Below are 72,089 nucleotides of genomic sequence, written 5' to 3'. Positions count from 1 at the left end.
TTTTGCAGATAAGGCTCACTGGTTCATTAAAAACATTCCGAATGCTTGATGTAGCCCTTGCTTGCAGATCACTGGATCCCATGGGTCAATTGCTGGTAGGTGGCCATGCCCTACCAGGTTTTTAAGCCTCTCAGGTCCGGGGTCCTGTTCGGTGGAATTGTGAGCACAACATAAAAGCAAGGGGCTCCATGGCTAGCAGTGTTGCATGTGCAAAGTGAAGGCTGCTCCTTTAAGTATGCACGTAGGTATGCCACGTCCAACATTTGTCCTCCTTGTCCAACAGAAATATTTGAACGAGGATGTGGCACACGTACATGCATACTTAACGGAGAGGATAGTTCAGTCGCAGCTTGCAAGCCTCGAAGCTTTCTGGTGGTGGCAACGATCATTAGTCCGGGTATGTTGTTAATTCTTGCTTGGGTGTCTTGATCATTATGTACCTAACAGCATATGATACTGCTGTTAGAAAACAGTGACAGCACCCTTGCTGGTGTAGGCCCTTATGATCCACTAAAGAATGACAGTAAATTGCTAGGGTTTTTTTTGTTCATCTGTTGGTGTAAATAACTAAATATGCAGTGTATACTTAATCTTGCCAACTGTTTGGTTCCTTGGCAACTGAATCTAATGTCAGACAGACAGACAGACAGACAGACAGAGTGCCATGGCCTCGTTTCTCCCTTACTTTCGGTAGTACTCTCTAGCTAATGGCTCACGCGCGTCAACCACACGTGGAAAACGCACGCCCCACACCTACCATATTAAGAAAAAACGTGTGGATTGGGACAGTGGTCGGGCATCATCATCCGTCGCGACGTCCTGCGATTCCTCACGGCATCTGGACTAGACAGGCAGCATCACCAAATATATACTCGGCGCAACGGAGACACCTAATAAGCTAGCCTCACTCTAAATTTGGCCTGGATGCTCCTCCGCTTTACCGGTGACCTGGACCGTTGCAACACGAAATCGCTTCTTGCACAAGGAAACGGATCGCCGTACGTGTCCGTTGCTGATTAGGAGGAGCGCCGGGAGATCAGATTGGGACTGCGACCCTGCCTGCCTCCACCAGAAGCGGGCCGACTCTGAAAAAGTGAAGACGACGTGCTGAGCTGCTGCTAATCTGTCAGGTCAATTTCACTGGTTTCCCATGTGGCCATTTTCAGGTGTGCACTGTGTGGTGTGGTGTGGTGTAGGAGTGCATGCATGATTGCGCTGGCGGTCTCCAGTTGCTTGCTTGGGGTGGACTCATCAAGCTGCTGCTGCATCGGCAAACCGTGTTTGGCTCGCCATACTTCCGTTGGAGCCGGCCGTCAGGTCTGCATCATGGAGATGATCCGAAAGCCACATCACCAGGATACTACCGTACTTTGTACGCGTTTCGGGCCTAATCGCATTCAGGTGGCCGAGCTTAAAATTTGTCCCCATGTATAGGATGGACGATGGAGATTCTCTTCTCATGAACTGTACCCCTTGCAAAACGGGAGCCGCCTAGCTCATACAGTACAGGTGTACCGCCTTTGTCGCTTCTGAATGAAGATCCACGTACGGGATCGTCGACATGGGGTATCCGTCAGGGTGGGCATCATCATCAGAGCTACCCTTTCTATTCCAGAATCATTTTTGTGGCGTCCGATCCTTCATTTTTCTAATAAGTGGTGATTACTTACCAGTTTGCTGCTGTCAGCTTGCGCTCTTATCTGTAAAGTAAAGTGCCCTCTTGCTGATCGCGCAGAACAAATGCCCATTATCGCGGTCCAGCTCAGGTGCACGCTTCCTGCCGCCTTGCCGGGGCCGATAATAAACCCAATCAAAGGAAGATACATTGGCAAGAGCCAATAAAAAGCTCTAGGGCATATCACCATCAACTTTCCTCCAATTTCAAAAAAACACACGCATCAACTTTCCCCCCATTTCAAAATAGCATCAACTTTCCTCCCCTAAATAAAGGTGTACAAGTGACAGCAAATTAACCGCACTTTCTCATCTGTATGGACGTCTTCAAGCTTACGTTTCCTCGAGCAGAGCAAGGTTTACATTAGCCCAGGCCCTCAATGCCTCAACATACTAATGGTTGCTTTGTTTGCGGATTTTTCAGGATTTGATGATCACAACCTCTCATCTAACCGAGTAGTACTCAGTCAAACTTAATAATAAGAGGACAGTTGGACCGCATTATGGTATGACTATGCTCGAGAATAAGTTTGACTGTGCCCAAAGCAAAATAATTCGTTTTCCTAAAAAGTGGCTTTCACTCGAAACAGAACACTGGAGCAAGGCCCCTCACTGACTAAACAACCGTGCAAGATCTAGTTCTGACATTTTTCCCACTAGCTGGTGCTTGATCGGGACAAACTAAAGCCGGCACTCTGCACATGCCAAAAGCTAAATGCCTAAATTAATAATTAACCCAAAACAAAAAGGTTCAGATGCCAACCCAGAGCTGGCTCTAAATCTTCTAAGTTAGACCAAAGGATAGGACGGAACATATTTTCACCAACCAAGAACCATCATGAGTAATCACATGCCACATTCCATTCGAATTTATAACAGTAGAAAATTAGAAAAATTGAGTGCAAACGGAACGGAGACACGTAGGCCGGCACGTACCGAGGTCGGCGGCGGCGAGGCGCACGTAGAGGTCCTGGCCGAAGTTGGGGAACACGCGGAGGTCCTCCAGCGCGCCGCCCCACATCACGCACCCGCGGTGGCCCGGCGCGCCGCTCAGGTTGGCGTTGGCGTACGCCGTGCAGGAGCAGTTCCGCTGGCACCGCTGCGCGCACTCGGCGAGCCCGGCGCGGTAGTCCACCACGGCGGCCGTCGTGTCCGGCACCTTGGCGTGCGCCATCAGCGCGAACCCGTCGGTGCCGTTGCCGCAGTCGAGCGGCGTGGCGCGCGCGCACCCGCCCCGGTTGTCCCGCAGCGCCCACGCCTCCGGCGACCGCGGCGCGAACCCGCGGAGGCACTCGCACACCGGCAGGCTGTTGGGGTCGCACACCCCGTTGGGCCCGCACTGGTTCACGGCGTCGCACTGGTCCTTGGGCGCGTACCAGTACATGTTCCACGCGCCGGCCGCCCACACCCACGTCCACCGCTGCAGCAGCCCGCCGGCGGCGCCCGTGCTGTTGAGCGTGAGGCGGGAGACGATGCTCGAGTTGGCCACCTGGAAGCTGTAGCTCACCTCCTTGGCGCTGTTGACGAAGCTGAAGTTGAAGCCCATGTAGGTGGCCGTGTCCGGGACGCCGGTGAACTGGAGCCCGTCCCAGGGCCCGGACCGCCACACCTTCTCCGCCCCGTTCCAGATGAACACCTCCGGGTCGCCGGTGGTGTCCATCACCGCGACCACCGGCCCCGGGGACGGGTCGGAGGGGCTCGTCCACGCCGTCAGCGTCATGTTCGCGCCGGTGCCGAAGTCCATCCCCACCCTCATCCCCGGAATCAGAGTGTCGGTGGGGTGGTCGAACCCCTGCCACGCCACATGCCCGCTCGCGTCGGAGACGACGAGGTTCCCGCTGTCGAGCAATCGCGCCGTGCACCTCCCGGCGCCCGCGCCCGGCGCCGGGGGCGCCGACCAGACGACGGTGGAGTTGGCGTCGGCGACGGAGAGCGTGCAGTCGGCCGAGACGGACAGGGTCGCGCGGGCGTTGCGCTCCACGGGGCCCGGGACGGGGTCGGCGCGGTTGGCGACCCAGACGACGGTGCGGACGGGGACCTTGGCGTACCACAGGCCGACGTAGGTGTTGTTGGAGCCCGGCGGCGTGAAGAAGCCCAGCACGTAGCTGCCGGCGCCGGGCGAGACCAGCGTGTCGTTGCCCCTGAGCGGCTGGCCCGGCGAGATGGTGTCCCGGGCGTGGGAAGCCGACGAGAGCAGCAGCAGCAGCTGGAAGAGGAGTAGCTGGTGGCTTGCCATCGCCGCGGCAAGGGGTGGCCGCTTGTACAACTACTGGGAGTAGCTATTAAGCTCCGCAAGGATGACGGGAGCATCTTTCTGGTTTGTTATACGGAGTTTTCAGCAAAGCCGGCGTTAAAGTTCGGCAAGTGCTTCTTCGATTCTTAAAAAAAAGTGTCGTCGAATTTGCTAAGTTATTTTAAGGCCAGCGGACTCGGCGCCGGCCGGTCGGCCAAAATTTCGACCGGCCGCCTCCCCAACCATCCGATCTATGTCTCATTGGCCATACCATTAGATCCCCCGGGCCATCTTCTTTCTACCATTGTCTTCCTCCCGTAAATAGCCACGTACACCCCGCATCGAGTCGCCGCCCCTGCACAATGACCCTACCCCTTGCAGTAGGTCTCATCGCTAGTTGTGGGCCTTGTGGCACCGCCGCCGCCGCTCTTCACCGCCTAGGAGGCACCCTGACGCATCCCCTGTAATAAGCACGCCTTCCCCCGTTGCCTCGTTTACAGGTCATGCCGAACGTCGTTGCAACATCGTCGTATCGCCACCGCCATCCCCCCCCCCCCGACGACCCTCGCCGCACGGGTGCATATACCGCTCACACCGCCTCCTTCTCCTGGTCGGTACTTCCCCCCGTCACCATCGAAGCAAAAGAAACTCGCCGGTAATAGCTTTTGCGATTGTCGGTCGTAGCAATTCAGGATCCCGTCCTGACGCCGTCGAAGCCAAAAAAACTCGTCGGTAGTAGCTTTTGTGGTTGCCGGTTGCAACAAATCAGGATTTTTGCCCATCGCCGCCGTCGAAAACACTCCAACCCTTGCAGCAAAAGCAGTTGCTGGTTCCAGCTCCGCCTTCAGTCCGTTCCAGCAAACTCATTTGTTGGTTCCACCTTCGCTCTTGGTTTGTAAAAACCACCTATGGAGATACGACAATGCCGAATGGGCTATGGCCCGCCCAACATTTTGAAATTTGTGCACTAATTGTTTTACTCCTGGGCCTTGGAACACCGTTCGATAGGTTGTTTCCTTGTATTTAGCCCGTACAACAATGGGCTTGAAGCTCCGCCACTGGCAAGAACCCCATCTGCTGGTTCCAGCTCCGGCTTCAAACGATTCCAGCATTTGTGACACACGGTTGTACCAGTGGCTTCTGGTCGGTCAGAGCCAATGGCGGGAGGTGCACAAAGGAGCTTGCAGTCATGGCCAATGAGACGGCGGTGGTGTTTGGAACAGCTCACGGCGATGCCATGAGCTTGCTCGGGTGGAGTTGGGAAGAAAGAGAAGAGAGAATATAGTGTTGCTGAGGTGGAGAAAACAGCTGGAGTAGGAGCCCCCGCAAATGTATAAGGTAGATGGCCTGAGCGCTGCATGGACCCGTCCAGCCGAAATTGTAGCCGGTCGGTTGTAGAGAATCATTTCTACAGAAAAAATATATCGAACGGCATTAGGCCATCTCCAACGACATCATTCACCATTCTTCTGCTTGTCCAGACCAGACTCTCCAAACTAGAAAAAGTCTCCAATGAAATATGGTGGACATGTAAAAGGAGGAGGACAAAGATTATACTTTTAAAATAGTAACTTGCTAGTTTTCTACCATAGGTATTGGAGGCTGCGTACCCAGCCGTCTCCCTCTCCAAAAACTCTAGACAACCGCCACAACTCCGCATGTCATTGCCGGCTAGGAAATGAGTCCCCTCATGTTCTGATTGATGCTCCGACGATGGGATGCATTGCGCTGAAGCTAGGTCTCTTGTAGTTGGAGGTTGGTTCCCCGACGGTGGCACTGTGATGGCGATGACCGCACCATGCGGTTCAAGAAAGTTTCCTTGACTCTGGTCCGCCTCATCGGTGACATGGAGGAGGGTGTGGGGGTCACCTGGTTGCTGCTCTTCTATAGTGTTGTTGTGATGCATGTGGTCTTCGAAGGCGTCTTCAGGTGGGGTAGATGGCGGTGCTTCTCCTTCTATCGTCGACCCTCAACTAGCTCTGGCATCGTCAAGGAGCCCTTGAGCTTAAGTCTCACCGATATTTATCGTTGGATTTGCAGCAGTCATTCAGTTCGTTGTGTTCTTTTCTAGAACAATAAATTGTTTTTCAGATCATTGTCGTCAACATTTGTAGTTTCATATCAGCCCCCCCCCCCCCCCCCGCCCGCCCAACAATGTGTCAACAATGTTTCTCTGGCTTCGTGTCAAGAGACGACATTGAGTTTTGCTCGCAGCGTGCGCGCCGCCGAGTGCAGGAGGAAGACATCATCGATCTCAGCGATATTTTTTTAAGGATGGTCTTGTAAGGATTGATGAGTAATGGGCCCGCGCCATCTAATTTGTCCCATTATATTGGGCTATCCACGACACACCCCATGTTAATATCTTTCGACGACTTTGATGCTGCAGAAAATCGTGGATGTTATATCTCGCTTACGACGAGACCTAGCGTACCCTCTCCAAATAGTGACATGTGATGGACCGGCCGAGTAAGGAGGGAGGCGAACAACGCCTCCCGGCAATTTTGTTTTTGTTTTATTAGTGTTTTTAATATGGTTTTCTAGGTGTTTTTCTCTTTTTTTTCTTTTCATTTTCGCTTTCCTTTTCTTTTTTGCGGCTCCTATTGTGTATTTTGTTTCCTTTTTTACGGTTCTTTTTGTTCCCGACTATAAAAATGTTCATTGTGTTATTACAAAAATGTTCATCAGATATGCTAAAAATGTCCATAGAGTTTTTCGGGAAAAAAAGTTTTGATACATATTTTAAAAATGGTCATCGTGTTTTAATTGTGTTTCGTCGTGTAGATTATACATTAAAAAGGTTGATAGCATATTTCAGAAACATACTCAACACATATTTCATAGATGTTTGGCATGTATTAGTTTTTTATGTGTATCTAGAAATTGTTCATTGTGTATTAAAAAATCATAATTTTCTTATAAAAATAATCATATACTAAAAATTCTTCGCTGTGTATCTAAAAACTATTCAAAGTATTTAAAAATTGTTAAACATTTCTTCAGAAAATTTGTCATGTACGCTGAACATTTTTTTGAATACCAGATAATTTTTATGAAAATAATATATGAACATTTTTTGAACTCCATGAGCATTTCCTGAATGTGATGAACAATTCTGTAACACACAATGAATTTAATTAGGCAAAACTAAATATTTGAAAATATAACCTATGAACATTATTAAATATACGTTGAACATTCGATGAGTGCCTGCCAACTTTTTCAAAAAATAGACAGTGAACCTTCTTTAAATAAGCGATGAATTTTTTTAAAAGACTATGCAAATATTTGAGATATGTGATGAATTTTTTTTCAACATATGCTATACATTTTTGAAACTATTATCATTTTTAAGATGCATGATGAGCTTTTTCTTAAAATATGTTTGGATTTTTTAATTTATTTTTGAATACCCACTATTTTTTTGTAAAATTAGTGAAATTACTTTATTTTTCTAAATATATATTTCGGACAACATTTTCGGAATATACATAAAAGAGGGGAGAAATGGAAAAACAAAAATGTAAAAGGAAACAGAAAACAAAAACAGCAAAACCTGATCGGCTCGCTGAAGGCTAGGTATAGATGCACGGGCGTTCGTATTCCTCGTGTAGGGCGACTGGAGTCGCCCAAACTTGCCTAAAAAAAAAAGGAAAGGAGTCACCCAAACTTGCCGTTTTGGGGCGGCCTATTTGCAGGGCTGGCGCCCCTATTTTCCTTTCTTTTTCTTACTTTGTTTTCTGTTTTTCTCGCTTCTTTAAAAAAATTCTGGATAGCAAAAGATGTTCTAAATTATTTTTTATAAATTTCGTAAAAATCTTTCAATTTGAAAAACGTTCCAACTTTCTCAAGGTGTTCATGATTTTGAAAAAAAACTATTCACGGATTGAAAAAAATAGGTTTGGATAAATAAATGATCTAGGATGCCAAAAACAAATCACAAATTTTAAAAATGTTCATGACTCCAAAAAATATTCGCTAATTTGAAAAACATGTTGTGTATTTTAAAGAAGTTCAGTTTTCTTACAGAAATTCACAATTTCAAAATATATCAATGATTTAAAAAGTATTTCAAATTTCAAACAATGCGCATGAATTTTAGAATTTTCATAAATACACAAAAAACACGGATTTGATTTTTTTTGATAAATTAGTGTTCTTGGATTCAATAATATTCATGAATTGGAAAATGTTCTTGGATTTCAAATACTTGTGTTGACTCTTTTTAAAAAAATAGTATTTCATAAAATGTTCGAAAATTTGCAAAAAAAAGATCATAAATCTAAAAAATATTCGCAATTTTTAAGAATATTCAAGTATTTGAAAAATGTCCCCGTGTTTAAAAAACTGTTTTTGAATTTAAAATAAAAAAGAAAGAATAAAAAGAAAACAAAAAAATGAGAAAAAGGAAATAAAAGCAAAAGAGAATAAGAGAAGAAAGGAAAAGAAAAGGAAAAACTAAATGGAAAAGGAAAAGGAAAAATAGAAAAAAAAACAAAAGCGGTCTAGTTGGGCCAGCCCAACTGTTTGTAGCGACAGTATGCGAGGATGCACAATACCGCACGCAGGGAAAAGGATTGGCCCATAGACGGAGACACTGAGCCAGAAGAAGAAACACATTCCTCCATTTGCATTTTTCGCCACTTACATAGTCTCTGGCAGCCGATCACAAATGCTCCGGATTTTATTGCCAGAGAATTGCCTCATCGTAATGTTTTCAGGCGGCATGTCACACCTTCCACGCTTACTTCTAGCCAAGGGAGCGGAAAACACATTGTGACATCTTCTGGGACGCCCGTAATGATGCTCGAAATGGCATTGTTGCTCCTCATTGATACGACCATTGATGATTTTGCATTGAATAATGCTTCAAAAGTCATTTTTAAGCCAAAAAGTCTGTGCTATGTATCTACATAGGTGATTTTTCCACCTGTTGGGCCCATCTTTTAAGTTCGCACCGGGTCTTTGAAAACTCAGGACCGGCCCGAGGGGCTCCCATAGAAGATTGCATATATTTTGTTTGCTCGGGTACTTGTTGGTTCTAACCTTTAGTGGATTAGCTAGCAACACAGTCTTGTGATCCGGAGGCTGCGGCCAAACACCAAGTACCTAGGTGTCATCGTAACTGGCGCAATGGCCCAATACATCTCTACCCTTGACTACTACGATGGAGGCTTACCTTTGGCATGCACATTGTACGCCTCCTAAGAATGTTATTTTGGCCTAAACCTGAACCCGGTCTACAGTCGAGCCGACATTGCTTACAAGTTTGGAAGGGTTAGTGCACTCTATATAAGCTACTCTTCTGCACCAAGTTATGGGTCACATGATGTAGGGTCATTACTTCCACCACGAGGGGCCTGAACATGCATATCTCTCTCTGTGTCACTCACTTGCGTCTTACGAGATCCAGCTACTTCCCTACCTCTCTCTTACTGCCAGAATCTCCCCCCACGACACTATGACCTTGAGATCTTTAGCCTCATAAGGAGCCAAGTACGTAGCAACATGATTTTTTTGGGGGGGAGGGGGGCTTGAGCTTCCATCTATGGTTAAACAACAGACGATTCTAACATTTGTTAGATGATTTGGATGGAATCTATGTCATAGTTCAATGCCAACACATATTCCAAGACATTCAAGTTGTGGGATCTAGATTTTGTTCTTGGGCAAATTACGCTGAAATCATTGATTTCGTAATCTCAGATATTTCGATTTTCATATCAATAGGATCCAAACAAATTTGAATGTGTGTTTGAATTGAACCTGATTTTTAGTGTCGCCACTTTTTTTGACCAACACACTGTGACCTTGAGATCTTTAGCCTCATAAGGAGGCAAGTACGTAGAAACATGATTTTTTTTGGGGGAGGGGGCATGAGCTTCCATCTATGGTTAAACAACAGACGATTCTAACATTTGTTGGATGATTTGGATGGAATGTATGTCATAGTCTAATGTCAACATATATTCCAAGCCATTCAAGTTGTGGGATCTAGATTTTGTTCTTGGGCAAATCACGCTGAAATCATTGATTTCGTAATCTTAGATATTTTTATTTTCATTTCAAGGATCCAAACAAATTTGAATTTGTGTTTGAATCGAACCTGGTTTTTAGTGTCGCCGCTTTTTTTGACCAAGACATGCATGTTGTCCTAGGTCCACTAAAATCAATGAATTTTGGTGAAAAATGTTAGTCCTGCTCCAAGTTTAATGTCACATTCATGGGATCATTCATGAGTATAACTAGCCATCTATGGTTAAACAACAGACGATTCTAACAGTTGTTGGATGATTTGGATGGAATGTATGTCATAGTCTAATGTCAACATATATTCCAAGCCATTCAAGTTGTGGGATCTAGATTTTGTTCTTGGGCAAATTACGCTGAAATCATTGATTTCGTAATCTTAGATATTTTTATTTTCATTTAAGGATCCAAACAAATTGGAATTTGTGTTTGAATCGAACCTGGTTTTTAGTGTCGCCGCTTTTTTTGACCAAGACATGCATGTTGTCCTAGGTCCACTAAAATCAATGAATTTTGGTGAAAAATGTTAGTCCTGCTCCAAGTTTAATGTCACATTCATGGGATCATTCATGAGTATAACTAGCCATCTATGGTTAAACAACAGACGATTCTAACATTTGTTGGATGATTTGGATGGAATGTATGTCATAGTCTAATGCCAACATATATTCCAAGCCATTCAAGTTGTGGGATCTAGATTTTGTTCTTGGGCAAATCACGCTGAAATCATTGATTTCGTAATCTATTTTCATTTCAAGGATCCAAACAAATTGGAATTTGTGTTTGAATCAAACCTGGTTTTTAGTGTCACCGCTTTTTTTGACCAAAACATGCATGTTGTCCTAGGTCCACTAAAATCAATGAATTTTGGTGAAAAATATTAGTCCTCCAAGTTTAATGTCACATTCATGGGATCATTCATGAGTATAACTAGCCATGGTAAACCCGGCCCGGTTGACCCGGCCCAAAAAAAGCCCGACCCAGCCCGGTCTTGCCCATGGGCCGGGCCTGGGCCTAGTTTTTGAGCTCGAACGACACACCGGGCCGGGCCTGGGCTTCCCATATTTTTGTTTTAGGGAAGAGGACCGGCGGGATTTTTCACTAATAGGCCAAGCTTGGGCCTGAAATCTAGGCCAGACGCCCGGGCCCGGGCCTAGGTTTTCTGCTTCGAGCTTTGGTAGGCCCGGCCCAACAGATGGCCAGGCATATTCACAAGTAATGTACTTAGCAATGACGTTTCAGAAATAATTGAACTGGACATGTACTCTGTTTGGTGTAGTGAATATCAATATTTTTAATACTCCCTCCGGGCCATATTAATTGTCGCTGAGTACAAAACATAGTACTTGACCCCCTCTTTATATTTTTCAGGATCCCTCCTGCCACCGCGAAAATAACATGGTTGCGTAATCTCAGCTCAACAACACATGTCCGATTTTTTCAATTGGTGTATAACACCAAAAGATTCCTTCGGTACTTTGCCATATGTGTGTACTTAGCAACCATGGTTCGGAAATACTTGAATTGGACATGCACTCTGATTGGTGTAGTGAGTATCAACATTCTAAATACTCCCTTCGGTCCATATTAATTGTCGCTGAGTAGAAAACATAGTACTTGACCCCCTCTTTATATTTTTCAGGATCCCTCATGCCACTGCGTAAACAACATGGTTGGGTAATCTCAACTTAACAACACATGTCAGATTCTTTCAATCGGTGTATAACACCAAAAGATTCTTTCAGTACTTTACCATATGTGTGTACGTAGCAACCATGTTTCAGAAATAATTGAATTTGAATATCAACATTTTTAATATCCTCCGGTCTATATTAATTGTCACTGAATACAAAACATAGTACTTAACCCCCTCTTTATATTTTTCAGGATCCCTCCTGCCACCTTGAAAACAGCATGGTTGCATAATCTCAGCTCAACAACACATGTCAGATTCTTTCAATTGGTGTATAACACCAAAAGATTCTTTCAGTACTTTACCATATGTGTGTACGTAGCAACCATGTTTCAGAAATAATTGAATTTGAATATCAACATTTTTAATATCCTCCGGTCTATATTAATTGTCACTGAATACAAAACATAGTACTTAACCCCCTCTTTATATTTTTCAGGATCCCTCCTGCCACCTTGAAAACAACATGGTTGCATAATCTCAGCTCAACAACACATGTCAGATTCTTTCAATTGGTGTATAACACAAAAGATTCTTTCGGTACTTTGCATCTGTATGTACTTAGCGACCTTCTTTCAGAAATAATTGAATTGGACATGTACTCTGTTTGGTGTAGTGAATATAACATTTTTAATACTCCCTCCAGTCCATATTAATTATCGCTGAGTACAAAACATAGTACTTGATCCCCTCTTCATATTTTCCAGGATCCTCCTGCCACCGCGAAAACAACATGTTCAACTCAATAACACATGTCAGATTCTTTCAATTGGTGTATAACACCAAAAGATTCTTTCGGTACTTTGCCATATGTATATCTGAACATTAGTCATATTTCAGTTTTGTTTTCGAATGGCCATATTCGGCAAGAGTATACATCACATTGCCATGCCAGTTTTGTTTCCGAAGTTATTCATGTTGTGGTTTAGGGATTTTGTTGGGCTAAAATGCTTTGAAATCACCTATTTCAGTTTTTAATCTGGCCATTCTGGTTTCAATTTCAACGAGATTCAAGCAAATTTCAAAATTTGTTTGAACCTAGCCGGAATTGAAGCTTCACCCCCTTCTTTGAGACTGTCGCCGCCTTTTTCACTTCATTGTAATGTGTGATGAATTTTTGGTGAAAATGTCGAGCCCTCGAAATTATTAGCCTCACGTTCATGAGACCATTATAATTCACGAGTAGCGTACTTGGCAAACGTGTCTGAGACCTCGGTTCATGAGTTTAATCGGATCAAACGAACTAAGCACGGATTCATTCACGAATGATATGATTCAGCACTTAGAAACGAAGTCCAACAATAACTTCACATGCCCAAGACTAAGATAGTTGCCAAGAACAGCACGCGTTTGGAATTGTGGACATGGCAAACATGCATGCATGCAGACCTGCCAAACAGCCAAAGGATCAAGAAGCGTTAATGTCGTGGGCGCTCAGGCTCAGCCGAAGAGCATCTGTGCGTGTGGGGCGAGGTCCTTGTGCACCTCCTTGATGGTGCCCTCGGCCACGCCGGTGGCGACGGACACGTCCTTGGCGGACCTGCTGGCGCCGGCACGCTGCACGACCATGTAGATGATGGCGGCGGCGACGGACTCCGGGTTGCGGCGCACGTCGAGCCCTTCCTCGACCCTCCGCACGGCCTCCTGCGCGTCGCGCACCTCCTGGTTGCCCAGGCCAAGCCGGGAGCAGAAGCGGCGCAGGTAGTCGGAGGCGCTGACGACGCCGATGTCCATCACCTGGCCGTCCTCCTCCCCGAGGAGCTTCTTGATGTGCGTCGTCATCTTGCCGACGTCCTTCTTGGCAGCCACGCCCCCGGCGGTGACGGAGGCGAGCTCCTTGTACGTGCGCGGCATGCCGAGGTTGCGGCAGGCGATGTAGAGGCAGGCGGCGTAGACGGAGTCCCGCTTCCGGCCGCGCGGGCAGCCCTTGGCCTCGTCCAGCTTCTTGAACGTCTCCTTGGCCAGGTCCCGGATGGTGGCCACGAGGCCGAGCCGGTCGGCCATGTCAGAGATTCCGCGGAAGCCGTCGACGAGGGTGTTTTCGGAGGCCGCCCCCGCGTCCGGCACCGACATCCTGGGCGGGGCCTTTGTCGCCACGCCGGTGGCGGAGGACTTCTTGGGCTTGTTGGTGTAGTCGATGACGGTGGAGAGCTTGGCGGCGAGGAAGGGGTCGCCGGAGGCGCCGACGCGGTTGGGGTCGCGGTCCTCGCCGCCGCCGTCGTCGGCGAAGTTGCGCCACTCGGAACCCTCGTCGATGTAGTGCGCGTCGAGGACGAGCGCGCACTCGGTGCAGATGGTGTCGCCGGTGCCGTGGTCCAGGACAACCTCCGTCGCGCGGCGGCACTCCGGGCAGTACATGCGCTCGTCGGCCGCGGAGCAGGTGCTGGCGTACATGGCTGCTGCTGCCGCCGCCGCCGTGTGCGCAGTTTCCGGATGATTGTGGCGACGGAGCTGGGGAAAAGGGTTTGAACTTTGAAGGTTAGATTGGGGGCCTTGGGCTGATATTTATAGACGCATAGGTCGGTTCGTAAGGCTAGTTTGGAGCTGGGCACGAGTTCGACTCGTTTTCGTACGGCCGCGGAAAGTCCTTGCAAACTGCAATCTGGTCTTCTCGGCTAGCCGGCCCTGGGCCGGGGCGACGGCCTAGGGCCCAGCCAGACGTGGCGGCCCGACGGCGCATACACCTCACTCCCGTACACATTAGGCCGGCCCAACTAGCTCCTTTTCAGTTATAGGAACGTTCCAGACCGATCTTTTCTCTTATCAATTTTCTATTATTTTTATTATTTTCTATCTCCTTTCATTTCGTTTTCATTTCACTTTTTTTTGTTTACTAATATCTGTTTTCTATTATTTTTACATTAAATTTTCCATTCTTTCTATTTTTCATTTCCTTTTTCATTTTGTAAACATATTTTCAAATCCATCAGCATTTTTCAAAATGTTTTTTAATCATGAATATTTTTCAATACATATATACTTTCATGAATTCAAAATAAATTTTCAAATTCACAAAAAAATTAAATGGCGGATTATTTTATTAAATTCGCAATTTTTAAACTCGTGAACATTGTTTTGAGATAACCTACATTTTCTCGAAATTGGAGAATAATTTTTTAAATTGAGGATCATTTTTTATTTAGCGAAATATTTTTTAATAAATGCCTGAACAGTTTTCAAATTCTTTTAAATAAATTTCTATCAGCAAACACTGTTTGAATCGATGAAAGGTTTTAATGCACCAGCATTATTTGAATTTTTGAACATTTTTAAAAAATCGCTAAGATTTGTTCAGATTCCTAAACTTTTCTCAAAATCATGAATTTTTTTATTTCCTAACATTTGTTTCAAATTACGAACTTGTTTTAATATGCAAACATTTTTTAAAATGCACGAGTATTTTTTTTGTTTCCTGTTTATTATTAAATCTCATTTTTTTCGAAATATTAAATTATATAAATAATGCAAAATATAAACAAAAAAATGGCGATGAAAATGTAATTGAAAAATAGCAGGTATTATGCCCCGCATATGGATTGGCACAAAATACCGCACGGGTGAAGGGGGTATGCTCGTGCAGGTATGCCACTTGCCAGCAATGTTGTTCAATTACAAGTTTAATTTTTTTCAATACAATACAAAATTAAAAAAATTAATATATAGTCAACATTTTTCTATACACATTTAACATTTTTGAAATTCTTGATTCAAATTTTCCAAATACTTGGTAAACATTGTTTGAATACATGGCCAACATTTTTTTATACGCATTTAATATCTTCAAATTCTTGATTCAAAATTTCCAAATACCTGTTCAACATTTTTTGAATGCTTGATAATATTTGTTTAATACATGATTAACATATCACACACATTGTTTATTTTGCGTATACACAAGAAACATTTTCTTTACATGCATTTGACATTTTTCAAATGCTTGGTTAAGATTATTTTTCAAATACTTCATGAAAACATTTTTGTAATATAGTCCCTCCGTCCGAAAATAAGTGTCTCAAGCTTAGTGCAATTCTGTACTAATGTTAGTACAAAGTTGAGACACTTATTTTTGGGACAGAGGGAGTATTTATTAAGAATATTTGAAAGTATAAATGAAAGTAAAGGAAAAATAAACAAAAATAGAAAACATGAAAACAACTAAAAAGAGGCCCTGGCCTCCCGCGCGCCTAGCAGGCCCATTTAGGGACGTGCCTTGCGCAAGAGCGCACTAACTCTCGCTACAACCGAGACACGGGACTGTCCGTCTGGATTCCTTCGACAATGATCACTATTCAGCTGGGACTACGAGCCTTTAGTAGGGACGTGCGGCTGAAATCCCCGTCTGCACACAACTAACATATTAAAACAGTATATTCTTTCTTCTGGGGATACAAAACAATATATTCATGTGCTAAATATATTGGGAAATAGTGCCTACATATTATATATGTCAATAACATATTTTTGAAACTCGCGAACATTTGTGAATATAATGATTTTTTAATGCTACCAATATGATTTAAAAGAGGCACGAATATTTTCTTTCACTATGTTAAAAAACATTAAAGTATGCTGAGCATTTTGAAATATGTAAATTAAATATTTTACATTTTACAAATATACATAAAAGTATAATAAAAAATTAGGACGGCCGCTCGCAAGCCCAAGATCTCCCGCGTTTGATGGGCAATTTCTTAAGTGCCAAGGGCGAGCGGTTGTGGTAATCCGTATTTCACGCTTCGCAAATACTATATCTCGCTTACAGTGAGCGTTCCTACTGTCTCGCCTCTACCTCTCGCTACTCTCGAGCCTTGAGTAGGGTTGGGTGGCCCAAAGCCCCATCTACAGACAACTAACATATTAAAACATTGTATTCTTTGATTTGAGGGTACAAAACATTATATTCATGTGATAAAAAGTTGGAAAATATGGGAAATGGTGCCTGCATATTACACATGTCAATAACATATTTTTGTAACGTGCGATCATTTTTTGAATGCCACGAACATTTATTCGAATGGTACCAATATTATATAAAAGAGGAACGAACATTTTCTTACGCCGTGCTAAAACAATTAAATGTATGATGATCATTTTGAAATATGTAAATACAATATTTTCCATTTCAGAAATAAAAATAAAAATATTATAAAACAAAAATAATAGTGCCTAAAAATTAAACGTATGCTGACCATTTGCTTATTTTCCTCACCTTGTATCTGTCGTTTGGGGTTGCATCCCCATTTCCCTTTCCCTTTTCTTGTTCTATTATGCTTGTATGTTGCTGCTGTTTGTATCCTGACCGATTAATGCCTTCATTAATTCAAAGCCGGGTTAGGTCCAAACCCTACTTGGGCTTAGCCGAGCCTTTTCTCTGAAGTGGAGAAGCACCTGGGTAGCCCGTGATGTAAAGGAATGGGATGTGGCCCTGGCTTCCAACGTGGATGAATGAATGAATTTGTTGCCAACGTGCATGAAAGGGACGTGGCCCTAGATCTGCCTATCGGATAACGGCAACGCTCTTGTGTTGTTCCCCTTGAGGGTGTCATTCCACTAGTAGAAAATAGAGCTTTATTACCGGTCCGTAAGGGCCTTTAGTGCCAGTTCTGCAACCGGCATTAAAGGGTGGAGACTAAAGCCCCCCTCCCCCCTAGTCCCGGTTCAACACGAACCGCTACTAAAGGCCCATCACGTGGCGCGAGCCTGCGCCGTGGTATGGGGGACCTTTAGTCCCGGTTGGTAACACCAACAGATACTAAAGGTTTTTTTTTAAATTTGGAAAAAAAAGATTTTTGTTGATTTTCAATTTTCTGAATTATTTGACGATTTAGTCTCTAATCACCCCTTATAACTGCTTAAGTGTAGATCACTCATTTCAAATCGTCTATCTTCCAGGCCGGTCACCCACCTCTCACTACTCCAGCCTGAGCACGCTTAACTTCCGAGTTATATTCCCCCTAGTTTCCAAGTCTGCATTTGTTGTTTTCCTGACAATAGTAAGCTGTCAATCCTATTAACCCTCAGGAGTTTAGCTTGAGCATTAGGTCACACGTTTCACCGTTTCAGTTTAAAACTATTATTCTAAAAACAATAATTATTTAGTAACACTAATATTTCTTGAATAAGTAGTTTGACCAGATTTGACCAAAATTCAAAAAATTGAAATAATTATTTAGTAACACTAATATTTCTTGAATAAGTAGTTTGACCATGTTTGACCAAAATTCAAAAAAACTGAAATTTGAGCATATCTTTTTTTCCTTTTAGAATTTGAGGATTCTAAAAATTTGCAAAACGGCCCACGACAGTCAAAATCGGTTGCGGATTTTCGTGCTGAACATTTTGATATATTATACTTTTTTTCGACATCATATGCAAAAGATATAGTCGTTCTACTTTTTCATCACACTTTTTTGCAAAACATGTCAAAATTTAAGTTTTTAAATTTTCCTAACTAGTAGATGTAGTAACATAACTACATCTCGAAGGATTTTAATTTTTGAAGTTTTTATAATTTTCTTTTGTTTTTTTGAAAACTGAAATGGCGTTACACGCGCGGGGGGAGGGGGGTAGAGTTTGAAAATTGCCCTATAATGCCGGTTTGTGTCTCCAACCGGGACTATAGGTTAAGATCCCTTTATTGCCGGTTTGTGACACAAATCGGGACTAGCCACCACCCCTTTAGTACTGGTTCGTGGCACGAACCGGTACTAAAGGTTCAACACGAACCGACACTAATGGTCACATTAGTGCCAGTTCAGTTATAAACCAGGACTAATGTGCTTCACATTAGGCCCTTTTTCTACTAGTGTTCTTGGAGGTGTGCATTGGCTCAAGGGAGCAATGGACGGTTTCAGCAGTGGGACGGTATTTCATGTGACGCATCGATGACGTGGGGTCTCGGTGATGTGGAGCTGCAGGGTCTCGACTAGACCTGACCATGGGCAGCCCAGCACGGACGGCCTGACCCGACCCGGCCCAAAAATCCCGGGTCGGGCTGAGCCCGAGTGTGCCTTCGGGCCGAGCTGAGCCCTAGTGTGCCGTCGGGTCGGGCTTCGGCCTGGAAACTGAGCCCGACAGGCAGGCCGGCCGGGCTCGGGCCTGCACAAAACACGTTTTTAGTCGTAGTCGGGCCGGGCTCGGGCCTGCACAAAACACGTTTTTAGTCGTAGTCGGGCCGGGCTCGGGCCTGCACAAAACACATTTTTAGTCGTAGTCGGGCCGGGCCGACCGGGCCGTGTCGGGCTTTCTCGGGCTCGGGCCTGATTTTCTAGGCCCGATGGCCAGGTCGGGCCGGGCTCGGGCCTGGGTTTTTAGCAGCGGGCTTTTTCTGGCCCAACCCAAAGCCCGGCTCGGCCCGAGATATGCCCAGGTATAGTCTCTACGACATATGCATGATGATGGATGTGCGTAGGAAGGTGGCGTTGTCTGGCGTCATAGTGGTGTCGACGGCAGGCCTGTGCAAGGTCGATGCATCGATACCTGCTCTGAATATGGATCGGTGGAAGATGGTGGTGGCGGCCTCTGCAGCGTGCGCATGCGGTGCCCGTTGACAGTGCACTGGACCGGTGTGTGCTCCAGACCCGGTGATTGCGGCTTGGTTGACGCTCCCAATTTTATATTTTGGGTTTTGATATGAGGTTTGGGCAGGCGGCCTGGAGAATACGCATCCCTTCGTCAAGTTGATATGATGTTCGAAATGAAAAAGCCAAGATCTAAAATACGGGCTAGATGTATCAAAAAACGGAGTAACATATTTACCAACCATGGCGCAGTTTTCCTACCCAAAGTGAAAGTGGACAACCACTAGGTAGCCCGTGAGGAAAAGGAATGGGACGTGGCCCTGGCTGCCAACGTGCACGAATGAATGAATTTGTTGCTACTTATGTAGTGCCGTTCAGTATAAATGTATAATCAACAAGCGATCGGTTAAGCAGCATGGTGCTGGTATATCTGCCGGTGAGCAGCATGACCGGCCCTCCGTCGTCTGAGTCTGATGCTTGGCAACGGATGGATCCCGAGGCAGAGGCTGTCCGGCACAAAACGGAGCACTCGGTAGAGGTAGAAGTAGACTTGGGAAGGAGGAAAGGAAAGGTGCTGACCGCGCCTCCATCTGACAGGCATATTTCTAAGTGTCTTGGCGTCACAATTCGAGTTATATTTAGTTACAAGGTACTCCCTCCGTTCCAAAATACTTGACTTTCATTTGTTCAAAAATGGATGTACCTATATACTAAAACATGTCTAGATACATCTATATTTTGACAAATGAAAGACATGTATTGTGGAACCGAGGGAGTAGTATTCCCTATATGTTTTTGTCCCAGGACAGGAATGAATGTACTGTGAGTAGGGCTGCAAGAAAAGCTCGAGGCTCGTGAGCCGCTCGAGATCGACTCGTATTTTTGCTCGACTCGAGATCGACTTGAAAAGAAATGATTTGAGTATGAGCACTTTATGTAGCTCGATCGAGAAATGAGCCGATCCTGAGTCAGCATTAGCTCGCTCGATGGCTCGATATCATATATGCATATTAAATAATCTTCATGTCTATTTCGAAGAATTAGGATCATCATTGCCATATATGTTCAGTACGTTTTTTCCCCTTCATTTTACCTTTTTTTTCTTCATTTTATCTACTAACAAACATGGAAATTAAGTGTGGAGAAAATTTAGCCTCAATATGACACGTGGCCAACCGTGTGTTCAATATCTTATTTTTGGCCCAAGTTTGAGAGCAGGCGCACCTTCATTATCTTCTATCCACAATCTCTTGTTATTAAATAGTAGTCTTCAGTTGAGAAGGAATAAGTCAAATTTTATTGTGATTTCTTTGTTGTGATTTATCTTACTTTAAAATTTGCCTTAAAATAATTTTAAAAATCCTCTTATTTAGCTCGAAACTAACTCGAGATCGACTCGAAATCGTTACAAGCTGAGCACGAGCCACTTTCTACAGCTCGATCTTGAGCTTCGCCCATTTGGAGCTCGCTCGAATTTTAGTATGAATTGAGCTGAGCCTAAACCAACTCGCTCGAACTCGACTCGTTTGCAGCCCTAACTGTGAGTGGTAATGTTAGCATTGGCAACGGACACAACTGACTGAACCTTTTTTGTGCTTGATGAATCTGGTCATTCTTTGACTAAGTTGACCTAAAAACTGAGATAGAAAGATGCAGCAGAGCCCGTCCCAGCGAGGGAACAAAAGCCTTGCAAATTTAGGTTCCTAGCTAGAAAGCTTTGCAAATTTTGCAACTGACGAACATACCGTGCTTGAAAATAGTCGATCTCTGTATGATCTAAAGACCCACGCAAATACACCTCCACTTGTTCCCTCCTAATCAATTTCTCATCAAGGACTTGTCATAAATTCGTACTTCGTAAGGTAGCACATTTGACACTCCCCAGGAGATGTGTATATATTTCGACAATTCTACTCCTCACGTAATCAGCCACGCTACCATAGCATCAGAAATGCAGTTAGAAGAATGGAATTGGCTACACATCCCAGAGCTCAACTCAAGCATACATATGTCCTGGCATTGGCAACCAGGTCTGTAGATCAGATGACGGCGGCATTATTGTATTGTTTCCTTCTTATGGCGTCATTCTTGGAGGTGTACACGGGCTCAAGGGACCAGTAGACGGATTATTTGATGGAGGGGTGCTTCATCCTACACATCATTGGTGGCGTATCTCGACGGCGTGGTGCAGTGAAGACTCGGCGTCCGACATGTGGCGAGGGACTCGCGCAGGAGGGTGACACTGTCTGGCGTCGTGGGGGCGTCGATGGCGGAGAGGCCTAGTAAGGTCGATGCCTGAGTTATGCTCTGAGGATGGATCGATGGAAGATGGAGGTGACGGCCCTTGCAGCGTGCGGTGCTCACTGGGAGTGTGCCGGACCAGTGTGTGACCCAGTCTAGGTAGTGGCTTGGCTGGGGCATCCGGCTTTAGATGTTAGGCTTTGGTGCGATGTCTGTTTGGTATTAGGCTCGGACATTCGGCACCCCTTCATCAAGGGACAGGAGTAGCAACAGGCGTTGCCAAGATGGTGCCTTCAGGCTTATTGATGTATTACCTTGTAAGGTCTTTGAGAATAATTAATAATATTGCTGTATGCATCGTCCAGATGCAGAGGCCGGGGGTACATCCTCTTTTTCTCAAAAAAAAAACTGGCAACCAGGTCTAACAAGGAAAACAATAATAATACACTTTCATAGCAAAAGTAAATCTTGAACACAAAGAGTAAGTAACATTACAAAAACATCAGTACGTACGCTTTCACAGCAGACAATTATACAAAGAGATTGTTGGTGATAAATAACTCAACAAGAAATACTAAAAAAACTATAATAGAAGTACAATTGCAGTTTCCACCAACTATGTTGAGTAACTGACGCATTGTATATGGTGCTACCAAATACAATTGCAGTTTCCACCACCTATAATTGAAGTTTCAACGTACATGGTGCTACCAAATTGCTGGACTTTAACTTTTGGCAACACATCAGCTTAACCACCTTGTTTTGCAAACACGGGGAAAGCTTGCCAAGCTCTCCTCGTATAACATTGGGACCAGAGGCATAACTTTACTGTCCAGAGGAGTTCTCCCCTCCAAAGGTTGAACGCCATTGGAGCACGTAAATTGCTTCCCAGATAATTTAGGCGAAGGCTCATCGAAAAACGTGGGCTGCTCCAAAGGTGACTTCGGCAAACAGAACTTCTCGACATGATGTCCGCATTTGGTCATTTGGACATCTTCGTACACTCCAACGCGTGGAGACTGCTCTGAACTTGTGACACGCAAGACCTCATCAAGATCATACAAGTTCTCAACCGATTGCTTCGTTGGATCATAAAGACCCAATTTCCTCCCTGTGTTCAGCATGATTCTCCCATCCTTGGGGTCAACGGCCAAGGGAACCACAACATCTGCTCCAAGGGAATAGCCTGAGCAGTCTTCTAAACATATTTTACATGCTCTATCCCATCGACCATGTTCCAGCTTCATCTGCAACTGGATCCGCATGAACAGCACATAATATCCCCTCAAGCTCTACCACAAATGCTTGGGATGGACTTGTGTTGTTCCACATTGCGATGCTTGAGGGGCAGGGGATGACACCAAACATCCTAGTCGCAATGTTATACGACACAATGGCCCTCTCATAACTCTGGCCTAACCTTGGTTCACTCATCCAATATAGTACTCCTGACAGATAGGTTGGTGGCATGCCATTTAAAGGAAGAGGCGGCTCAAAGTGGTCTTGCACCGAACCAGGGGCAATTACTGAGAATGTCAATAAATATTGACGAGATTCGAAGTCCTTCAAGTGGTATAAGATTTGAACAATGACATGCTCCTGTGTCAGAAGATTGAACCCCAGGCCAACATTCCTGTTGCCAACACCAAAAGCATGATCTTCTGGTGTACGGATACTGTCGTGCATCGTCTAGAGTATATGGTTGGGCACATAGGCGAGCCTCCCTCGAGTGCGGTAGCTACTGCAGTAACCTGTGCAAGGGTTGTAAAGATAGTCCTCACTCTCAGTACTTAACAGGTTCATGCCATGACAAGGCTTGGAGCAAACCACCTTTGTGTCAAGCCATGTTCCTTGACTAGGAGCCTCTCGAAGCAATTTACCCATGGGAGCAAAACTGAAACCCAGACCTCTAGCACCCTTGCCCACAAGCATGATCTTGGGCCTCCTGTCTATGTTGTTATGCTCATAGTAAGAGCGCATGAAGCTTCGACTCTCGACCAATGTAAGCCACTGCTAGCTGACCAGCTTGAACTGCACGGCAAAATTACCCGGGAGTCGGAGTAGGATCTCCTTAGTTGCCTTGGCCAGGGGAGAACTCAAGATGGCAATGGGGCCCCGAAACCCGTGTCCCCGTGGGTTTTTACCCTATTAGATGATGGGCGACTTTCTATACCCATGGGGCTGCTCGTGGGTACATTATAAAACCCGCATGTTTCGCGGGTTTAAACCCATTTGAGTACTACCCGAACCCAAAACCCGACAAACCCGTCAAAATACATTATTTAGCATGCACCAATCCATCTTGACTCAAGTGGCCTAAAGCCACAGTGCCCGAGCAGCCGAGCCCCACAGCGTCGAGGCCCTGAAGTACAAACTAACCCCTCGCCCGATCGCTGCAGTGTCGCTCGCTCTTCAGGCCTCTCTCTCTCCCGCACAACACAACACCTAAACCTAAACCTAGGTCCCCCCAGCCGTCGCCTGCTGCTGTAATATGCTCCTGTTCTTCTTTCAAATGTTGTTGTTTTCATTGACTGCTCATGGGGACGGGTTCCCCGTGGGTTTTGAAAACCCGACGGGTTTAGGGGACGGGCAAAAATTTAACCCCGCGCACGTTGGTGGGGACGGGGACGGGTTTGCGATTTTCTCGTAGGGATGGGTTTGTGCAAGCAAAACCTGATGGGTTTCGTCCCAGTTGCCATCTTGAGGGAGAACACAAGGCTATCTCTTCATTTGTTCTGTGCACCGGAGCAAGATTCTCTTTAAATAAACTGACTCTAGGAGCAGATTGCTCAGTTTCGTAGGATGAATGAGTTTCTCTGATTGCAGAGTCAATTGTAAGAAACCACCATATTTGTGGCTAGGTTTGCAGGAAACTACCAAGTTGTTAATCTGTTGCAAAAAACACCGTAAAATCTCTTAACCCGTTGCAAAAAGCACCGAACAGCCGTTTAGCCTCGTTTGATCTCTTTTTTGACAGGTGGGCCCCGAAAACGCTGACGTGGCGTGACGGACAGGCAACGGCGCCGTTAGGAACAAAACGCTCAAGACGCCGCGCCGGTCGGTCCTGTCGGTGCTCGCCAGACAGATCCCCCCCCGCGCGCTCTCTCTCTCTCGCCCCTCTCCTCTGTCTCCTCTCTCTGGCTCTGGTCGCCGTCGGTGAGAAGCCAGCTCGCCGCCGTCCGCCATGGTTTCGTGGAGCGACGACAACGAGGAATCGGGCTACGAGTACTCTTCAGGTGGCTCCCCTATCAAGGTCAGTGATGTGTACTCGTAGCTAGGGTTCTTTGAGCTAGGGTTTCGGTTTGGGGATTTTGTTTTTCCTGCTCGATTTGAACCCATGAGATGGATTATGTGCGTTTCTTTTGTTGATGTAGATCCCGGCTACAATCGAGGACCCGAACTACTCTGGTGTTGACGATGAGGTGATGGTGATGTGTGAGCATGGCCAGCCGGCGAAGAGGCATGTTTGCTTCGAAGGGATTAGCACTGGGAGGAGGTTCATTGCCTGTGGACTTGATGTGAGTGCTAGCAAAAATCTGTAGTTTGCTCATTTTGTGAAGAAACTATAAATTGTTCATATGCACTGTTCATTGTTCATGTTCACTATTCATTGTTCATGTTCACTGTTCACCTAGTAGTTTAGTTAAAGGTACTGTCATGTACCATACCATAGTGACTGAGTGAAGTAAATGAATTGTTCATACATATAAATGAACAACACCACAGTGATATAAATGAAGTAAATGAATTAAATTGTGCTGTTAAAAATTAAGTACATAGATATAAAATTAAGGTATCCATAGTGACTGAGTGAAGTAAATTGTGCTGTTAAAAAGTATCATAGTGCATTGTTCATAGATATAAATGAAGTAAATGAATTGAACTGAATTGTATTGTGCTGTTAAAAATTAAGGTATACTATAGTTGTTTTGAATTGGACTGAATAGAAGTGAAGTGAAAAAGGAAGTAAATGCATTTGTACTTGTTGTTTTGCAGGAAGCAAGCAGTTGTGGTGTTGTTCAGTGGGTAGATGAGGAGTGGCCAAAGCATCTGCAGAATGCTCTTCACAAACTATGGCTTTTGTATGAGGATTGCCAGCGTGCTAATAGGATGGCATGTCTGGAACATTCATCACTTGTCCACAATCTCACATCACAGAAGAACAAGCTACAGGAGACTTATGAGAAGCTTGTTGAGGATGTGAACAACCTACTTGATACCCAGGACAATATTCCCAAGGAAAATGAAGTCCAACAAGGTGAACATGAGGAGATCACTCCTCCTTTGGACAACAATATTTCAGCTTTGAAGGAACAGCTGGGTGCAATGGATGCTGAGAACAAAGAACTGAAGCAAAAGGTTGACCAGTTGAAGAGCATTCAGGTTGCCCAAGGTAATGTGATTAGGAATCTGAAGTTTGCTCATTTGAAGGAGAAGGAAAAGTTGAGCACTGAGAGGAGGAATTTGGAGTTTCACATTGCTGATCTTGTCAAAGCTAGCACTACAAAAAAAATACACTTCCATGATGATACGTGTTTGTCACAGTAGGTCGCATTTTCTGTCATGCATGTACATCCATGACGATTTTATGACAGAATCAAGATAGTCATACCTGTGCTGTCGTAGAAGTGTTCCATGACATTACCAAAATTATCATCACGGAAGTGTCCACTTCCATGACGATAAATCCCGCGTCACAGAAGTGCTTTCGTCAAGGGTGACCGACACATGGCATCCACCGTAACGGAATGCCGTTAAGCTATCGGGTCGGGTTTTGGATCCGATAACCCGTTAATAGCCCCGACCAATGGGGATTTTCCACGTGTAAAATCATCATTGGCTGGAGGAAACACGTGTCGGCTCATCGTTGGGACAGATGTCATCCACTCATTGGACAGAAGGCGCCTATGATACGTCGACACGTGGCACGGCCCAATAGAGGCCCATTCCTGTGAAAAGGCCGGCCCGTTTGACTTGGTCAAAAGGTGGCGGGCCGGCCCATGTAAAGCCTGTTAACGGCCTGTTCGCATATAGCCCATTTACAGCCCGCTAACCCAAGGCCCGTTACGCCCTATCCGAATTAGGCCCAGTAGCGTCATCTGGGCCACCAATATGATTCCAGCCCATTTTCACTTCTGGCCCATGTATGGCCCATGACGTCTTTCGGCCCATATGAGGCCCTATGTAACTCTTGGCCTATTAATGGCCCGTGGTGAAACTGGCCCGTAATGAACAGTGTATCACTTTACACCCATTAATGGCCCGTGGTGAAACTGGCCCGTAATGAACAGTGTATCACTTTATACCCATTAACGGCCCGTTATTCTGTTGGGCCGTTTCCAGCCCATGTTATCTTTCCGCCTTCTCAGAGCCCATTTATTCTTGGGCTCATTTCCAGCATTCGTTTACTTACGGCCCGTTACTGTCATTTTCTGCTTGTGGGCCAAATTCAGCCCGTGGTTACAGTCGGCCCGTTTGTGGTCCGTTAATACGTTGGGCCGTTTTCATAGCGTCATCAAATACGGCCTATTAACGATGGCCCGTTATGGTCGGCCATGAACGGACGATTCCAACTCTAACCCGTTTACGGCCATAATGCGGCCTGTTATTGGCCCATGTTTGGCCAATCGATTATACTGCCCGTATAAGGCCCATTGATGATACGGCCCGTAGAAGGCCCATTGTTTCTACGGCCCGTAGAAGGCCCACTGTTTCTACGGCCCGTAGAAGGCCCACTGTTTCTACGGCCCGTAGGAGGCCCAGTGTCACTACAGTAAATATTAGCCCATGGTTATTGTGGCCTAGTTTTAAAAAATAGGTTATTGCAGCCACTAGCAAACCACGGAAAAAGAACTGCAATGACTACAAGCAAACAAATAAACAAGACAATAAGGAAATAAATAAGCAAGCAACTTACGCTAGGCTATCACGGCTATCACACATATTACATCCACTAAGCATCAAAGTTCGCCACCAGTGCAAATAAACGCGCCGACAAAAGAATATACAAAATTGAGAGCACTTCAGAAGGCACTAGGCCTGGCCACGTCGGGCCCCCCAAACAGCTGAAGAAGCTGAGTAGACCTCAGTTGTGTCAACGATAGATGCATCAACACTAGATTTAAGGCATGATGGTGCGCACGGTAGTCCTCTGACATCTTCATTGCATCTTTGACTTCAAGTCGGAGCTGAGCTGAAGCAAGCCTTTCCGCTTTAAGTTGAGACTGAAGAAGTCAAACTGATTGAGGCAGCGACTGCACAGAGGTTGTCTCACACTTGCTGGTGAGTAGGTTCAACTCACTGTCTTCATCAAGACAGGACCTTGGGGTCATCTCGCTGTCCTCAAGATGGTTTGGCTCACTATCTTCCCTAAAGTTCTGCCTGGCGTAAGAGATACGAGTCTGAAGAGAAACAAGGAGACACGTAACATGTTTCACAATTATATAAGCAAATAAATGGATCTGTTCTACATAAGGAACATGTTTTTACAACTATAATTTGAAACTGGTAGTTGTTGCAAACATCCAATCAGATGTAAACAGCAAAGCAAACAGCAGTGGAGGAAATGATGCCTATCCAAATCTATACTAGAACAAAGTTTGAAGGCTTGAGAAGGATGAACTTACATTACATGTTAACACGGGCTGGACAAAGCCCTTCTCCATGTTGATGGAAGGATAATTCAATAAATTCCCCAAAGAAAATTCTTTATAAGCGTTGCCATTATTCTACATTTTGCAAAGAGTAAATATAGATCAAATAATATTGGAAGAAACAGAGAATAATGAAGCTCAGGTGCAGACTGATGATACATAATCAAATAGCAATTAATTAAGTACAGCGTTACAAGGCAAAAGGGAGAGAGGTACTGACAAGAGCAATGCAGAGCCCATTATTGTTTTGAGATCGTATGATCCTTTGAGCAAGGAGATTCATCTGAAATTAGTTTTCATACAAGAGAGAAGGTAAGGCACAAGTAGAAATTTAGGAGTTCAAATTTTGAATTGATATCATAGACAGTACCTGACGCTGGGCTCCCAGCAGTTCTAATAGGGGTTTGGCCACTGGAGTAGGGGTAAAGTGTGGTACAGTTGGGCCTGTGTTTTCTGTGGCTGCTGATCTATTTGATTTAACAGGTATCACTACCTTTTCCAAATACCTAGTTTGTACTCCTTGAGGATCTGAACTCACCCTCTTCCTTTTGGACATCTATTACGAAAGAACAACATTTGACTGGAAAAACATAGTGTGACGACACATGGAATAGGTACAGAAAATGGATAGGTATGGCATATACTCATATATGATGCTTAAACTAAGTAGATGGTGTAACAAAGTAGAAGTAATGCAAGAGGTCAGATGCAAAATATGTGCGACCAATACAACTTTGCAAAGTTAGACCAAGCACCTTGATGGGTGAATAAGATAGGCCATCCTCCACCATGCCAAGTTTGTTAGCCAGTGGATCGTTCCGCAATATTCCTCTCGTGCGCCCATTCTCATATTCATTTTGATAATGTTCAATATCTGACATGCATGAAAACATAAAAACAAGTGAGATTTTCTTTGTAATGCAGAAGTGATTCTAATCCAATACTGCCTCCCTGTAAACCCCTTTGTGCTATCTCTGCAATTCTTTTAAAAGATGCCATGCATGCTGTAATTTGTTGTGTGCATTAATATAATGTGGCCTACTACTCAAAATATGAGAGCTCCAGAAGTGATGACACTTCGCAGATGATAGCTTCAACATATAGTAAAGAAGAACAAGTCGACCTGACCTGACAGATTCAAAATATACTAAGGGAGAACAACTCGACCTGACCAGTCGACCGCAAGAGAAGAGTATCATCTTAAAGAAGAGCAGAAGAGCAAGCAGATTGAAGATATTACAAGTCTTTCAATACAATGTCGGTTGGCCACCCATGATGAACCAGAGCGCACAAAGAAATACTATTCTTTCCGGTCTCTCCATATGTGGCTCACATGCATTTCGAAACTAAAGTAGGAACATTTAGCTAACCAATTAAACATCTCTCAGTTTTACTAATATCAACAATAATATCAGATATGAATTTGTACAACTAAGCTTGTTTAGCTCGATGGGTGGAGCAGTGCTATTATGACACGAACCACGTAGGCTGATTGTGGTCATCATAAAATGGGGAAAACATAAGCATGATGAGTACAGTGTTGACCGTGGCAGTGGGATGGCAGATCTGAAGCTGCAAACCGCACAAAGGGTAGTTAGCAACCGATGTTTGCTTTGAAATAACTACTAAGATTTGGTATGGACAAGAAAGTACGGTCAACAAGTGACAAAGAAATGCAATTATGTTGTCTCTCTATATGTCACGACATGCATTTGGAAACTCAAGTGGGACCTTTAGCTAACCAATTAAATGTGTCGGTTAACTAATATCAGTATCATATCACAATCATATTTGAACAACTAAGCTTTTGAATTCTGAGTGTTGTGTTGTTTAGCTTGAAGGGTGGAGTAATGCTAGTACGACAGAAAGCACCTACGCAGATCATAGTAGAGTAGATAAAAGGGGGAAAACCCTAAGCATCAAGAGAAAAATCAGGAAAGTGGAACTAGCTGGACCAGTGGGTGGCGCACATGCTTTTCGAAATGAATATAGGAACATTAGGTGACCAATTAAACGTTCTCTGTTTTAGTGATATGAGCATCATATCAGATTCGTATTTCAACACGTAAGCTTTGGGTTGAGGTCTTGAGGAGCAGTGCTAGCACGACACGAAGCACCTACGATGATGGTAGTGAATATAAAGGGGGGAAACCATAAGCTTTACGAGTATAGTGCCCGTGCCATGGCGGATCTGAAGGTGCAAACCGGACAAAGCTACTTCGCAACCAATGTTTGCTTTCAACTAGCCACTACGATTTGGTACGGACAAGAAAAGTACAGTAAACAAATTATGATCTATTTTCCGGGTGAGATCAATAACTTAAGCACATATGGAAGAGTACCACCTCTCTTGCAACGCCATGTAGGCCTATGCTGATACGTTGAGGGTGCTGCGGGTGCGATGGCTGTCGGCGGCGGGGAAGAAGACTTTAGACGGCAGACGGCCGGGTCGGGGGATATATCCTGTTGCCGTGGACGAGGCGGTCATAGGAGCGGCAACGGCAAGGTGGACGACGGCGCCGATGAAGCGAGAGGAGGTGATGAAAGGATCCTGGTCCAGCGCCGTGGATGAGAGACGTCCATCTCTTGCAGTGGACGACGGGGTAGGGGTAGCGGCTCCGGCAAGGTGGAGGATGGGGTGGCGGACGGAGGAGGCTGGCCGCAGTGCGGAGGTTGTCGTGCCGCCGACGGTGTATGAATGGGGAAATGGAGGGGAGGGAGGGGGATCTCAAACTTTGGGACACGCTTCTCTAAAATGGGGGAAAGTTACGAACTTATCCCCCGTTTAAAATTCCGGACATCGCGTCGGTTGGGGATAGGACGGTAATCTCGCATCTCCCAAATATTTGCCGGTAACTATTTCGGGCGAGGAGAGGGTGTTTTGCCGCCCACGGTCGGCGGCCACGGTGTATGAACGGGGTTGACAGGTAGGGCGGTTGTGTCACGTCTGATGGAAGTTACACATCTGCCCCTATTTAAAATATTAGCCTACATCGATTTCGGACGAGGAGAGTTTGTTTTGCCGCCCACCGTGTATGAATGGGGAAATGGAGGAAGAGACACATGTCTTTCAGACGAGCTTGAATCAAATGTGTTTTGCCGCCCACGTTTGGCGCCCACCATGTCTGAATGGGCTCAGAGGCCGTCGTGTCACGTCTGATTGAAGTTACTAGTCTACCCCTATCGACAGCAGTGTAAATCCGGTCGATAAGGATGTCAAGTGTCAGGGGTAGACAGTAATTTCCATCTCGCAAACACTTGCTTCGGGCAGCCCACAAATTATAGTGGGTGTTTAGCCGCTTCGTTCAAAACTTGGGAGAATTAGCATTCACGTTTGCCCTGGGACCTGGCAAACTAAATTCAAATCCAATTTGTATTCGATTACGAATATCCACAGATAATTATACGTTTTGTTATTTATTTCTTCAAAACCACAACAAAGGTTTATTCCACCTTTATATATGATTATGATTTAGAAATGCCGTGATCTTCGAATTCAGTAGGTTGGATACACTCTGAGTCAAACAGTTATTTCATCCAATACAATATGCTCACACGAAAAACAGTTCACCTTATGTCAATCATACAAGTACTGAGGATTACCTCGCCTAAAAAATTCGGATCATTACAACACATGGACAACATAGGGGGTCTTGCAACATAATCCATTCAGAGACATGACACAACATGCAAGTACAATAATCTAATAACAATTTCAACTGGTATCTAAAGAAGAACCGGGATTACCTTGGGCTTCAGATAGCAGAAACAGCAGGACCTCCTCCGTCTTCAAATGCAACATTCTTACTTCCTCCAATTCTTGGGTTGCTTGCATAATGCGTGCCGCTAATTCCGTAATTTCCAGCCTCAAGATAAAGATTACCTCATTCATGGCAGCCACACCATCTCTTTCTGCCTCTAGTAGAGCCTCAAGCACTATAATATCTGTGCTCAGACTGCTCTCCGGCGGTGTTGCCTCTGAACTGCTACCATCTGGTAACATGGATGGCGCACTGCTTCCACAAATAGATTCTGGGGTTGTACATTGTGTCCTAGTGTGAACGGCGTCCTGAAAGGTGTCTGCTGGACATCAGTAAGAGATAGTTATCGTATGATCCAGGCAGTAAGCTTACATGGTAAATGACGGACGAATTATTGCTGAGCATGGCAAACTATATTTAAATGGTTCAAAGCAGCATCAACCGAAAAGAAATTAAAATGGTAAGATGAAACTAGGGATGCAAGTGGCAAATAAACGACATCCGCCAGTCCCATCTAGTTAGTTTTTGCTACCTCCCTAGTTCATTTTCCTCAAAAAACAAAAACTCTTTTGAACTATCATACCACTAGTGGACTTTAATCGGGATTAAACGGGACCCAGTTGACATCCCTAGTTGAAAGGGAGTGTACAACCACTATATTTAAGTTGCCAAGGCATCTAAGCAGTTGAAATAATCTGAGAAAGCACTTAACAGTGTGGCCTCATATAAACTACGAAGACAGTCTTGTGATGAAGTTGAGAGGAAAAGTTAAGGACTCAAATGAAATAGGCATGCATTTCTTTACGATAGTACAGCAGGCACTGCTGACATATTGGCCAACTCAGGTATAGCGTAACAACAAATAAGCATTCGAATCAAGCAATACAGCAAAGCAGACAACTGAACTATTTGTAATTCGGTAGGATTACACGTTGAGGGCACAAGCCAAGAAAGCAGCCCACTCGCATTACATTTCACATGTAGTAAAACACACTGGCTTACCATATGTTGCTGTGAAGCCTAGCTGCTGTTGCAATGTTCTTTGAAGATATCGTCAGCATCCCGTGGTTGCAAATCTAGTTGTTGTAGTTTATTCTGCACCATCTATTTAGGTAAAATTAATTTTAATCACATGCACTGGTCCGAATTGATCATCAATGGTTCATCTAAACTAATGAAAGAAGGGTGTGTGCATACACGACAATATATCTGCTTCCCTCTATTTTTATGCTTGTTCGAGGTGCCAGCCCCAAAAGAACAAATATTTTGCTTGATGGGGTTGGCAGCTCCATAATTAATAGAAGCATCAAATTAGTCATGCAACTTGGGAAGATCAAGAACACACAAACAAGTAATGAACAGAGGCTCAGAGCAGTGATGTAATAGCTAGCATCAGAAAATGTAGGGTAAAACGAACAAAAAGCAGCGGAACCACATGCTAGTTTGCTGATGTGTAATTAAGCATAGAGAACATTAAGCAGTCTGATGGAACCAACAGGTGGCATCAGAACAAAACTAAAGCATATTAACTATATGTGCACTGGTATGTAATTTAGCACATGTAACATGTTCACTGCCAGAAGTATGGCCCTACAGGTGCAAGCAGAATAACGCGTCTCATGAAAAACTGAATGATGCCCTGAAGAAATTCAAAGGTGCGGTGCTTATGCTAGGAAAGTGAACGTAGGCGCCGGCCGTTGGATAATAGTACCTGATTCTCGGCGGCGTATGGGTATCGTTGTCATACTTGATAGCTAAGGATCGTCGATGGTGCTCGTGTTGCGGTTGAGTTTGGGCCGGCTGTCGCCGTCGCTGAAGCGGCTCCAGTGCTACGGTTGCGGCGCCTGTCGACATACAAGAAAGCTCATCTGTGGTAAGTGAACAATTGCACGATAAAGAGAAAAACCGAAGGAGTACAAATCGAAATAACCTGATGAGGCTGCGGCGTCGGTAAAGCAGGGCCGGTGGAGTTGAATATGGCGTCCGTGGAGCGGGTCCGGTGCAGTGGACGAAGGCTTCGGCGGGCGCGTTGTACAATGCTTTCGGTGAGGCGGATCTGTTGCGGCGGACGAGGGCTTGTATGAAGGGCCAGCGAAGGGGCGGACGAGGGAGTCAGTGAAGGGCCTACGCTGTGGTGGACGAGGGCGCCGGTTAAGCAGATCCGGTGCGGTGGACCATGATGGCGGTCAAGGAGATCTGGAGCGGTGGACAAGCCAGTCGCTGAAGCGGATCCGGTGAAGTGGTGAGTTGGCAGTTGGGGGTTCCAAGGTGCGGAAGGTAGATCCGGCGGGGTGTGAGGTCCACCGCTGCGGCGGAGGACTAGATTCGGCGGCTTGCCATGGTTGGGGGGGGGTCGGGGAGGGGAAGGGGAGGGGCTCTGGGGAAGAATGTTGGGGGCAAAGAGGGGAAAACAATGGAATTACCAAAGCAGCCCTTTTCCGTTAATGTGGCAGGGGTAAAACAGGAATATCGCAGGGCTAAACTTTCGGGCGCGTGATATTTCGATGTGAGTGGGAAGTTTGAAAGCTTTTGGCGCCTAAAATTATAAGTATTCTGCTCTCGTACGGCCGACTATGATATCATGGCCGACAATTTGTTTGTTTTGTACGCAAAAAAAATGTGCAAGTTTTGAAAATCAATGTCTCCAACTCGAAACTTAGATTGTCCATTCAATTCAAATATGGATCATTGAGCTACTACTCTGTAGCTTGTGGCGTTGCACGCATGGACTTCACTCCATTATCAGCTCTACTATAAAAGAAATTCCTCTTGACGTGTTTTTTTGAAACGGAGGCAAAAGCTTTGCTTCATCTCATTCATAAAGAAGGAACTACTAACAAAGTTCGACGAGATCCATTACACCTCCACAAATGGAAGCGAAAAGCCTAGTTTCGCTGTATCAAATAACTCAAATGTTCTGCCCCCGTAGTAACCGTCGCTGATAAACAGGCTGCTAGTGTGTGCGTGGGAGGAGCGGCTGAGTAGGCCAGCTACGTGAGAGGAGCGGCTGAATAGAGCACCGAGAGTACCCACTAGGCCACTACGCAGGTGTACTTCCCCTGCATTGATAGTATAGCGATGGTTCTAGAGAACAGTAGTACCCTCCACTTCCAACTGTAGCTCCTTGGCCCTGAGATTCAAGAGTTCAAAACTGGTGCACTATACTAGACTAGACTAGAAGTACAGTACATCGCACTACTAGTTGAGAAAAGTAGTACTAGTACTGCTACAGTACGAGTACATACTCCTCCGTCACATAATGCAAGACGTTTTTTGACACTAGTTGGCGTGTACAAAAAATGGCAAAAACATACCCAAAATTTCTTAATCCACGCCAAAAACTACTACCTAGTGCCAAAAATTTCTTACTAGTGCTATTATTTACAGTATAATGCAATCCCATAACGTTCCATAATGCTAGTACTAGTAGTAAATAATAGCCTCACCCCTTCGCTGAGGAACGATCTACAGTTGGAAGGGACGAGGCCCTGCGGTTACTACGCTCTTATCTCCTCCTCGCCAGTTCCCCTCCCCCCGAAGAGAAGGCAGTTCGTCGCTGCACCCATGGATTCGCCAGGCGGTTCTCCTCCTCGTTGGGGTTGGGAGACCTTGGACGACGATCCTCTGGGAGAAATCGCACGCCGCTCCGACGTCCTCACCGCCGCAAGACTCGGTGCTTCCTGCACCAACTTTTTCAAGACGCTGCTGAAATAGGCTTGGGAAAAGGCCATGCTTGTTGGTCTTCCATGCGTCCTCGAGGAGAAGGTTCTTCTATGGGACAATCCTTCGAACAGTCCACCGCTCCCTGGCCATGGTTGCACGTTGACTCCGCTAGAGTTGCCGAAGTTGAGAGGTAGTCGGATTTTGTCCGATGAGCAGGCCAGTAATGGAGTTTGATCATGTAGTACTTAGTTATTCCATTTCCATCCCGTAATTTCTCCGCTGCCCACCGTCTTATATATAGGTCTGGGTCGGTGCCAACGAAGATTGGCTTGCATACCTCCGGCCGGATACCACCATCATTTTGCACAACATCCACAGCAGTGCGGCCGTTTCGGTAGACCCCTTCTCCACCATTGGGATCGGCCTTCCGGATTGGCTGGGCTTGAATACGTATGATGATGCCTACATGAGATTGAAGAAGATAGCAATTGCGGACCCGCCGACAAAGCGACGCGGCCACGACGATTACTATCTCATCGCGGTGTTCGACATAAGGATTGCCATCAATGCAAGAGGCAGTAACGGCAGAGGCTGGCGCATGTTGGCGGCGGCAGATTTGTACCCCTACACGTTCGAAGACGCCGTGCACCATCTAGGCCGCATCTTCGCGGTGACAAGCCAGGGGACTTGTTTCATCTGGTTGCCATCCTACGGTACGGGAGATTACAAACGGAATGCACAAACCATCATTTGCATCCCTAACGGTACTCCATTATTTTGCAGGGACCAGTCATCCCCCGATCAAAATAAGATCGCCGATCCTGGATGTGCATTTGCATCCGCGATTCGGTCTAACCTGGAACCTTGTAGCTGACTTTGGCATATTGGGATCAACTATCTTAGCAGTCGTTACCCATGGTACCACTGATGTGCAACATGGTCACACAATCTACCACGATCGGACCGTCACCATCTACCCAGGTATTCCATTTTTTAACCCTCTCGCCTTCTCTTTCATTGTTGTACTAGTAGTATACTTTGTAGTACTAGTAGGAGTACTTTTTACCTTGGAGGACACGTATAGCTAGCTAGGCCCTTGAAGACTTGAACCCACTAGCTGCCACCATTTTTGTTTTTCCATGTCTTACTATCTCATCCATGTAGCCAAGAGTGGCTATATATAATAAGCCGATTATCTTACTTCCTCTATACCGGAGTAGTACTATTTGCTGCACAGTATTACTGACCGCCATATTTGAGCACAACATTATTATGCATGGACCTTGACTATGTATGTCACCATGTGTCCAGATCTGGGATGCCGCGTGTACCAGATGAACGGCGCCGAGTTCGACCCCCGTGATGCTACGTGGGTGCCGAGGAACACTCTTGGAGAGTACTCGCTTTTCATCGGGGACAGCTACCCCATTGTGAAGCGGATGCCACCTTCCGTGCACGACACGGAAGGCCTGCCGTTCATGAAGCATGGTTGTGTCTTCAGTGCGCACCGCTGGATGAACGACATGCTGGGACACGCTATCCCTGATTTATGCCGCTTCAGCTTGGATGAGTCTCCATCGTGTGGAACCGGACTAGAAAGCTGCGACAATGATTCCCGTTGCCCACCGCTATGGATCGTGCCATCCATGAAGAACACCTGGGACTGGAACCTGGAGGAGGACATGTAGCCCATCTATAACGTGTAAGTGGAGTACGGTAATTGTGAACGGTAGCGCTGTGAATATATGTAGACTAGTCGTGCACAAATTTATCACATGAATTGGAGATGAACTTGTGTGGCATACTGGCATTTGTCCTTTAGAATTTATTACTAGTAAATGTGTTATGTGTACGTGCAACTTGTGTGGTTGTTGCATGGGCTCCAACACGCTCTTTGAGAAAAAAGGTGGCACAGCTTTGGATATACGTGACGTGGCGGCACCATACAGTAGCATCGTTCGCTATAGTTGTAGTACACTCCTACTAGGATGACAACTCCTATAAAACATTGCGCTTGGCTCTTTGCCTCTTCGGGAGGTTCAACAGTTCGTACTCGTGTGAACCTTGCACTTGGCTCTTCGCCTCTTCAGAAGGTCCAACAATGATGATACTACAGTACAATATGCTTCTGGCAATCTGACACCGATTGAACTGCTGCACGTCCACCGCGAGGGCGAGGGCGAGGGCGAGGGAGAGGGAGAGGGAGAGGGCGCTGTAGTCAAAACCCTCTCCTCGTCCTGCGAACCACCGCGCGCGTGGGCGAGGGAGAGGCGTAGTAAGCAAGCTTCTCCTCATTCGGCGAGTTGACGGGACACATCAAAGCAGTACTAGTACTAGTAGTAGTAGTCCATACTGCGTCCTTTCCGATTAATATGGCTTAATTTGAAACAAGAAAAATACACTGGCGGTCAACGTATGTAACAATACGCTCTTTACGGTCACTATATATAGTTTTGCGGCGATTATACGATCACTAGCTCATCGTAGAGCACCGTATTGCACCTTACTGACCGGCCACATAGTCGACGTGGCACTTTGTTGACTGGTTAAATTGTCACCTGGTTTCTGGGTCCCACCTGTCAGTTGGCAGAGCAAAGAAATCAGTTAAACAAAACTTTACGCAGGCGCGACACGAGTCCAACCCTTGCGCGCGAACCGCCCTGGCTGTGTATGTGAGTGCGTGCACGTGTCCTCCCTCGGTCTTCCAACAAATAGTGTACATTGGCTATAAAACAAAGAGTGTAGTACATGATGTACATCTACACTTCCAATGCATTTAGCCTTTAATCTAAATCGATATTGATTGACTAATGCACCAACTTGTGCTGTAGGTATAGGCTACATGTCTATCCTTAATTACAGCATGCAACGGCCTTCATTTAATCTTCTTATCTCAATGGTCGCATGCACACATAAGTCTGCTACTGTTGGGCGTTAATTATGCCCTGGTCAATGTGTAAATCTCTAAATGTATAGTCTTTCACGGACGTAGGGAGTAGGTTGAGCACTTGAGCGTGAGCGTGTGTGTTGCGTCGTGTGCTGTGTGCCGCATGGGTGCGTGAGTGTTGCGTGCGTCCATGTGTACTCCCTCCGTTCCTAAATATAAGTCTTTTTAGACATTTCAAATGCAATACAACATACGGATGTATGTAGACATATTCTAGAGTGAAGATTCACTCATTTTGCTCCGTATATAGTCACTTGTTGAAATATCTAGAAAGACTTATATTTGGGAACGGAGGAAGTACGTGTGAGTGTTGCATGTTGCATGCATGCATGCATGCATGCATGGGGCTTACTCCCTCCCATTGACATGTTCATATTTCAAGCTTCCTCTGTTCCCTCCATATGGTGATACTCCCTCTGTTCCCAAATAGTACGGAGTAAAAGCCTCCCTCTGTTCCCAAATACAGAGTATTTGTCTTTCTACAGATTTCAACAAGTGACTAGGTACGGAGCAAAATGAGTGAAGTGACCGTAGAGGCATAGGGATACTGTAGAAAGGAAGTCCTCGCGATCCATTATTCCCCATCTCGGTCAGAGAGAACTATTCAACTAGTCTTCGCAGTGAAGTGACAATACACGCTGCAGCAGATGGGACACGTAATTAATAAGCTGAACCAGTGTGTTGGTGTTACTAAATCAGCCTTACCCAGTACTGCCATCATGTTTGCCAGTAGAGCACGCTTCCGCAAATACGCCTACGCACCTCTGTCCTCCATTAACTAACATATGGGCCCTGTTGTGGTAGACCCACATGTCATCAGTGTAACTATTTACACTCCGAAGGACGGTATATCTTGGTAGTAGTACTACTAGAATTGAGATTGAATGCACTTTCTTCCCCGTCTTCCACTCTTCTTCCTCCTCAATCCTTCTTCCTTCTCTCTTCTTCTTCCTCCTCTCTTCCCCATCGTCGGCCGCACACCATTTACCCCCGCTCACTGCTCGCCCGCCCGCGCCATCTTCCTTGGTAGCTCGCGCGTACCATATCCCCCCGCTCACTGCTCGGTCACACGAGGAGAAGCTTCTTCGCTCGCCTGCCCGAATCCACTTCCCCGCTGGCTCGCAGGCACCGAAAACCCCAATGGCAGAACCGACTGACACGCAGAGCCGCGATTGGAATTCCCTCCCCGATGTTCTCTTGGAGCAGATCTGTAGTCGTATGGACCTACTCAGCACCTTTCCGTCTGGCCGCATGCTCGGTGTCTTTGTATCGTCTACTCGTCTGCAACCGGCCGGCTCTTTTCAAGACACCCTGCTTGCTGATGCCCGATCCTCGCAGGTGGCCCAGACACCGACTTGACATGCTACCACTACCCGTCCACCTGTCCTTCATGCGCGGCCACTACTGGGCGGGCATGAAGGCCAACTGGATCGTCCTCATCCACCACACCGGTAGTCCGTGGCGTCTCGTGGATATCTACACCCAGCGAGAGATCACCCTTCCATCGTTGGATACCGCCGCCATCGAGCCTCGCGGCCCGCCGGAGACTCCTGCCTACTACGCACAAGACACGTCAAGCTTTTGGCTCGACCTCTGTTTGCAGAAAGTTGTAATCTGCGAAGTGCCCACACCATCAGAAGACTACATGGATTACAAGCTCATTGCCTTGTTCAACATGGGATTAGTCTATCTGGAATCCGGTCGCCATACATGGTTATGGCTCATCATCAATCCTGTTGAGGCAACATTTCTGTCTGATGCTATAGTGCATGATGGCATCATTTACGCGGTCGATGCACAGATTGGCTGCCTATACTGGTGGAATCTATCGTCGTGTAATTGTTCTATCTCATCTCATCTTTACCTTATGAATACAACTGCCTATTCATTTGTTACAAATTTAGAATCCATAGCATGTCTATAACCACATCATTGCTATATGTTCCTCTCATTTCCTAGATTTTTATGACCACACATGTTATTGTTAGAGTTGATATGAGAACAATTGGCATCTAATGATTGTTAGAATACATATTATGAGAATAACATCATGATTGCTATATGTTACTCTCGTTTACAAGATTTTTATAACAACGCATGTTATTGCTTAGAGTTGATATGAGAACAGTAGTAGTAAGTGCTATGGTAGAATATGAGTAGGCGCTGTCATAGCTGTTTTCCTCTCATTGTTACATGATGTTTGAACCATGACATATTGCTATAATATGAAAGCCATTGGCTTATTTTTTTAACTTGGGGTATGATTATGACCACAACATTGCAATTCTCTGTCTATGATATGTGTCACTGTTATAATAATCTTAATTCCACACATACTCTGAACATGATTGTTTATTTTTGTCCTTTTGGTCTCCAATTTGAATTGTTGCAGCAGACGCAAATGCACTGGCCTTCATGATTCCAGGACCTGGAATCATACCAGCCGATGGGTGGTGGTTTATCGCTCGTTCAGCTGACGGCGGTCATTTGATGCTCATTCGCACGTACCAAATTGACCGAACCATTACATCAAACCACATGCAGTACAATGCGTGGGGCGTTCGTGACATTGATGGCTATGGCTGCTTCGTGTTCGAGAAAGATCCCAGCTCCGTTTGGCCAGGCGTATTCAACTGGAGGCGGGTTTACAGCCTTGGCAACCACTCCTTGTTCCTCGGGCTCAATTATCCGATCATCCAACCAATCATCGATCATATCACCGGCGATGATTACTGTGCTATGCAACTTCCATTCGCGAGGGGGGCTGTGTTTACACATCATACCATGGGTTTCATGAATCACCATATCCAGAGATTCGTCGACACAGCTTGTTGCCAGATAATCTTCAGTGTGTGAAAGGCATCAAGCTTCCATGCGATGGATGGCTTTTGCAAACCCGACATGCGGCGATGTGGTTCATGCCAACAGCAAATATGCAAAACTTGATTCGTGCTGATATCTAGACTGAGCCATGTATTCTGCTGCTGTAGCACGATCCTCTTTTGTTGGATATTATGTACTATTGTTAGTTTGAAGCACTCCTCTGGTTTGAAGGATAGATACCTTCCTGGGATCAAGTGCATCCTAACTCACCTGCGTAGGATGTACTGATAATGATGATGGAGATGCTGTGCAGAAGCCATATATATATATCAGTTAGGCTTCAAGTGCGTACTTGTTAGTTAAACCTATGTATAAATTGTGACACTAAATACGACTAGTAAGTAGTACAGTAGCAGTACTAGTATACGTCGGTCAAATTATTCATCATGTCCACACATTGAATTGACGTGACAACACGCTGCGCGTGAGGTGACACAAGAATCCCGGCGGCGTGTTCGGGTATTCTGGACTTCAGATTTGGAGTACCACTTATCTGTCGAAATCTTTCATCATTCACTTAAAACAGTCGATTGATCATACATTGAGTACCATATAACTGGAATTACCGATGCAAGTCGAAGAAGGATTGGCCGGTGCTGCTGGCTGGCGTCAAGTTCGATCCCACGGATCAGGAGCTGATCGAGCACCTTGAGGCCAAAGTGAGTGCTGACAGCGCAAGATTCCAGTCTCTCATCGATTTGTTCATACCAACCATCGGCAGCGAGCACGGCATATGCTACACCCAACCTGAGAAACTTCCAGGTAAGACACCGATCGGCCGTCTACTTGCACAAACATATTCCTTTGTTTATAGCTCTATTTTTCTTTTTAGACGCAGACCTGGTGAAGCAATTACAATTTGACAGTTAATAAAAAGTGAAACAAGTGACTGCAACATGCCAAAGATGTTATGAAAATGCCAACTAGGTACACTAAAACCTGTATTCCACAATACTGCAGGTATCACACTGAGTGGCCTAAGGAAGCATTTCTTCCAGCGCAATTCCAGGGCGTTCAAAAGGGGCACGTGGACGCGTCGCAAGATACAGTCGGAGTGCGGCATGCACGCGATGTGGCACAAGACCGACAATACCTTGCCGGTGATGGTCAACGGCCGGCAGACGGGCAGCAAAAAAGGTTCTGGTGCTGCACACCAACAAGAACTCCGACCAGCAGAGGACCAACTGGGTGAGGCACCAGTACCACCTCGGGGACCTGGAGCAAGAGAAGGAGCGGGAGCTGGTCGTCTGCAAGATTTTCTACCAGACGAACACTAGGGCCAGGAGTAAAAAGATTATAAGTTAGTTTGGTATTGGTAGTTGTACTACCTTGTCGTCCGCAAGTTGGTATTGTTGTTAACGATCTTTTGGTATGAACTTGCATTTGCTTCCAACCATCATGCCGAGGGTCGACGTGGATATAAAGCTGAATCATTTGTTTCAAACGAATTTTCAGGCACCTGATTTTTATTTGATGGGTAGCATAAGCACCCACCGTTCGAATTCCCAGTTCTCCAATTTTTTCGAAACAAGTGCATGCACTTATTATCACGATAAAAAAACAATATCCGTGCTGCATCCCAGTTATTAGTCTGTACTTGCAGAATTCTCTCGTTTATTGAACACGTATATTGTTTTTTCATGTCGAGCAAGTTTCAACTGGGCTGTAGACTGCCCAGGGTTGGTTTTGTTTTTAATAGGCCCAGCCCATGATGACAACGGGGCACAAAGATCCAGCAGGTATCTACTGGCCTCTGGCCCGCCAGCGTTAGTTATATTTTGTCTTACAACATCCGCAAGCAGTTTTTTTACTGAATCAAACACACAACCCAGTTCTATTTTCCTCTTGAAACGCATGTCCTACATCCGTTTTCTAATCTCTACCTATAGTTTTACTAGTTCATATACACGTATCATTATATTGAAAACACATAAAATTCCCTTTTCGTATTTACATCCTTATTTTTGTTGTTTTTTCCCACCCAGCGCTGATTTTTTTACCACTGTTTTTCCCTTAAACCAACTCAATTGTCCCACGTCTTATTTGCTTACAAAAACAAAACGATTTTTTTGGCAAATCAATAAGTTCTTAAAAAAATGTTTATCATTTCGGGATTACAACAGTTCGGACTCCACCGAAATATGCAAAATAAGGTTGAACTTTTTGACCGTGGTCCTGGGCAGAAAATGGGCTGTAATAAATTACTTAAGAATTAGCAAATGGGCTGCAAATTATAAAAAATAGCAAATGGGCTTTATGTTGTCTGCCACAGATTTGGAGGCTGACTTGTGGGCCTACTAAGTTCATGCGTACACAAGGTTTCTCAAAAAAGAAACTTAGTCAACAATCGACTCTACCAGCGTCAGACCGTTAGATGTCAATCTAACGATAATCGTGCTTCTTCAGTCTCTGATCTTCCTGCCCCAGCCGCCCAAACCAGCGCCGTCGGAACCGCCTGCTCCCGCCTCCCGTGGCCGGCAGTGCTGCCGGGCAGGCCTCACGGCCCCATCATACTCGCATCCCTGGCCTGTCTATCCCTCTACTCACCCACACCTCATCTTATTTTCCGGCGACGGCAGCCGAACCAGTCAACGCTCGTACTCTCCACCGCGTGGGCATCCACTGCCGTGTCTTCCCCGGCTCCGTGTCGTTCCCTTCGTAGGCCTCGCCGTCGTCCACCGCCCTGGTGCTCTCGGCGCGGCGTGGTCAACGATGTCCATCCAACGGCCGTAGTGCTTCTTCAACCTCTGGTCTTCTTGCCCCAGCCGCCCAAAGCAGCGTCGGTCGTGCCGCATGCTCTTGCCTCTCGTGGCCGGCTGTGCTGCCGCAGAGGCCTCACCGTCCCCATACTACTCCCACCGCTGGCCAGGCCACCCCTCCACTCACCCACTCCCCCTGTTATTCTGCAGCGACGGCAGCCTCACACCGCAGCCGAACCAGTGAACCCTCGTACTCCTCTCCGCGTGGGCATCCACTGCCGCGTCTTCCCCGGCTCCGCGCCGTCCCCTTCCTAGGCCTCGCCGTCGTCCACCGCCGTGGTGCTCTCGGCGCGGCGTGGTCAATGTGGTCAACGACCGACTTCCATCGGAGGAGTACTGTACGTGGAGAGGCTGACAGCTGGGTCCACGGCAGCCGCAAGGAAGTGCCTCCTTATTACGCGCAAAATAATTATTCCTCCACCTGACAGCAGGGACCCACCGGACGGGCCACCAGTATTTCGCGGAAAAAACGTTTCCTCCCTGACTGCTGGGAGCCACCGGACGGGCCACCGTATTTCGCAAAACAAACGTTTGCCACTGACTGCTGGGACCCACCGGATGGACCACCATATTTCGCGAAAAAAACGTTCCCCCCGCTGTCAGCTCGGACCCACCGGAAGTGCCTCCTTATTACGCACAGAAAAATGAATACTCCCCCTGCTAGCTGGGACCCACCATGGTGGGAGGCTGACTTGTGGGCCTACTAAGTTGACGGGGACGGAGGGCTTTGTCAACTTAGTCAATATGAACGATTCTAGCTCTAGTGACCGTACGATGTCCATCCAACAGCCGTCGTGCTTCTTCAATCTCTGCTCTTCCTGCTCCAGCCGCTCAAACAAGCGCCGGCGGGACTGCCTGCTCCCTCCTCCCCGCGGCCGGCTCTGCTGCCGCGCAGACCTCCCCGCCCCACCGTACTCCCATCGCTGGCCTAGCCATCCCTCTACTCACCCACACCTGCTGTTATTCTCCGGCGACGGCAGACGAACCAGTAAACCCTCGTACAGTCGTACTCCCCTCCGCGTGGGAAACAACTGCCTTGTCTTCCCTGCCTCCGTGTCGTTCCCTTCCTAGGCCTCGCCGTCGTCCACCGCCCTGGTGCTCTCGGCGTGGCCTGGTCAACGTGGTCAACGACCGACATGCATCTGAAGTGGACTGTACGTGGAGAGGCCGACAGCTGGGTCCACGGCCGCACGCAAGGAAATGCCTCCTTATTACGCGCAAAATAATGATTCCTCCACCTGACATCAGGGACCCACCGAAAGGGCCTCTGTATTTCGTGAAGAAACGTTACCGCCGCTGATAGCTCGGACCCACCAGCTATATCTTCGCACGCAAGGAAGTGCCTCCTTATTACGCACAAAAAAAATGAATACTCCCCCTGTTAGCTGGGACCCAGTATAGTGGCAGGCTGACTTGTGGGCCTACTAAGTTGACGGGGACGGAGGGCTTTGTCAACTTAGTCAATATGCACGATTCTAGCTCCAGTGACCGTACGATGTCCATCCAACGGCCGTAGTGCTTCTTCAACCTCTGGTCTTCTTGCTCCAGCCGCCCAAACCAGCGCCGGTCGTGCCTCGTGCTCCTGCCTCCCGTGGCCGGCTGCGATGCGGCGGAGGCCTCACCGCCCCCTACTACTCCCACCGCTGGCCAGGCCATCCCTCTACTCACCCACACCCCCTGTTATTCTGCGGCGACGACAGCCTCACACCGCAGCGAACCAGTGAACCCTCGTACTCCTCTACGCGTGGGCATCCACTGCCGCGTCTTCCCCGGCTCCGCGTCGTCCCCTTCCTAGGCCTCGCCGTCGTCCACCGCCTTGGTGCTCTCGGCGCGGCGTGGTCAACGTGGTCAAGGAACGGCTTCCATCGGACGTGGACTGTACGTGGAGAGGCTGACAGCTGGGTCCACGGCCGCAGCAAGGAAGTGCCTCCTTATTACGTGCAAAATAATTATTCCTCCACCTGACAGCGGGGACCCACCAGAGGGGCCACCGTATTTCGTGAAAAAAACGTTTCCCCCTGACTGCTGGGACCCACCAGCTACACCTTCGCACGCAAGGAAGTGCGTCCGGGCAAAAAAAAACAAAACGATTCGCCCCCTGACTGCTGGGACCCACCAGCTACATCTTCGCACGCAAGGAAGTGCCTGACAGTCGGGACCCACCTGGTCGAATCGTACGTAGCGTGTCATTCTGGTCGCGAACGTGTACGTACATATATACTGGTGGATGTAGAGGCGCGCATGTGTCGTAGTAGAGGCGCGTACGTGTCGTAGTAGAGGCGCGCACGTAGCATGTACACGTACGTACAGCGGCCAGGGTGCAAGAAAGAAAATACGGCCACGTATGTGTACATACGGGCGGTGTCTCGAACGCCTACTCGCGCATACGTACGGCCAGGGCTCGTGTACATGGCTGGGTCGGAACGGAGAAACAGCGTCGTCGTCGTGTTCATGGGGAGGCAACGGAATGCGTCGTGTTCATGGGGAGGCAACGGAATGCGTCATGTTCATGGGGAGGCAACGGAATGCGTTGTGTTCATCGGGAGGCAACGGAACACGTGGGAGCCAACCAGCTGGGTCGGAACGGAATGCGTGGTCGTGTTCATCGGGAGGGCTTGGACGGAACAGGCGATGGAAACGAGGCCTGGCGTACCGCAGAACGGAGGAAACGGACCTCCTACGGTCGAAACGGGGGTCCTGTTGATCGGGAGGGGTGTGGCGTACCGCAAAACAGAGGAAACGGACCTCCTACGGTCGAAACAGGGGTCATGTTGATCGGGAGGGGTGTGGCGTACCGCAAAACGGACGAAACGGACCTCCTACGGTCGAAACGGGGGTCTTGTTGATCGGGAGGGGTGTGGCGTACCGCAAAACGGACGAAACGGACCTCCTACGGTCGAAACGGGGGTCCTGTTCATCGGGAGGGGTGTGGCGTACCGCAAAACGGGACTCCACGGGATACTGTTCATCTCCACCGTCGACCTCCTCCAGCCTCCACTGGCTACCGTCGACCTCCTCCAGCCTCCACGGGCTCCTGTTCATCCAGCCTCCACCGCGCGCTACTCCACCGGCTACTGTTCAACCACCCCTCCATCGTCTACTGTTCATCCAGCCCTCCACACCACGGGGTCCTGTTCAACCACCCCTCCACAGGCACCCCTCCACCGTCTACTGTTCATCCAGCCCTCCACACCACGGGGTCCTGTTCAACCACCACTCCACGGGCACCCCTCCACCGTCTACTGTTCATCCAGCCCTCCACACCACGGGGTCCTGTTCATCCAGAGGCAACGCCACCGCTCACTGTTCATCCACCCCCCGCAACGCTCACTGTTCATCTAATCGATCGGGTTCAGTTAGCAGCAGTAGCGAAGGAATCGCTCGATGGGGTTCAGTTAACAGCCATCGATCGATCGCTCGGGTTCAGTAACGCGTAGCCTGCAGTGCAATCGCTCGGGTTCAATTAGAGCCCAACGCCTCGCTCGGGTTTAGTTAGAGCCAACGCCTCATACACACGCGCGTACGTGTACGAGAGAAACGCGCATCGCTCGGCCCCCGACCTCCCATCGTAACCGGGAACTCCCCGAAATTTTCCTCGCCCTCGCTTCTACCACGGTTTTTTCCGTCATGGACGGCCCAAAGAATGTCATGCAGCTGCGTCTCCGGCCCGCCCGGGACGAAAACCCATTTTCTGTCATGATTTTTTGTCATAGAAGTAGGAGCCCACCACATCTATGATGATACCGGGTTTTGTCACAATTATCGTCATAGAAGTGTCATATGTATGACAAAAAAAATTCGTTCGGCCCAAAATGTCACGGATGTGTCTTTTTTTTGTAGTGTAGTGACAAGAACAAGAGAAAGCTGAAGGACATCAAGGATATTTGTGATGAAGAGTGATTTGTAATCTGACCATGTGGGTCATTATCTTAAGTTTCAAGCATTGAACTATGGCTTGTAATGTGTGAACTAGTGGCAGTTTGCAGTATTTAAAGTAGGGTGTAGCCTTGAACTATGTCTTGTAAGCTTTGAACTATGGTGTCATGCTATTAACTATGTTGTTAAGTATGATGTTAACTATGGTGTCATGATGTTAACTATGTTGTTGACTAGAGTTGTTAAGTATGATGTTAACTATGGTGTCATGATGTTAACTATGTTAGTGACTAGAGTTGTTAAGTATGATGTTAACTATGTTAGTGACTAGAGTTGTTAAGTATGATGTTAACTATGTCATTGATGTTAACTATGGCACCCTAAATGATGGAATGAGGATATGTTGGATGCCGTCGACGCCGAGGCACCCAAGATGATCAAATTAGGTTATCTTGGATACCGTCGACGCCGAGGCACCCTACATGATCAAATTAGGTTATCTTGGATGCCGTCGACGCCAAGGCACCCTAGATGATCAAATTAGGTTATCTTGGATGCCGTCGACGCCGAGGCACCCAAGATGATCAAATTAGGTTATCTTGGATGCCGTCGACGCCGAGGCACCCTACATGATCAAATTAGGTTATCTTGGACGCTGTCGACACCGAGGCACCCTAGATGATCAAATTAGGTTATCTTGGACGCCGTCGATGCCGAGGCACCCTAGATGATCAAATTAGGTTATCTTGGATGCCGTCGACGCCGAGGCACCCTAGATCATCAAATTAGGTTATCTTGGATGCCGTCGACGCCGAGGCACCCTAGATGATCAAATTAGGTTATCTTGGATGCCGTCGATGCCGAGGCACCCTAGATGATCAAATTAGGTTATCTTGGATGCTGTCGACGCTGAGGCACCCTAGATGATCAAATTAGGTTATCTTGGATGTCGTCGACACCGAGGCACCCTAGATGATCAAATTCGGTAATCTTGGATCGCAGTAGTAGCCACATTCATCACATTTATTAGCAAACAATAAGAAAATTAGGAGCCACAACTAACCAGAAAGTACTCAACCAAAATAAAGATGTTTTGAACATGAACAGCTAACCAGAAGCAACACCAAGTTTTCATCACAGCCCAACAAGTACACTAGGTACCTTACATGAAAGTACTCATGACAACCAGAATAAAGATGTTTAGAACATCAACAGCTAACCAGAAGCAACACAAGTTTTCATCACAGCCCAACAAGTCCACTAGGTACCTTACATGAAAGGTGTCATCACAACCAAAATGCAGATGTTTTGAACATCATCAGCTCACCACAAATTAACACAACTTCACCTGCTCCCTTGAGAACAGTTGAACCACTCAGACATCTTAAAGGATGGCTTCCTCACTCTTCCACTACCTGCAACTCTTGGGGGGATGAACTTGTTTCTTCCTCTTGGCCCAGCAGCAGTAGAGGAACTTGGACCAGCACCAGCAGTAGAAGAACTTGGGCCAGCACCAGCAGTAGAAGTTGCAGTCCTTGTAGTTCTAGCTTTCTTTGTTGCCCTTGTAGCAGGAGGAGCAACAGTTGCGGCAGGAGCAGAAGGAGCTCTCCTTGGTGCATCGGGAGCAGAAGCAGGAGAAGAAGGAGCTCTCCTTGATACCCTTGGAGCCCTTGGAGCTGGTGGAGCTGGAGCTGCAGTTTGAGCAGCAGCAGGAGCAGAAGGAGCACTTCTCCTTGGTGGCATGGGAGCAGGAGCAGATACAGTTCTGGGTGTATCATCTCTCCTGTTTTCCTGAAATTACAGCATACAATTGTTAGAAACTGGTATGTGAAATTGTACAAAAACCTACAACAATAGTTACCTGGTGCTGGTTCATTCTCATAGCTAGGGCTGGTTTAAGAGCCTGCTTGCAACTAGTGTATCTATGCCCAGTCCTATTGCAATTGCTACAAGTGATAGTTGCCATCCTAGATGTATCCTTTGGAGCTGGCTTTTCAAACTTGCTCTTTCTCCTCTATGTCTCTTTGTTTCCTGGCTTTTCTTTGAACACTGGTGGTTCAATGTCAGGGGTTCTAGTCTTTGGCCACAAATCAGGCCCAGGCACAGGGAAAACTATTGGACTATAAGCTGCCTTATACATTGGTTTCTTGAAGAAATCATGAACAAAATCTTCTGGCTGTAGTTTTGCCTTATTGATTGAAGAAACACCATGATTGCAAGGTACTCCACACATGTCCCACTTCCTACAACCACATGTATGTAGCAACAAGTTAACTGCATATGTGCTTTCTCCACTTGTCACCTGGAAGAGATCAGGTCCAGCTTTGATAGACTGACAAAACCTAGAATGATGTTTTGCTTCCTCTAGCTTCTTAGCATATGTTGGGCATATCTGCCACTTAGCAGTCTCAGTCTTTGTCCTATTTGCATTGAACTTCACTAACAGCTTTGTCCTGATCCCATCTACCATAGTTCTAATGGGTTTGGCTCTAACATCAAGTATCATCTTGTTAAAAACTTCACTTATATTGTTAACTACCAAGTCAGTTTTGCAATTGTTGTCCATGGCATGCCTAGCTCATGTATGTTTTGGTATCCTAGAGAGCCATTTCCAAGCTGGCTCACACTCCTTTTTCATGCCTTCCATTGCTGTTACATAACCATGCTCAGTATAGGAATAACTTGCCTGATACATGTATTTCTTCAACTCTTCCCCTCTAAAACCAGAAGTTTGAAAGTTCTGATAAATATGTCTAAGGCAGAATCTTTGTTTGCAATTGGGGAATACATTGTTTATGGCTGTAAGAAGGCCCTGTTTGAATGAACTACAGTTTGAGAATACTACAACAATGCCATGTATGAAATTAATAAACAAAGACAATTAATAAGCAATGCAAGCAATGATTGGAGTAGAGATAGTAGTACCTTTTGCCTGTCAGATATAATAGTGTAGTAGCCAAACTTGCCTGACTCACCACCAATGGCATATTTTAATTGAGTAAGAAACCAAGACCAGCTTGCTATGTTTTCCTTGTCCACTATTGCAAAAGCAATGGGAAATATGTTATTGTTTCCATCTCTTCCAGTGGCAGCCAAGATTTGCTGCCCTGTTGTCAACTTTATGAAGCAACCATCAACACCTATCATAGAAGATCACAAGTAGATTACCAACAAATTAGTGGGTGTGCACATATAAATGTAGAGTCACTAGTTAATTAGTAGGTGTGCCACATCAGTGTCCTCCTCATCTGCTTCATATGGCTCATCCACATCAGTGTCCCCTTCAATATGATGAAGTGGATCATCTCTATGCTTCTTCATTGCCTCAAGCCTAGCAATTATATCCTCATCTGCTAGTAAATCTGTGTCACTGTCACTATCGGTGAAATCTTCAGCCATTAGCTCTGGAAGTTTTCTTTTAGCTGCCTTGTATTTCTCTTTTTCTTTCCCCTTTTTCCTGAACTTCTCAATCTCTTCATTCCTCTTCAGCTCCATCAGTTGCTCAATTTGCTCTTGATCTTGGTCTTGCTCCATGAAATACTCATACCTCTCTTCACCAATCTCCATTGCAAATTCTGGTACTGGTGCACACTTCTGCTTCAAAAATGAACTCTCCTGTGTGTTAATGACCTGCACTGGCACTGGTTGTGGCTTTGTTGGGCTAGGAAACAGTACTCCTGCTGTATCTATCTCATACACCACTGGCACACCTATTTCAGATAATGGAACCTGCTCCTCACAAACTGGTCCAATGTTCAAATCACTAGGTCTTGGAGCATCACTTCTGATGACTGTTATGTTCACCACCTTCTGACCTTTGATAACTAGGTCATCCAACATTTCCTCCACCTTATCATCATCTGTCAGTTCTTCCATACCTGAAACCCCAACACCTGGATCTCTGACATAACACATAAAGTCTGTCATCCCATATCCTTCAAGCTCTATTAGTGCAATCAGATTGTAAAATGTGATATCATCCACATTTAGGCTTCTTTCAAGATTATCTCTGTCATGGAAATGGAATCTGACTTCCCACACTTCATCATTCAATCTACAGTTCAAGTAAAGCAATTCAGTTCAAGTAAACAATTCAGTTAAAAGTTAAAGATTCAGTTAAAAATACAGTTTCAGTTAAAAATTCAGTTAAAAGTTAAATATTTAGTTAGTAGAAACAATTCAGTTAATGTTTCACTTAAAGATTTAACTAAAGTTTCAGCTAAAAATACAGTTTAAGTTAAAATTACAGTTTCAGTTAAAAATTCAGTTAAAAGTTAAATATTCAGTTAGTACAAACAATTCAGTTAATGTTTCACTTAAAGATTGAACTAAAGATTCAATTAAAAATACAGTTTCAGTTAAAGTTTCAGTCCAAAATACAGTTAAAGTAATTTGTTCACTTAACAATTCAGTACATGATTCAGTTATAAATTCAGTAACATTTTCATTTAAATATTCAGTTGTAAATTCAGTAATTGAGTAGGTTGAAATTGAGTTTAACATTCAGTAATTTCATGTAATTGAGTAGGTTCAAATTGAGTTTAACATTCAGTAATTTCAGTTAATGTTTAGGTGCCCACTACATACACTTAGAACCCTAGAACTACATAAACACTTCACTTACATGTCTGACCACATAAACAACCTACAACAGTAATCCTATAACACTAGAATCACAAACACTTAGAACCCTAACCCTAGAAACCAAATCGGGGTACGGAAAGAGAAAACTTATGAGACACCGCCGAAGGAGGATGCGTAGTGATGGCTCCCCTCTGGATCTTCCATCACGGCCTTGGCGAATGCCCTCGCCGCCGCGTACTCAACACAGTAAGACGGCGACGGCGGCTGTGGAAGAGGCGGAGCCTGAGATGGGTTTGAACTGCCGCAAACCTCTGTTGGATCTGCAGGAGCACCACTGCCACGAGATGCATCGCCAGCACCACCGCCACCGCCATCATCACCGCCACGCGAGGTGGCCATCACCGGTGGCGAGCAGGGGCGAGAGAGAGGACAGGGGCGCGCGGGGGGGGGGGGGGGGGGGCTGTCTGATAAGGACCGACCGGCGCGGCGACTTGAGCGTTTTGTTCCAAACGGCGCCGTTTGCCTGCCTGTCATGCCACGTCAGCGTTTTTGGGGCCCACCTGTCGGAAAAGAGATCAAATGAGGCTAAACGGCTGTTCAGTGCTTTTTGCAACGGGTTAAGAGATTTTATGGTGTTTTTTGCAACATATTAACGACTTGGTAGTTTCCTGCAAACCTAGCCACAAATGTGGTGGTTTCTTGCAATTGACTCCTGATTGCAAGAACGGTTTCCAGAGTTCCAGATACTGGGTCATAGGTAATCACCTTGCGTTTGGATGTAGCCAAGATTACCTTGTTCCTTGATCCACAATTGCCAACAGAACCAATGACTCTAATAATTTGCGGCTCCATCAAACCTCTTTGAACATGTTGTAACAAATCAATGCCATGTGCCAACGTCCAATCACCAGAGTTACAGTCCTGCATTTCCCAAATATCCATAATACTAGTATCAGGACGGAGGTCCCGGACCATACACAAGTGGTCATCAAGCTCCACCAGGTGCACTCCTGGAACCTCGAAGATTGGTGGCCGGATCATACACATGTGCTCAGCAATCTCCACCAACTGCCCTCCTGATGCCTCCTCAAACGGCGGTGACCTGAACCATCTAAAGGTCTCATCTGCAACGGAGAACGATAAGACGGCAGCTCTTGGCTTTGTGAGGAAAAGAGACGAGTCGATAACCCAATGCAGAAATCCGTCTGCGAACACTGGAGTAAATAGCAAAAAACTACCAGTTTACAGGCTAGGGTTCCAAAAAACTACCAACTTTTATTTTTTCTCAAAAACCTACCAGTCGCGTGGTTCGCTATTTCAAAAAACCCAAAACGCCCGTGACTAGCGATTTAACCGTTTTTCTGACCGTCTGGACCCACATGTCAGGCCACCTGGCCACGCACGCTCACGGCGCGGCCGTTGACGGCCGTTAGCCCATGTGGTCCGGTCAGGTTGGAACCAGTGTAAATATCCCACCCTGCTCCCACGCGTTGCTCGCTCACTCCCCTGCTCGCTCTCTCCCCTGCTCCCACTCCCCTGCTCCAGTACGAGCTCGCCGCCGCTCGCCGTCTTTGAGGTCGGTCGACGTCGACTTCCTTGCCGCCATGCCTTCCTGGAACGACGAGGAAACGAGCTCGGAGGAGGAGTGCGAGGTCGTCAGCATGGACATGGGACTTATGGTAAGTTCTTTGCCACCTAGGGTTAGGGTTAGGTGCTAGTAGGCCGAGGCTACCGCCATGGATCTTGCTAAGTGTAGTGTTGCTGTTGTAGGATTCTTGTTCAAAAGTGAGGCTGGGGTTTGATTGTAGGATTGCTGTAAGCTAGGGTTCATCTCTATACAGTGTTAGGGTTCATGCTAAGTTGGGGATTTTTTTAGTGTTCATGTTTAATGAACCGTGCAAGTTGATTCTGGTGTTGAGTGGAGATTGAAACTAGTGTTTGTTGGTTATTTTGGTTGCAGGAGGAACTAGACACCACTGTGGAGCCCCCTTTCTGTGGCCAACTTGAGCTTGCTCATCCCAAGTGCATTCTGCACCAAATGAGGCCTATTAAGCGTGTTGCTTTTGAAGGGCCTGTAACAGGAAGGCGTTTCTATGGCTGCTCAGTCCAGGTTAGATGCCAATAAACTTTTCTGCTATGTATGTTCACTGCTGTTTGATATGATGCAGCACTTTGTTTGATATGATAGTCAGATATGTATTTTTGTTACTTTGGAAACTTAATCATGGCATTGTAATTACTTATCATATCTCATTTATGTTATGCATTGTTAGAAAATATCAAGTCTATACAAGTTAATCATGGAATTGAAATAAGCTCCTAGTCCATTTGTAATAACTTATCACATTTATAAATGCAGGAAAATGGTGTGAATTGTGGTGTTGTAGAGTGGGTTGATGGGCCTTGGCCAACTGTTCTTCAGAGATGTTTGTGCAAGCTATGGGAGATGTTCCATGAGCAGAACTTTGGAAGGGTACAGGACAAGGAGAAGTTTGAGAAGGAGTTGGCCAGGCTTAAGAGTGAACATGAAAGGGAGTTGGCCAAGCTTAGGACTGAAAATGACAAGCTTTGCATTGAGTACACCAAGCTTGTTGATGATGTATCCAAGATGTTTGATTGGCAGGATTGTAGGGTGGACAAGCAGGTGTACCAGAAACAAGTGGAGGAGGAAGAACTTGAGAAGAAGAAGAAGGAGCTAGAGGAGAAAGCTATGTTGGAGGTGCAGATGGAAAAGCTCAAACTTGCAAAAGAGCAGAGGTGCATTTTGCAGAGCCAAGCTGATATCATCAAGAACACTAGGAAGGCTATGAAGGATGTTGAAGTTGACAGAGATGTTCTTAAGAAGGAGAAGGCAAAGCTTGAGCTTGTTGTTGCTGAGCTGCTGAAAGAAGGGTATGGCAGCAAGGAGAAGTTAGAGCAAATCAAGGCCATCCTTGGGTCTTCAACTTGCTGTGATATGTTGGTGAAGTAAGTACATCCAAAGGCCTTTATATAAGGATGTGGCCTGGCATGACTGCAAGTGATTATGGGTGTACATTTTGGGGGAATGTGAAGTTTAACCTAGTGTAAGAACCTTATTTCCTATGTTGTTAAGTTGTAATGGATCACCTATGCTATTAAGTGTTGTAATGGATCTCCTATGCTATTAAGTTGTGGAAATGGATCTCTTATGATACTAAGTTGTGGAAATGGATCTTGTATGCTATTAAGTGTTCAACTTGATCTTATATCTTTTATATGTTATTTGTTAGCCTACATATATTATTTCTGTGGGTAATTGGGCTTAGTGGCCCACTAGTCTCTGACCAAATGCAACCCTAGGCCTACTAAACCCAACCCCATCCATCTGTCAATATAAACCCCTCCCCACCCCCACCGTTTCCCAATGACTCCACCAGCCGCCACCGAAAAGAAACCCTACAGATGGATCCTGACATGGGAGATGTCACAGAGGAAGAGGGGGAGGCTGTGGTGGTTAGGATAGCAGCAGCAGCACAGAGGAGGAGGAGGCGCAGGCAGAGGGCACTAGAGGCGGCCCAGGATGAGCAGCAAGAGGAGTTCAACCGCCGACTCTCCGACAAGGTACTGCAGAAGTGCAATGATGAAGAACTAGAGCTGGTTTTCACTGGTGGCAGGGGAAGGTCATTCATGGAGATCATTAGGTGGGCAAGGATGAGGGCAGTCATGGCTCCTCATCCAGCAACTAGGGCCAAGTGGGTCCGTTTCTTTGAGCGCTATGACTGATATGTCAATCTCATCTCATCCATCTATATACCTATCTATCTATCTTTCTATGTTGGTGTTCTATGTAAGATCTGGTGTACTATGTAAGATCTACTCTATTCTATGTAATAACTGGTGTTTGATGCTACTCTGAACCAATGTATCTATGTATTTATGCTACTCTCAATGAAATTATGCAGTGGATATGAAATGTACTGACTGAATTAACAGACAGAAGATACACTAACTGAAATGTATTGACTGAATCAACACAGGAATGACTGTCTGAATGAACACACTGCATAGTAGTTATTACAAACCATGGTAGGTCAACTGACTGAATATCTCTGAAACAAAATAAAGTATAGTCATTACAGACCATAGTAGACCCAAATCCATCCATATTTGTTCACTGACACAAACAGAACCATACCAAATGAACTCAAGTTACCCAAATCCAAGAGCTAGTTACCACTTGCATAAAAATAGTCTTTCAGCCTCCCACTTGGCTTCCTGATCCTCTTTGACCCCTCCTGGACAACAGTTGAATTTGATTGCCTTGGTGCAATGAAAGTTCTTCTCTGTGCACTTGAAGATCTGGTGTTCTTAGCAGGAGAAGCTGTAGATGATCTGGTGTTCTTAGCAGGAGAAGAAGTGTTAGCAGCAGAAGAAGTTTTAGGCCTGCTCCTCTTAGCTGGTGCTCCTTGTGCTGTAATAGTTGAAGCAGCCCTTTTTCCCCTAGAAGTAGCAACTGGAGCTGGTGAAGGTGCAGAAGTTGTAGCTCTTGCTGTAGCTGGTCTTGGTTCAGGTGCAGTAGCAGCAGGTACTCTTGGAGGCCTCTGAGCATTTGTAGCCATAGAAGAACCAGCTTGAGAGTATTTTGCTCTATTTTCCTACACAATTAATAAATATTGTAAGAAATTTAACAATGAAATGAGACAATAATCTGAAATGAAACATGGCCTCAAATGACCTGATGCTTGTTCATCCTCATCTGAAACTTAGGCTTCAAAGGGTCACCACAATTGTTGAACCTATGACCCTGCTTCTTGCAATTGCTACATGTGACAGTACCAATTCTTGAGGTGTCCTTTTTTGCTGGCACCTCAAATACACCTTTCCTTCTGGCAGTTTGCTTTTTGCCCTTCTTTTCTTTGAACACTGGTGGAGATATGTCATCTCCAGGTGTATGAGGCCAGTGGTCAGGACCTGGAACTGGGAAAATTATATGCTTGTATGTTTCACAGTACATGGGCTTTTTGAAGAAAGCATCGACAAAGTCTTCAGGATGTAGCTTCACTTTCTGCATTGCGGCAATGGAATGACTGCAAGGCACAGCTGTCATGTCCCACCTCCTACATTCATAGGTATGGTTGTTCAAGTTAACACAATATGTGTTCTCAGAGCTACTAGTCACTTGCCAGATCCCTGGACCTGCCATGTATGCATCACAATACTTAGCCCACTTCTTGGCTTCTTCTAAAATTTCTGAGTACGTTGGTGTGATCTCCCATCTGCATGACTATGTTTTCTCTCTGATTTTCTGAAACTTGATCATCAACTTTGTTCTTATGCCCTCCAGCATAGTCCTGATTGGCTTGTTCCTAACATCCAATATAATCCCGTTGAAAACTTCACTAAGGTTGCTAACAACCAGGTCAGTTTTGCAAACAGTATCCATTTTATATCTAGCCCATGTATGGTCTGGTATCTGTGACAACCACTGCCAAGCTTCAAAACTTTCTTTCTTCAAATTTTCCATCCCTTTTTCATGACCATTCTTAGTGAAGGAATAGGCAGCTTGATCTAAGTGTTTCTTGAGTTCCTCCCCTCTAAAACCAGCAGATTGGAAGTTTGCATATATATGTCTAAGACAAAACCTTTGTGGGGAGTCAGGGAATACATCATTGATTGCATTCAACAATCCCTGTTAATTATGATGGCTAAGTATGATGGTAAGTTTAAAGTTTGGTGGTCAAGAGAAGTGGAGCACATACCTTTTGTCTGTCAGACATAATTGTGTACTTGCCAAACTTGTTCCCACTCCCAATAACAGTTCTAAGCTGTGTGAGAAACCATGTCCAGCTGTCTATCTCTTCCTTGTCAACAACACCAAATGCAATGGGGAAGATGTTGTTGTTCGCATCCCTGCCAGTAGCTGCCAATATTTGTTGTCCAGTGCTGAGTTTGATGAAGCAACCATCTAAACCTGAAAATATGATCACATTAGTTGTAAATAACATGAATGCAACCATATTAGATATATGTGTAAGGATCATGTACCTATGAATGGCCTGCATCCATTTAGAAAGCCCTCTTTGCATGCAAAAAGGCAGTAGAACATGTAGTGAAACCTGGGGGTAGGAGCTGGATTTTCTAGGTCCTCTTTTGTTGTCACTATGCATCTACTGCCTGGATTAGTATCTAGCACACACTGGAGATAGTCCCTTAGTCTGTGATATTGGAGTTTGTGATCTCCTTGCACAACTTCAAGTGCTTGCTTCCTTGCCCTATATGCCAAGCTTTTAGGCACATGAACACCAAATGTTTTCTTTGTGTATGACAGAATTGTCTCAACACCAGCTCCAGGGTTTGATCTAATGGTATCCTCACAAACCTTGGCAACCCAATTGACTGTAACCTTGGTGCTCTCTCCACTTGCTCCACAAGTGTGATCCAAATTCATCTTCTTGATGCTGAAAGTTGACTCATTAGCTATTCTAGAGGCCACTATGTAAAACTGACAACCTTGCTTTCTATCAGAGCACCAAGCAATAGCCCTAGTTGGTTCATTTCTGTGATACTCAAAATTCCTAAGTGTCCTGATATGGAAATTTCTTAGTGCTTCTCTGAACTCCACAACATTTAGGAAGCACAAATGCAATGCAAACTGCTCATGTGCATCAGGGACTGATGGATCATACCACCTCCTCTCCTTCCTCTTCTTCAACCTTCTCTTCCTACCAGAAGGCAACCTTGGAACTTCTTCTTCATCACTAAGGCCAAAATCACCTGGAAAGCAGTATTCATCAGGTTCAGGCACAAAATCTTCAAACTTGATGTTTTCAGGCTCACTGTGTGAGTTGATAGTTGGGCCTGGTTTTCTGATAGGCTTAAGCTTCTTTGCTCCTTTCTCTGGTACAACTGAGGGTTCTTCATGTTCAGAAAGGACTTGGTCTTCCTCCCAAAACTCTGATGGTTCTGAGTTTGCTCCACAATAGTGCTCTGCAGTATCTTCCTCTTCCCTAGGCTTATGACTTGACCCTGTGCCAGCCTCATCTTCACCCCTACACCAAGCCTTGTATGATATTGTTTGCCCTTTGTAATCATCCCTAAAAAACTCAAAATCTGACGAAGATTTGTCCATCTCATCTTCATCTTCATCTTCATCTTCATCTTCCTCATGTTCTACTTCTACATCTTCTTCTTCTTCCACAACATTTTTCCCCTTGTTCAAATTACAACTATGTTGTGTGTTAAGATAGGGCTCCTCAGGGATTTCTGGTGCCAAAGTTGCATTCTGGAGTGGATACATGACACCTTGTTGGGAAACACTATAAACAACTTCCTCACCAACATTACTAATGGGAATCTGTTCCTCAAGCAAGCTGTGATCCATATTAACATCTGCTGGGCTTGGATCAGTAGGCTTTCTGACAGTGATGTTCAGGATCTTCTTATCAACAAATAAGTCAAGCATTTGCTCTAATGCCTCCTCACTATCCAGGACCTCCACCCCCTCCAAGCCCTTTCCCTCTTCCTTTACATAAGTCAGAAAAGCCTCCATTCCATACCCCTCCAACTCAGCCAATGCTAATATGGTCAGATAACTAATATCTGAAGAAACCGAATACTTTCTCTCCATATTATCTGTTCCTTGGAAATGCAGCCTCATTTCCCAGATGTCTTCATCTAAGCTGTAGGAGATTTAATTGACAAACATTTATTTTTCAATTAACTGAAGCTTAAAACAATGATGAAATGTACTGAACATTACTAAACTGCATAAGCATGCCAACAAACAATTACACTGCTCATTCCCAATACCGCACTATCTTCTAAACCTAACTAAACCTAAAACTATCATCTTCTAACCCTAATTTTAAAATCTCAACTAAAACTGTAACTGCTACTGAAATTTCTTACCTCACTCCACCAAACGCGGACGCCCACCTGTGGCTGCCATCTGGATCCGCGTGGATGGACTTGGTCACTGCCCTAGCAGGCGGACTTCCGGATCTGAGCTCTCTCGACCCACCTGAGCCACGGGCGGTGATGGCCGCGGCGACCGCTGCGCTGGGAAGCTAGAGCTGCCTAGCCATGCCTGAACTGCTGAATGTCCACCGCCCTCCTCACCGGTGACGCCTTGCCTCAAAAGCTCGCCGCTGACGCCATTTCGCTGCGGCGCCGCCATCGCCAACCTAGGTCAGTGCGGGGGGGGGGGGGGGGGGGGGGAGTGAGGGTGAGAGGGAGAGTGAGTGCGACCGACCGGCGGCTTTGGTTCCCACCGGACCGCACGGGCTAATGGCCGTCAACGGCTGTGCCGTGAGCGCGCGTGGCCAGGTGGCCTGACATGTGGGTCCAGACGGTCAGAAAAACGGTTAAATGGCTAGTCACGGGTGTTTTGGGTTTTTTGAAACAGCGAACCATGCGACTCGTAGGTTTTTGAGAAAAATTAAAAGTTGGTAGTTTTTTAAAACCTTAGTCTGTAAACTGGTAGTTTTTTCTATTTACTCGCGAACACTGGCATCAGCTTAGCTTCACTCTGTGTTGCGATTATCGCAGCAGCGGCAAACTTGCGGAACCTAAAGGGCACACCACCGGCAGCCGGCATCCAGCGATCCCCGTGCTCGCCACCAAGGACGTACACCTCGCACTTGATATTATCAACCCCGAAGTGTTTTTCGAAAAACAACCTCACTACCTTGTACTCTCTCCTCCTGGAATCGAATCCGAGACCAGCAGTGGCCATGAAGGAATCTTGGCAAGGCGGCAGCCGGGTGACGGCCCGTGTGGTCGCATTGAAAACATAGTAGGCTGGCTCCACGGCGTCGTGCAAGAGGGTGAGGCCGCGGCACGGCGCAGGCGTCATGTCCACATGGTCACCACGCACGTCGCGGAGACTGAACAGTAGCCCATCACCTGATGGCGAGCACGAGTAAATCCCCGTGGAGTCGAAGCTTGCGGCCGGCGAGATGAATAGCAGCTTGGGTGGCGGTGCTGGCTCGGCCTCGACCTTGGCCCTGTGGAGGCTGCAGAACTCGTCGGAGGAGAGCAGCGCGGCCCAGGAGCGGCAGACGGCCCGGAAGAGGAGGATGGATTTGACGGGTAGCCGTAGGAACACCTCCGTCATCAGCTCATCCGGCGGCAGCAGCAGCGACTCGGCTAACGGCGGCATCAGCGACGCGGCCACAACCTTCCTCCTCTTGTTGCTTGCCATCTTTATCCCCAAAATCGCTTGCTACCACCGAAAATACAAACCCCTGTGTGTCAATTGGATAGAACGGTGTCAGCTGGGATTGATCCTGAACAAGAAATGACTTGCCTTTTCTTCCAGGAGGAGGAGGAGGAGGAGGAGGAAGCAGATCTACTGGAAATCGAACCGGGGAGCGGGGAGAAGGGGATCAAGATCTTCACTGCACGCGCAGTCCGGTGGAGGGGACGATGCGAAGCTTTGATTTAGTCCGCCGGCGACGGAAGTGCTTCAGCGGCGGCGGCGCTGGAGAAGGATCGAGTGTGAACCCTCGTTCTCTGTTTAGAAAAAAGAAAAATCTCTCGACCGAAGCCGACTGTGGAGTTGTGTTTACAAATTTTGTGGTGCCAAAACCGACTGTGGGTGGTGTCGGCGTGTTTACAAAGGCCGGACTTCCACGGGTACGAGGAGGACAATGATTTTTATGGGACAGTGAGTAGCAGTTTGTGTTGTATACAATGTTTTAAATAGCGGACTATGAAAACTTTCAAATCAGCTATGGCGGAGCTATAGCCGGGAAATACACCTTGGTTTCTGGTTGTATATGCACTTTATATGAGGATTTTTTAAATAATTAAACAAAAAGTCAAAATAGTTTAGAACTATTTTTAGAATAAACTTGACTTACTTGCGCACTAGTATATAAATTTTCACAAAAGAAAAACCAACGTTGACTTCACAGCGAAAAAGATAAAATTTATTTGCTATTATAGGTCACTATTCATGCTATTTTGGCTAAAAAATTGTCATTTTTTAAAAGAAGTCAAAGAGGAATTTTCCTTTTTTGAAACTTTTCTCACGAGTACAATGGGAGGTGAAATTTATTTCAAACATATTTTTATAATTTTTTGACTTTTCATTGAATTACTAAAAAAAATTCATATAGGGTACATATGTACCCATAGACCAAACGTCCGCGTCCACTATAGCGGGTTATTTGTGAAGCGGTCATTTAGCAGCACCCTGTTAAAAAGGCTATAGCTCAGCTATTTAAAAATATGGTTGTACACGAAATAAAATGCATATTTCTAAAAAAAAAGAAATAAAATGCATGACTGTAAAAACTTCTCGCAAAAGAATCACCGCCGTGCAAAACCGAGTCGAACTCGTGCCCAGCTCCAAACTAGCCCCACGAACCGACCTATGCGTCCATAAATATCAGCCCAAGGCCGGACGCGGCTAATCTGCACCCCAGCTCAAATGAGCTCGGGTGAACAGTAAAATCGAAGAAAAATAAAAAAAATAAAAAAATTCCAATTTTTTTTGAAAGAAACATTGACAAAAGTTCTAAGTGCCTGCAAAAATTCGTCATGAAATCACATTCCTAGAAGGCGTGGCGAAAACAAAAACAGTACTCTGAAAAAAGCTACTTTCAAACGCATTTTGAAGCACTGAATTTGTTTTTTTGCCACGCCTTACAGGAATGTGATTTCATGATGAATTTTTGCAGGCACTTAGAACTTTTGTCAATGTTTCTCTCAAAAAAAATTTAGAATTTTTTTAATTTGTTTTGAATTTTTTTCGATTTTACTGTTCATGCGGGAGCATATGAGCTCGGGTGCAGAATGGACTTTTCGCCCAAGGCTCCCAATCCAACCTTCTCAGACCCTTTTCCCCAACCCGTCGCCACATCCATCCCAAAACTGCGCACACGGCGGCGGCGGCGGCAGCAGCAGCCATGTACGCCAGCACCTGCTCCGCGGCCGACGAGCGCGTGTACTGCCCGGACTGCCGCCGCGCGACGGAGGTTGTCCTGGACCACGGCACCGGCGACACCATCTGCACCGAGTGCGCGCTCGTCCTCGACGCGCACTACATCGACGAGGGTTCCGAGTGGCGCAGCTTCGCCGACGACGGCGGCGGCGAGGACCGCGACCCCAGCCGCGTCGGCGCCTCCGGCGACCCCTTCCTCGCCGCCAAGCTCGCCACCGTCATCGACTACACCAACAAGCCCAAGAAGTCCTCCGCCACCGGCGTGGCGACAAAGGCCCCGCCCAGGATGTCGGTGCCGGACGCGGGGTCGGCCTCCGAAAACACCCTCGTCGACGGCTTCCGCGGCATCTCCGACATGGCCGACCGGCTCGGCCTCGTGGCCACCATCCGGGACCTGGCCAAGGAGACGTTCAAGAAGCTGGACGAGGCCAAGGGCTGCCCGCGCGGCCGGAAGCGGAACTCCGTCTATGCCGCCTGCCTCTACATCGCCTGCCGCAACCTCGGCATGCCGCGCACGTACAAGGAGCTCGCCTCCGTCACCGCCGGGGGCGTGGCTGCCAAGAAGGACGTCGGCAAGATGACGACGCACATCAAGAAGCTCCTCGGGGAGGAGGACGGCCAGGTGATGGACATCGGCGTCGTCAGCGCATCCGACTACCTGCGCCGCTTCTGCTCCCGGCTCGGCCTGGGCAACCAGGAGGTGCGCGACGCGCAGGAGGCCGTGCGGAGGGTCGAGGAAGGGCTCGACGTGCGCCGCAACCCGGAGTCCGTCGCCGCCGCCATCATCTACATGGTCGTGCAGCGCGCGGGCGCCGGTAGGTCCGCCAAGGACGTGTCCGTCGCCACCGGCGTCGCCGAGGGCACCATCAAGGAGGCGCACAAGGACCTCACCCCGCACGCCCAGATGCTCTTCGGCTCAGCCTGAGCGCCCACGACATTAACGCTTCTTGATCCTTTGGCTGTTTGGCAGGTCCTTGGCACATGCATGCATGTTTGCCATGTCCACAATTCCAAACGTATCTTAGTCTTGGACATGTGAAGTTTGTGTTGGACTTCGTTTCTAAGTGCTGAATCATATCATTCGTGAATGAATCTGTGCTTAGTTCGTTTGATCCGATTAAACTCATGATCACCGAGGTCTCACACACGGTTGCCAAGTACGCTACTCGTGAATTATAATGGTCTCATGAACTTGAGGCTAATAATTTCGAAGGCTCGACATTTTTCACCGAGATTTCACCCATTACAATGAACTTTATGTTCCGGTGAAAACGGGGATGACTTTTAGTCTCAAAGAAGGCGGTGGCGACCCTTCAATATCGGGTAGGTTCAAACAAAATTCAAATTTTGGTTGAATCCCATTTAGAATGAAACCAGAATGACCAGATTGAATACTAAAATAGGCGACTTCGGTGCAATTTAATCCAACAAAATATGATGTCTATTCTGGTCAGATCATCTGACTAATGTTCAGATATACATATGCCGAAGTACCGAAAGATTTCTGTGTTTACACACCAACTGAAAGAATCTGACATGGGTTGTTGAATCGAGGTTACTCAACCATGTTGTTTCCGCGGTGGCAGGACGGATTCTGAAAAAATATAAAGAGGGGGTGGGGGAGGGGGGGGGGGGGGGGGTGGGTTGAAGTAGTAACTTCACATGGGCGCAAAATGAAACATGTTTCACTACACCAAACAGAGTATATGTCCGATTTAATTCTTTCTGAAACATGATTGCTAAGTACACTATTTTTTTCGTCAATACGGGTGGAGCGTATCAATGCATTGATAGAGGGAAGCAAAGAACAGAGTTAGGGGGTTGCCAAGCCGCGTACACAAGATGGCGTGGAGGCAAACCCAAGGAGTAGACGGGGGTGCTTAGCCCCTAGCCTAGAATTAATTTACATCAAAAATCAAATGTAGCCCTTTGGTTCCTGCATTAGTCCATGCCTGTGCTTCGCCTTGGATGGATGTCACTAGGCTGGGGATGGATGCCTGCTTGCCATCGAAGATGCAACCAAGCCGATGTTACCAAATCACCCAGACACAGAGAGGGATAATGGAGTCAAATCCTTTGCGCAAACTGGGAGGGCAGGATGCCGACGCCGCAGCCCACCAATCGAAGAGCGTTGTTGTCACATCCGGTGGCATGGCAGTGAAGCGGCACAATGAAATCACATGGTACCAAGCTTGCCTAGAGAAGACGCAACCCACAAGGAGATGGTGGATCGTTTCAGCCTCTTGATCACAAAGCATGCAACTAGAAGGGTGCGGAAGGCCAAGATTTCTGAGATGATCTGCAGTCCAGCATCTATCAAGGTGCGCAAGCCATAGGAAGAACTTGACGCTTGTCGGGGCCCAACCCTTCCAGGTTAGGTGCTAGTCCGGGTCGGGGATACATACCTGGAACATGGCCATGTAGAAAGAGCTCGCGGAATATACCATGTTGTCAGTCCAACACCATAGCTAGCAGTCTGGCTCGGGCAACATGTTGACATTGTGTAGGCGCTGCGAGAAAGAGATGTACTTGATAGTGTCCACCATGCTGAGAGCGCCATGGATGTCCTAGATCCAAGAGCACAAGTGGAGGTCATCACAGACTAGGCGACGGTTGAGGTGTTGACGAGGCATAAGGGAAAATAGGGTGGGAGCGATCTCACGAATGGAACGACTGTCGATCCAATGGTCAAGCCAGAACTTAGAAGTCGTGTCGTCCCCCAAAGTCCAGGAAGTGGAAGCCCTGAAGATGTCCTGCGTGTCGTGGTAGGGAGAGGAAGATGGTGCCACGGCCTCGATGGATCAATTGCTCGCAGCCAGAGCCAGCGCACGCGAAGGGCGATGCCTGTACGCTGGAGACCACGCATGCCCAGACCTCCAAGTTCCAACGGCTGGCAGATTTTGGCCCAGCTGACGAGGTAGCTCCCCGCCCTGGCCTCACGCCGTCTGTGCCAAAGGAAATCTCTAATGATCTGCGTCACAAGCTTCAGAATGGACGGTGAGAGCGTCATGGCCAACAAAATATGGACGGGCATGGCGGACAGAACGTGTCACACAAGGGCAAGCCGTTCACCTCGGGAAAGAAGAGAAGCCTGCCAAGTGGCAGGGTACCTGGCCATTCTCTCAACAAACAACATCAGTGCCGAGACTGGAACTTTCCTCACCGAAAGAGGCAAGCCGAGGTAGGAGATCGAGAATGGAACGACAGGGCAAGACGGAATGGTTCTCGCGCGCTGATATGTCTCCAACGTATCTATAATTTATGAAGTATTCATGCTATTACGTTATCTATCTTGGATGTTTTATATGAATTTATATGCTATTTTATATGATTTTTGGGACTAACCTATGAACCTAGAGCCCAGTGCCACTTTCTGTTTTTTCCTTGTTTTTGAGTTTCAAGAAAAGGAATATCAAACGGAGTCCAAATGACCTGAAAATTTACGATGATTTTTTATGAACCAGAAGAAGCCCCCGAAGCAAAAGAGTTGGGCCAGAAAAGCCACGAGGCCTCCACAAGGTCGGGGCCGCGCCCTACCCCCCCGGGAGGGTGGTCCGACCTTGTGGGCGCCTCGTGGACTGATACGTCTCCAACGTATCTACTTTTCGTAACGCTTTTCCTCTTGTTTTGGACTCTAATTTGCATGATTTGAATGAAACTAACCCCGGACTGACGTTGTTTTCAGCAGAACTACCATGGTGTTGTTTTTGCGCAGAAATAAAAGTTCTCAGAATGGAACGAAACTTTGCGAGGAATTTTTACAATAAACAAGAATTTCCGGAGCCAAGACCTACCGGAGAGGGGCACCTGGGTGGGCACAACCCACCAGGGCGCGCCCCCCTCTCCTAGCGCGCCCAGGTGGGTTGTCCCCATCTGGTGGCCCCGCAGACCCTGAAACCGATGCTATAAAATCCTATTTTTTTCAGAAAAAATCAGGGAGAAAGAATTATCGCGATCCACGAGACGGAGCCGCCGTCACCTCCTGTTCTTCATCGGGAGGCCAGATCTAGAGTCCGTTTGGGGCTCCGAAGAGGGGGGTCTTCGTTCTTCGTCATCACCAACCCTTCTCCATCGCCAATTCCGTGATGCTCCCCACCGGGAGTGAGTAATTCCTTCATAGGCTCGCTGGTCGGTGAGGAGTTGGATGAGATTCATCATGTAATCGAGTTAGTTTTGTTAGGGCTTGATCCCTAGTATCCACTATGTTCTAAGATTGATGTTGCTATGACTTTGCTATGCTTAATGCTGGTCACTTTGGGCCCGGGTGCCATGAACTCAGATTTGAACCGTTTATGTTATCATAATTATATCCATGTTTTAGATCCGACCTTGCAAGTTATAGTCACCTACTACGTGTTATGATCCGGCAACCCCGGAGTGACAATAGTCGGGATCACTCCCGGTGATGACCGTAGTTTGAGGAGTTCATGTATTCACTATGTCTTAATGCTTTGTTCCGGTTCTCTATTAAAAGGAGGCCTTAATATCCCTTAGTTTCCAATATGGACGCCGTTGCCATGGGAGGATAGGACAAAAGATGTCATGCAAGTTCTTTCCATAAGCACATATGACTATTTACGGAATACATGCCTACATTATATTGATGAACTGGAGCTAGTGCCGTATCGCCCTAGGTTATAACTGTCTCATGATGAATATCATCCAACAAGTCACCAATCCAATGCCTACAAATTTATCATATATTGATCTTGCTAAGTTACTATTGCTATTATCACTATTACACTTGCTACAAAATACTGCTATCACTGTTACCGTTACTCTTGTTGCTGTCACTACTACCAAAACTATCATATTACTTTGCTACTTATTACTTGCTGCAGATAATTAATCTCCAGGTGTGGTTGAATTGACAACTCAGCTGCTAATACCTTCAAATATTCTTTGGCTCCCCTTGTGTCGAATCTATAAATCTGGGTTGAATACTCTACCCTCAAAAACTGTTGCGATCCCTTATACTTGTGGGTTATCAAGACCTTTTTCTGGCGCCATTGCCGGGGAGCATAGCTATATTTGTTGAGTCACTTGGGATTATTATCAATTTATCACTATGAAGAATCTGAAGGATCCTAAGACTAAGATTTATCCCTCAAAGCCGAGGGGAGGTAAGGAACTGCCATCCAGTTCTGCTTTAGATTCACCTTCTGTTATGAGTAAACTTGCAACACCACCACAAGCTATCAATTCCAATATGTCGCAAGTTATTGATGATGCTACTTCTACTCTGAATGATGCTTATGATGATACTAGTACCTTGCTTAATGATAATGATGTGCCACTTGGTGAATTTCTTAATGAACAAATTGCTAGAGTTATACAACATGGTGTTGTTGAATCTGATGATGAGCTTGAAACTGAAACTCCTGAAACAACTGCTAGAACTAGCATTCCTAGATATGAATTGCCTAAGGTACCGGAAGGTTATGTTATGAATGAGGAGACAAGTAGAGATATTCTTGCTTGTAAGGATAGAGATGATCTAGAGAAATTACTATGCAAGTATAAAGAAAAATCTCTGAATGCTAGAATGAAATGTGATCCTAAGTTTGCTACTTCAATTATCTTTATTGATGATAAGGATTATGAATTCTCTGTTGACCCAGAGTTAATTACTTTGGTTGAATCTGGTCCTTTCCATGGTTATGAAACTGAAACTGTTGTGGCACATCTGACTAAGTTGAATGACATAGCCACCCTTTTTACTCATGATGAGAAAACTCGCTATTACTTTATTCTCAAATTATTTCCTTTCTCATTAAAGGGTGATGCTAAAGCTTGGTACAATACTCTTACTCCTGGTTGTGTGCGTAGTCCCCAGGATATGATTTATTACTTCTCTGAAAAATATTTTCCTGCCCATAAGAATTACAAGCTGCCTTACAGGAAATATTTAACTTTGTGCAAACTAAAGAAGAGAGTCTCCCACAAGCTTGGGGGAGTCTTTGCCAGTTACTTAATGCTTTGCCTGATCATGCTCTTAAGAAAAATGAAATACTTGATATCTTCTATAATGGACTAACCGATGCTTCTAGGGACTTCCTAGATAGTTGTGCTGGTTGTGTTTTCAGGGAACAAACTGTTGGGCAAGCTGAAGAATTATTGAATAACATATTGAAAAATTATGATGATTGGACTCTTCCTGAACCACCGGCTAAACCCACTCCGAAGAAGAGGGGTATATTATATCTCAGTCCTGAAGATATGCAAGAGGCAAAGAAATCTATGAAGGAAAAAGGTATTAAAGCTGAGGATGTTAAAAATTTACCTCCTATTGAAGAAATACATGGGCTTAATACACCACCACTGCCTAAGGTGGTAGAGGTAAATTCTCTAATGAAATTCAATGATAATGACAATCCTCACAATATGCATCCTAGTCAATGCCTTTATGAGTTTGAAAACTACATTAGAAAACAAGATCACTTCAATGCAAATGTTATGAAACAATTGAAATACAACTCTGATATGATTGCTCACTTGAGTGACTTGTTATTTAGAATCTCAAATGATGTTAGAGGTGTTGGAAAACATGCTTCTATGGTACAACCCCAGTTAGAACAAGTTGCTAAATCACAAAGAGAATTGCTTGATGAAATGAATAATAATAAAAATGAATTTGCTGTTAGAGTTGCAACTAGAGGACGTAAAATGACTTAGGAACCACTTTATCCCGAGGGACACCCAAAAAGAATTGAACAAGATTCACAAAGAAATAACACCACTGCACCTAGTCCTTCTAAAAAGAAAAATGATAGGACTTTGCATGCTTCTAGTGAACGTGAAGTAGAAAAACCTCCTGATAATGAAAATGAAACTTCTATCTCTGATGCTGAAACTCAATCTGGTAATGAACATCCACCTAGTGATAATGAAAAGTATAATGCTGATGTTCATGAAGATACCCAACCAAATAATGAAAAAGTAATGATGTTGAGATAGAACCACCTGTTGATCTTGATAACCCACAACCTAAGAATAAAAGGTATGATAAAAGAGACTTCATTGCTAGAAAACACGGTAAAGAAAGAGAACCGTGTGTTCAAAAACCTATGCCTTTTCCACCCAAGTCAACTAAAAAGAAAGATGATGAAGAATTTGAACGCTTTGCTGAAATGCTGAGGCCAGTCTTTTTGCGTACTCGCTTGAGTGACATCTTGAAAATGCCTCCTTATGCAAAGTATATGAAAGACATCATCACTAATAAGAGAAAAATACCGGAAGCTGAAATCTCCACTATGCTTTATATTTATACTTTCAAAGATAGAGTACCTAAAAAACCGGCAGATCCGGGAATACCAACTATACCTTGCTCTATCAAAAAGAATTATGTGAAAACTGCTTTGTGTGATTTAGGAGCTGGTGTTAGTGTTATGCCTTTCTCTTTATATAAAAGATTTGACTTGAATAAACTCACATCTACTGAAATATCTTTGCAAATGGCTGACAAATCAACTGCCATACCTATTGGTATCTGTGAGGATGTGCCCGGCCGTTGTTGTTGCTAATGTTACTATTTTGACTGACTTTGTTATACTTGAGATGCCCGAGGACGACGATTATCCTTGGTAGACCCTTCTTGAATACTGCAGGGGCTGTTATTGATTGCAATAAAAGCAAGGTCACTTTTCATATTAATGGTAATGAGCATACGGTGCACTTTCTGAAGAAACAATTCCAAGTGAATGGTATTAATGTTTATTGAAAAATATCCGACAATCACTATTGGAAGTTTTCAAATACCTCTACCTACTGCCAAAAAGAAATATGAAATGCTTATTGTTGGGGACATTCATATCCCCATTGAGAGGTAACTAAGTGATTTACGAAAATTCTTCGGTTTCATGCTAATCGAAAGTGGTTGTTAATAAGACTTGATCAACCTTATTAATGAATCATTTTTGAGCGGTATGAAGTTGATGAATTTAGTAAGCACTACCTTCTGTCCCTACTTTTTGTTTTCTGTTTTTATTAGTTAAATAAAATAAAATGCCATGTTTTGTCTGTTTTCTGAATTTCCCATGCAATAAAAAAATGACCCAAAAATAAAAGTTCTCAGAATGCTCTGGAAATTTAATACGATTTTTTTTCTGAATATTTCTGAATTTCGGGTGCAAATAATATCAGAGGGAGGTGCACTAGGTGGGCACAACCCACCTGGGCGCACCAGGACCCCCAGGCGCGCCCTGGTGGGTTGTGGTCCCCACGTGGCCCCCCTCACTTATCTCTTCACACCACATCATCACATACCTCCAGAAACAAATCTCCATTGCTCTCTCTCCTGTGTTCTTGCTCTCAAACCCGCGGATTTCGATCTCTTTGCCCAAAGCTCCGTTCCTGAAACTGTTTCGGGGGATTGTTGCTTGGTATGTAACTCCACCGTTTGTCCAATTAGTTTTTGTTTTGGTGGTTTATATTTTGAATAATTAGCTACTCTTGGTGCTGCTGTAGATGAGGTTGCATGTTAAATTCTTAGAGTTCTAAGTAGTTTGAATGCTTGCCGTGGCCTCTATGTATCCCTATGAGTAGTTGCTAGCAATTTAATAAGGTTTTGTTGGCAAATTTCTGTCACCCAAAAATTTTCAGAAAATTATACGCGGACATGATGAACCTATTTGGAAGGAGCTCTTCGAGGAGGCGATCCTCGG

At 45.9% G+C, this 72,089-nt stretch overlaps 4 protein-coding genes and 1 pseudogene across 6 annotated transcripts in view; 1 reads left to right on the top strand and 4 right to left on the bottom strand.

Annotated features, from left to right (window-relative positions):
- The window catches only part of LOC109787028 (receptor-like serine/threonine-protein kinase SD1-8), a 6,367-nt gene extending 2,364 nt beyond the window's left edge, over positions 1–4,003 (bottom strand). For 2 of the 3 annotated variants that reach the window (XM_073500258.1, XM_020345587.4), the window contains exon 1: positions 2,611–4,002. In XM_073500258.1, coding sequence (XP_073356359.1) covers positions 2,611–3,910 — 1,300 coding nt within the window. In that variant the 5' untranslated portion in view covers positions 3,911–4,002. Of the gene's footprint in view, positions 1–2,610 lie in introns of all 3 variants that reach the window. The other variant, XM_020345588.4, reaches the window with a different exon arrangement.
- Positions 4,004–13,070: 9,067 nt separating this feature from the next.
- Positions 13,071–14,024, bottom strand: LOC109787026 (transcription initiation factor IIB-like). Its single transcript, XM_020345586.3, has one exon. It carries the CDS (start codon positions 14,022–14,024, stop codon positions 13,071–13,073), a length of 954 nt encoding a protein of 317 aa, XP_020201175.1.
- A 7,051-nt stretch (positions 14,025–21,075) lies between these two features.
- Positions 21,076–61,973, bottom strand: LOC109783856 (uncharacterized; annotated as a pseudogene).
- Positions 56,519–60,995, bottom strand: LOC141042006 (uncharacterized). The gene is made up of 5 exons (XM_073509570.1): positions 60,387–60,995; positions 58,524–60,157; positions 58,238–58,449; positions 57,214–58,167; positions 56,519–57,133 (listed from the first exon to the last, which is right to left on the bottom strand). The coding sequence occupies exons 2-4, from the start codon at positions 60,133–60,135 to the stop codon at positions 57,763–57,765; spliced, it is 2,229 nt and encodes a 742-aa protein (XP_073365671.1). The 5' UTR covers positions 60,136–60,157; positions 60,387–60,995; the 3' UTR covers positions 56,519–57,133; positions 57,214–57,762.
- Positions 61,974–63,391: 1,418 nt separating the features above from the next.
- LOC109783855 (transcription initiation factor IIB-like) lies at positions 63,392–64,351 on the top strand. Its single transcript, XM_020342442.1, has one exon. It carries the CDS (start codon positions 63,392–63,394, stop codon positions 64,349–64,351), a length of 960 nt encoding a protein of 319 aa, XP_020198031.1.
- Positions 64,352–72,089: the final 7,738 nt, after the last annotated feature.

This window comes from Aegilops tauschii, chromosome 1 (genome assembly GCF_002575655.3).
Source record: "Aegilops tauschii subsp. strangulata cultivar AL8/78 chromosome 1, Aet v6.0, whole genome shotgun sequence".
NCBI lineage: Eukaryota > Viridiplantae > Streptophyta > Magnoliopsida > Poales > Poaceae > Aegilops > Aegilops tauschii.
The sequence above is the reverse complement of the archived record's forward strand: the minus strand, read 5'-3'. Positions and strand labels throughout refer to the sequence as shown.

Coding starts and splice junctions, on each gene's coding strand:
- LOC109787026 (XM_020345586.3), bottom strand. CDS start 14,024: ATGTACGCCAGCACCTGCTCCGCGGCCGACGAGCGCATGTACTGCCCG.
- LOC141042006 (XM_073509570.1), bottom strand. CDS start 60,135: ATGAGGCTGCATTTCCAAGGAACAGATAATATGGAGAGAAAGTATTCG. Junction 58,450..58,523: donor TGGATGCAGGCCATTCATAG/GTACATGATCCT, acceptor TCATATTTTCAG/GTTTAGATGGTTGCTTCATC. Junction 58,168..58,237: donor TTATGTCTGACAGACAAAAG/GTATGTGCTCCA, acceptor CATAATTAACAG/GGATTGTTGAATGCAATCAA.
- LOC109783855 (XM_020342442.1), top strand. CDS start 63,392: ATGTACGCCAGCACCTGCTCCGCGGCCGACGAGCGCGTGTACTGCCCG.